The following is a 72,089-nucleotide window of genomic DNA, read 5'->3' on the forward strand; positions in this document are numbered from 1 at the left end:
TAACTACCATTATTGTAATAGAGATGAAAAAGAAGAACCATTATACATATACAACAAACCTTTGCAATACGAATTTACAAAATTATCCTTGTCATACTTGAGTTCACAAAATCTCATTAATTTATAATAAACATTTCACCACTAGTTCTAAATATAAAATATAGAAAAAATCTACATAATCTTCTACTATTCACACAACCCCCACACACCACATTTTTTTTAATTTTTATTATTTTTTTCTTTTATCAAATATTTAATATATGAATAATGAATAGAAGAATTGAATTAGTTTAAAAAGAATAAACTCAAAAAAAAATTTTAAAAATTTAAAAATTTAAAAAAATATGGTGTGTGGACGTTGGGAGGTTATGTAGCATTATTCCAAAACATATCATCAAATGGTGGTTCATTTTATCGCAAAATCCTACAAATTTTTACCATATCTAATACAAGAGGTGTCACGCTTGCAAACAGATCATGATTGGGATCAGATATCATGTTCATGTTAAATAATGAAAATATATTTTATTTCTTATGAATTATTGTACAAAATAAGATGAAGATAATTGATATATATTTTTTTCTAATAATATCATATAAGAATAATCATTTTTTCTAATAATATCATATAATGGAATAAACATAATCATAATATTTTTATGAATTAATGTGCACAAAGTGCTCATACTGAGGCAAGCAAAAGTATCTCGCACCTGTAATCAGAGAGTGCTCGCAACCTAGGTGAGTACTCTGCAAAGTAACAAAACTCGTTCCAAAGCGAGCATTGAACGAGAAGTGTGAAGATCGCTTCCCGAGTGAGCAAAGAGTAAAGGGGAGTACTTGCCCATGAAATAGAAAAATATCACGCCCGAGGCGAGCAAAGAGTGGCCGCACCAGGGTGAGCAAAGAGTGCACACCAACCCGAGTGAGCACACTTAGAGTAATAGTGCTTGCCAAACCCGGGTGAACTTACGGAAGAGTAACAATGCTCGTCAACTTAGATGAGCACACGAAAAACAAGCATATCAACTCAATGAAAACAGGTTTTTTTCTTGATTCAACTTAACTCGTTTTACAGCAACAAAAGTTTTAAAAGGGTCCGAAAATCAATTTGGAATATTGACAAAAATATTACAGTAGAGGAAAACAACATTACTCATCTCACTCTTAAAAAATCATCTCTCATCATTACCTCTTCTAAGCAAATCAATAAATGGTAAAAACTTCATTGCTATAGCTCATTCTTTCTTCTACAGCTACCCAGTAGCTCATTGAGGCTTCTATCATGATCATATCTTGTTTTGGGATCATTCATTCAGTCATTCTTCATAACTAGTGACATTTGATATATCAATGGACTGGATGAGTTAAACAACTTAGTAAGTGGAAGATCTAGTGTCAATAGTGTGAACAAATGAGCAGATTACCATGAGCAGATATTAGTACAAAAATAACATTCATCTTATAATAATGGGTTGTAACAATAAACAAAGAGACATTTAATATGTAGAAATGGATGTTCATCAAGTGTCATGGATATCAACACATATTGAAATTACTAGAAAAATCATTCTCATATTGAATTATAATGAGCCATGATCACATGAAGAGAATACCAAATAATGCAGCAATTATCAACAAGATCATTTTTCATCTTTATCTTATCTTATCTCAAATTTTCACATTTATCATTGTTCATTTATTCAGTGTTCACAGTTTTCTATAACCTACATGCATGGTTTTACCCCTAAGTGGGTCATGCATCCTTTACTCCCCATCATCATCTGGGGCTGTCCTCTCATAGGACTTAGAGATCTCCTGCTATAGGATACGCATCCCTCCAAGGACTACATCCATCACCGTTGGATGTACTGTCCCTTAACAAGTTTTAGTACCAATCTCATGACCGAATTAAACATCTTTGATTGAGTATTTTAATTATACAAATTGACCATCACTATTTCCATAATTCCATCAACTTAATATCAGGACATACTTAAAGCAGTGTCATTTGTGCAAGGATGCACAACTTACTAAGTGATGAGAAAAGGACATAAGTTTGCCAATTGTAATCATTTTGGGTTATTTGAATAATTAGCAAGCAGATGCTAGATTGACAAATAATAAAAAATTAAACATCAAAGCAAAATAATATTATTTAAACAATTGGTCATAAATCCAAAACAAAATCAATAAGAAAGGTTTAGTTAGATCTATAATATAATGACCAATAATGAATATATAATTCACAAGTTTATTCATAGGACTGACACATATTTTCACTTACCTTGGTCAATAAGTTTTAACACCATTGAAGTACAATGTACTTTTCCTAGACCCCTATTCTTTTTACTCCTTTCTTTTTCTCTCTCATTCTTACACTTTTCACACTTCACTATTCGTCTCATGCACACTCCTATTCTTTCTTTCCTCCATTTCAATTTATAGAAGACTCCACTACTTCAACTATTCTATATTTTATATATATGTTTATTTTTTTATATTTGTTTCTTAATGCTTAAGTTTGTTGTGTCAGGAGAATCTATCGACTAGAATTGACATGTATAATTTGGTTGGTTCAAGTTATGCATCGGAAGGGATGGTTTGGCAGGAAGAGCAGGATGAAGGTGATAATGTGTCTTAACCTTTAAAGTGAATCAATGAGGTTCACTTTAAAGGATAAGAACTTGAAGTAGAATGTTATGTGTTGAAAATGTGACCTCAAGTGGATCCCAAGCTATGGGTTTGAGAATTTAAAGAAGAGTGATAAAAAAAAGCACAGAGGATGGACTAAGATAATAGAATATTTCTAAGTGAACAAAGTTTAAGTAAATGGTAGTATTACATAAGTTCTAAGCTTAAGTTACATATGTACTTGAAAAGAGAATGATGTAAAGTTATGTATGAATAATGTAGGTTGCCATCTGACATGCACATGAATGAACTGAATGAAATGTAAATATCATGGAGTCTAGGTAAGTATTATGTTTATGATGCTTTATGAAATGAAATGAAGTGAAGTTTTATGAAAGTATGCTAAGTATTAATGTTTAAAGATATAAGTATATAAAAGCCTTCTTTAGCAGCCCCTATTTATGCACCCAAAGTAATAGTTGTATGCATGTGAATGGATGTTAAATGATGTAGCTATTGTCTTTATTTTCCATGAAATGAATTGTTGAAGTTTATGTTCGATGTTAAGAAATTATGTTTAAATGAGGCCATGAAACGAGATTTAAATGACACTTTGAAATTATGTTTAAATGACGTTATGAAAGGATGTTTAATGGATGTTATGAAATGATGTTTAAATGATGATGTTTATGATTATGCTTTGAAATGATATTTATGAAATGAAATTGACTAATGAATGAAATGAATGAAAGAAAATGACTGAAATGAATAAATGAAATGAAAGGAAAGGAAATGAATGAATGTTTTAATGTATGAAAATACGTAACAACCATGACTTAATGAATGAATGCTAGTACTATGGACTGGACGGATTGCAATGTCGGGTAAGTAGTACTGGTAGTGCACCTAGTGCTACCTCCTGATTGAAAGGGATTCCCAACTTATGGCCACGGGCGAAATTCGGGTCCAAAAAATTGTTAACCCCAGCACACGGGGTGTAACAGTGTGTACCAGACAGAGAAAAACTGAAAAGAGTTAATTGAATGCTATGAATGATTTAGTTTCTTTATGAATGAATGTACAAGGTGTGAGAAATATTTTATGAGAATTGAAAACCTCATCTTGTAATATTTTAAAGAAAAATCTCACCTTGTAATGTTATCAAAGGAAGTGATTAATATATGTAAAGTATGTAAATGAATGATGAATGAATAAATGAAAACCTATGTTAGTATATTTTTATAGTATGAAGTAATGCTTACTAAGTATTCGACTCATTTTGTTTTTATGAATGTCCCTCCCCCTCTCAGGAACAAAATGAGTAAGAGGCATCAAGACAGACATTGTCCAAGGGATGAGTGACAGAAGCCTAGGTACATTTTGTGAAACGTATGAAAGTAAATTTTTGTAAAAAAAGACTTTTAATTTAATTTAGTTTAATGATTTTCGTTCTAAATTGTCTTTTAATTTATAGAGCATGTTTTAATTTTAAAAACATAGAATATTTTATATCCTGAAAAGGAACGGGAAAATGTTTTAAAAGGTTTAGTAATTCCTGTTTCATTTTCTAAAATTATTTATTAAAGTTCAACCACAAGGACGGGCATTACAGAGCAGTCCCATGTAGTTTTGGTCCCTGGTAAAACTAATTTGTGACAACCAATACTTGGCGAATTTTGGTAGCTAAAAATATGATTTTCGGTTACGTTTTGCCGTTGTAAAAAACGATTATTCCTGTAGTGTGGCTCTTTGGTTATATATAGTTTCTTATACAAAAAAATTTAAATTATTGGAATGTTAATCATTTGCATGTTGTGTGCACGTGCAAGTAGTATATATGAATATTAGTGTCCCTCTGAACATTACAATGAAAAGGGCTTTTATCGCCAAGTAGAAAATGCTGAAAAAATCCCTAAATTTGCAGGAAAAAAAGCATTGATGGTGATACAATAATCCCCTGATTATCTTCACTATTTTTGTGCGCCAAAAATCAATTTTTGACCATATTGTGAATTGTAGCATTTTGTGGGTCCTATTAAGATGTGTTTAACTTTTTTAGGTTGAGATAAGTTTAATTTTTTAGATTGAAATATATGAAGTAGGTTGAGATGACTTTTACTTTTTTATTGGAAGTTAAAAAGTAGTGAGTCCTATCAATGATTGGGTTAGCATGAGTTGAGATGAGTTGAGTTTGATACAAAAACCAAACACAAGTTTATACAAAATAAAAGAGTTCTTCCTGAGAAGAATATCGCATGTAAAAGATGAATAGAATTTCTCAAGAAACGTATTAATTACATCATCGGTTCTTAGTTTCTAAAATTGATGAAATGTATTACTTTCAAGAGTTTGATCCTCAAATTAACAGAAATAAATAAAAGATGAAAAGAAGTTCTCCAGAAGTACACTTCTTTTCCTCTAAGGCAGACTTTTCCCTTTAGGAATAGGACTAGGAATCTTTAGGTGATCTATAAATTCATACTTCCTGTTGGTTTTTGCTCACTGAACTAATTAAGAGTGAGGAGAACGAATTGAAGGAGAATATGATGGTATTGACTTTTGATGCTTTCTAGAGTCCTCTCGCCATGTTGGTAGATGTAGCTCTTGATCCTAATAAATATGAAGAAGAAAATGCTACAGAACAAGGCTTCGACGAGAAGTATAATGGCATTAATGGGACTTTCATGGAAGAGAATCTGGTGGGAGAAAGGGATTTCAAGTGGGATTTTGCAACGCCCGTCCTTGTGGTGAGACTTTTTATAAAGTGATTTTAGAAAGAACGATAAGAATTACCGTTCAATTTAAAACTTTTTACTTCCATACCTAGGGTGCAAGACTCTTTGTTATAAAATAAAATGTGATTTGAGAATAAAAGAGGTTTACAACGGAAAATATTAATCTTTAAATAAAAAGGCCTCTCATACAATTAAACCTTAATGCCTAGACTTCCGTGCTCTTCCCCATGGGTCGTGTCCGTCCTGATGCGTACTTCTCATTCAGTTCCTGTAGGGGAGAGACATACATAAAAACTAAAATGAGTTGATGACTCGTAATCATTACTTCTTACAATTAAAATATAATAACATAGGTTGTCAGTTATGCATTTATCATTCCGTAAAACGTATATGTATATGTATACATGCGTTCTTTTGAAAACATCATTAGGCGGGATTTTTATTTAAAAAAGGATTTTCTTTTTGTAAAACGTGTTCTCTGTCAGTGCCTTCATTTCTTAAAGAATGCGATGCATTCATACATTTATACATTTTTTCTTATCACTTTCATTGGCCGGTACACACTGTTATGTCCTGTGTGTTGGGGTTTGCGGTCTTTTGGACCCGGACTCCGCCCGTGATCACGGGTTGAGAATCCATTTTCCATCAGGGGGCAACACTGGGTGCACTACTAGTACTATTTATCCGGCATTGCAATCTGCCTAGTCCTTTTGTACTCTTTCCATTCATTCATGTGGCCGTTACGTATTTTCATACATTAAACGTTCAGTCATTTCTTTTCAGATCATTTCAGCTCTATCTTTTCAGTTATTTTCATTTAACAGTTCATTCATGGAAAAACATCGTTTAAAAACAAGAGTTTAAACATCATCTTTCATTGAATCCATAAAGCATCAATTCATGGCATCCTTAAAACATCAGTTCATAAGGACGTTTAAAACACTTTCTTCGCGTCATTTAAAGTATCTGTTAAAGCCCGAGGCATAAGCCTCAACATTTCTTTTCCTTAGAAAATACATACAATAAATATTGCGTATAGTCATCCATTCACATACATACAATTAATACTTTGGGTGCGTAAAAAAAGGGGTTGCCAAGAAGAGCCGTACATACGTATGCCTTTGAACACTTATACTTAGCTTGTTTTCATAAAACATCTTTCGTGCCGTTTCGTAAAGCATCGTAAGGGAAAAACATTTCATATATTTTAGAAAACTTTAGAAGAGTATGAACATAATACTTACCTGAACTCCATGCTACTTTCATACCATGCTGTCCATTCATGTGCGTGTCAGATGGCAACCTACATGCATACACATAACCTTGACGTCATTCTTTATCTAACGCATAAACAACTAAACTAGAAGTAGAACTACATTTCACTTAGAACACTCTCCTTCTATCGCGTGCTCTTACGTGCCTTTTACTATGCTTAACCCTTCGGAATCTACTTACGGTCACTACCTCTTCCAACTCAATGTCTTACCTCGAGTGCTCATCCACTAAAATGAACTCATGATTCCCTTAAGATTAAGACACTAAGACCTTCGTCTTACTCTTCTTACTAACCACATTCCGACACATGATTTCGACCGACGGAGTTACACATCCCTATCCTAGACAATACACCTGTTACTGCTTTCATGCATCTTAGCTCACACTAATCATCATTCCCATCCATATACGCCACACGGCTCTAAGCCAACTCTGAGACTTAAGCACCGTGTAACCATGTTTAGGACAGATTACCCATTACATATGGTGAATTTGTCTGGCACATGTGTCTAACCAGATTACACACGTACCTTACCCCTTTATCACCTAAGACCAACATATAACATGTTGATCACCTGCTTGTGTAAACTAGCCCATACTCCAATACCAGCCTTCTCTTAACTTGGCTAGCATGACTCTTCATGCTACCCGTCCATTTTTTTTACAGTTCATCCCAACACTTAACACAATAAGACTCCATTCACCACTATGACTTATGTCACGTCATATAGCTTGAGACTACTCTCAAACTATACCGTGACCTTGTTGAGTCACCCGAAATCCTGCTACGTCATTTCTACGCTAACTCCTAACTCATCGTGAGTACGATCCCTCATGTACTCCTGTCACATCATGACATCTCTTCACATTCCTGCTACGCCACTCCTACACTAACTCCTCACCCATCATAAGCATGACTTCCAGTAACCATGTCACTTCGTGACATTCTCCAATCATGCTTTCGCTGCGTACTCTTACACTTGTTCTGCCACTTCACACATACTCCAAGCTATAAGTCAAATACGGTGACACTTGTCACCTCAGACTACAGGCCACGTCTTAACTACCTTGGGACACTATTCAAAAATTCTCGATACTATTCATCACGCTCTACGCCCACCAATTACACAACCATCTTTATCTCTGCGACACACCACACGGTGTATCGCTGCACCTCATGGAGTACACTCCACGTGTACTCTCTTCATACATACTATGACCCATCACCACTACGGCATACGTGCCATATGGTGCATCACTTCCATCACATGGAGTATACTCTACATGTACTCGTTTTACACACGTTACGCCACACAAAGTACAATCCACGTGTACTCTTCTCAATCCACACTTTACAGCACAGTCCACAACACTACATAACACAGTTCCCAACTACACCAAACACTTCACATACACAACATATTACATCACCGCACTACACAGCGAACTCCACAATACTAACAACACAGTTTACAACCTAACCAACCAACAAATAACATAACGAGAGATAGAGGATTATACCATCGATGAGATAACCCGTGCTTTGCTCATTGATCATCACAGTCGATGATGTCGGAAAGCTCGTACGTGGCGGCTGACCCACGTACAACGGCTATTCACCTTACATGGTGGCTATTTGGGCGTTTGGATAGCTAAGTGTGGTCTTGGAATGGCTCATGGTGGCTTTGTGGTGGCGGTGAGGGGCGGAACACAGCATATCTAGCCGTGTACAGTGGCAATTAGCCACGTGCAATGGTTGTTTTGGCCACTAGAGGTGGCTAGAGGTGCGGGTCTGGAAGGGGCTAGGCATGGAAGGGCTTGGGAGGACCTTGGCGAGGTGGTGGTGGTGTTGATAAGGTGGTGCGGCAACCCTACAACTAGGGCTGCAAACGGTCCGGTCCGGCGATGGATTGAAAATTTTCGGTCCATCATTTTTCCGGACCGGACCGGACCGGACCGAACATCCAAAGGGACCGGATCGGATCGATAGCTATCGGTCCGGTCTGGTCCGGTCCTGTCCAGTCGGTTCGCCCTTTTTTTTTTCTTTTTTTTTTTATTTTTTTAAATAATTAATAAAAAAATTTATTTAAAATACTAAATTAAATTAAGTGACTTATTAATGTGGATTATGTAACAAACTCAATAAAAAAATATTTTATATGGTCAATGATAATAAATTAGATGAAAATTATATTATTAATTTATATAATTACTATATAATTAACTAATTGATATTATATATTTATTAATTCATAAAATATTAACAAGTGTTAATAGCATATTTAAAATTTTATATTGTTAATAGTGATAGGTTAGATGAAGATATATATAAAATATTTTTAATTTATAGAATATTAACAAGTATTAATAATATATTTAAGAATTTATATTGTTAATTGTACAATTATTATATATAAAATATATATAAAAAATATATATATTTTTTTATTTTTCATTCGGTCCGGTCCGGTCCGAAAAAACCGTGGACCATGGACCAGACTGAATGTTTTCGGTCCTCTAAAATATGGACCGGATAGGACCGGTCTAAGTCTCGGTCCGGTCGGTCCGTTCGGTCCAACCGGACCGTTTATCACCCCTACCTACAACAGTAGATCTAAGCCGTGCGTGAGGGAGAGTTCGCGAGAGAGAGGACGTGCGTGAGGGGTAGATTGGGGCTATGGATGGCTGGGGTAGGCCGATGGTGGCCAAAGGAGGCTCGAGACGGTGGCTGGACATCGTGGGTGGCAACGTACGGCGGTTGAGGTGGAGGAACTCGTGCGTGAGGGAGAGAGCCCATGCATGAGGCTACATGCTTCGGTTCAAGGGGAGGAGGAATGGGAGGTCAGGGGGTGCTTGGTGGCCTAGTTGGCCGCATACGGCAGCGCAAGAAGGAGATAAATGGGTGAAACCCATTGCATTGGGGCTACTGTAGGAGGAGAGAGAGAGAGAGCTGCTTGGGGTTCACCGATGGAGGGAAGGTGCTTGCCAACGTAAGGGGAAGACGCCGGCATTGACGGTGAGGCTGGGTGGCGTGCTGTGCGGTGCTGGGCTAGAGGAGAAGAGAATCGGGTGAGAGGGAGAGGAGCTTCCATTGGGCTCAAGGGGAGAGGGAGGAGAGAGAAAGGGAAAGGAAAATGAAAAGTGAGGGAGAAAGAGAGAGGGTTTGGACATTTAATCCAGGCTTACGAGACGATCTAACGGTAGGGAATTAAAACACTGATTTAAAAATACGTAAACATTAACTTAAATAAAAATACTGAGATGAATTAAGATAGAATATTATTTAAACTAAATTTTAGTTTATAAAAATAATATTTCTTCATCATTAATAAAATAATGAAGTCTTATTTAATATCTTTAAGAGAATAAAACTATTTAATTAATTGAAATTTAACATAATTTAAATCTCATAATATTTTAAATAGCTGAATCATTTTAATAAATATTATTAAAATAATTTTCTACAATTATAATATTTTTGGAGTTCTTAAAAAATATTATAATTGTCTTATTTAAAATCAAGCTTAGTTCAATAATACTAAAAATATCTCATATAAATATTTTCAGTTCATTTAAAATACTGGACGTGTTTTATAAATCACATAATATCTTTCAAAATACATCATTAAGATTCGGCACACATAACAAGTCTAGCAATCACTAAAGAGAAAGGCAGATTGTTACATAATTTCTATCATCCGAATTTGGTTCTGTCAAGGAGCGGGGTGTTACAGATCTAATTCGCAATCGGGTTGGTCATGATTCATAGGGGTGATATTCGGTCGGTCCGGATCGGAAAAACCGACCGGACCGGACCGAGAATGGTACCGGTCGGTCTCGGTCCGAATTTTATAGAACCGACTTAATTCGGTCTGGTCCACGGTCTATGGGTTTTTCGGACCGGACCGGACCGAATTAAAATTGAAAAAAAAAATATATATTAATTATATAATTCTCATTTAACATATCACTAACTCACCATTAAATAATTATTAACTAATAGTCTAATACTAATATTTATAATTTTATACTAATATTAATATTTATACTAATAGTCTAGACTTTACTTCTAGACTTTACTTCTAGTCTTCTATACTCTAATATGGTATATAAAAAAAAAATACTAATAGTCTAATATAGAGTAAGAGTCTATGACTATAGTTATAGTTATACTAATATTATAATATAGTTATAACTTATACTAATCATGGATTCATGATTCATAATAACTAATCACTATAAGCCTATAGTATTAATGTATTATTATATAATATCTAGTATTAGTATTACTATATCATTATAATATAAATATTATAATATAGTTATAACTTGTACTAATTACTAAATCACTATAACTAATATTAGTATATTACTATTTACTAATAGTCTAATACTAATAATATTATATAGTTATAACTTATACTAATCAAGTAATCATGGATTCATGATTCATAATAACTAATCACTATAAGTCTATAGTATTAATGTATTATTATATAATATATAGTATTAGTATCACTATATCATTATAATATATATTACTATTACTATTAGTAATTTAGTATTGATATAGTCAATAGTTATTTAGTATAATATAAGTATTATATAATATATTATACTAAGTAGTAAGTACCAACTATAAAACTATTATAAGTTATAATAACTTTACTCATATAAGAGTTATAGTATAATAGTATTAATAATTTAATAGCATATTATAAAAGTTATAGTATTATAGCATAATATTTGTATAATAGTATAGTATTAATATCACTAAAAGTTATAAGTTATAACTATATATACCTACAAGGCTAATAGCATAATATTTGGGTTTTTTTAGTTTTTTATATAGAATAGTTTTTTTTTTTTATCATTGTATTTTTCAAGATCAAGCTTTTTTTTAGTAGTTTTAGCTAAAAAAAATGTACAAAATTTGAAGTGGGCCGAAAAAAATTAAAATTGGGCAAAAAAAAAAATCAGATTTAGATGGGCTGAATGTCCCATTTTAGACATGTCCAGACCGACTGGACCGACCCTAGACCGGACCGAACCGAAATGGACCGGACCGGACCGGTCCTATATGTGACTCGGTCCGGTCTAGGGTGGACAATTCTTGGACCGAATAGGTCCGGTCCGGTCCATAAAATGGCCCAAGACCGGACCAGACCGGACCGAACTCACCCCTAGTCATGAAGTTGTTCCCTCACCTGGAATAATACAAATCCTGAGGATCAGGTAAATGCTTCTAAAGAAGCTAGCAACTGAGGTAGGGGCGACGCCGCAGGGCATGGGCCTTTGCAGAGAAACTTTTGTTTATTGTCATGCAAGCCCACACAAAACTCCACATGGAATCATCGAACAAGAGGGAGAAGCCTGATGTGCTTGCCAACCCAAACACAATACTGCCATACTTGGCTGAGGAATACAAGATTCGTATCACGGACATGAATGGATCTGAAGTGGTTTCGCTAACGCTAATACAAAAGCTCTCACCGCGACCAACTTCAAAAAATTCAACAATCGTTTATCCTTACCTTCCCTGCAAATCAGTAATACCAATTTCTTGATAGAGGAAGAGAGAAACAATCTTGCTGAAGAAGGAAAAATGGAAGCGTTATTCGTAGAGCCCTAGTACGAAATGAGTATGATGGTTTGCAGGCAATGGGACATGCCCAAAAGCTCAGGGAAGGTAAGCTCCATGTATGCACTAAGGACTCACTTGATTGTTGTCGCCAATGATTAGTACAATCTCGAGGTTGATGATGTAGTGGAGATTTGATCTTTTTTAGTTGGTAAAGAAGAAAAACTTTGCTTGGCTCTTGTTGTGGTTAGCAGGAAAGGAGATAATGGCAGCAATGGGAGCCAAAGCAGTACTGACAATAATGCAGTAGGAAGTGAGAGCTTTCGGTTAATGTAGAACGTGGAAGTATCGGCCACGAGAGCAGAGAAACGGGAGTAGACGAATATCAATGGTGATAGTATCTAACACCCTAATGAAGGCCCAAATCACATTGCCTATACTCTAAAAGGACTAGTTAATGATACAAATAGAGTCTTATTGGAATCTTATAAAAAGTAAAAACTTCTTATTCTCAAGCAACGTGGAATTCAATACACCAACTACTCTTATCCATATCATATGGGTATCACATAGTACTTCTAGAATTTAAGTTGCATACGTTGAATTGTGAAGTGGGGAGTTTTGGTTTTATCGGGTTCTTTATTACGGTGTGCCTTACAATTAGATCCCATGTAAAATAAACATTGATTTTTCATTTGGAAAATAATAGTATCGATGACATGGTAGGCTCATCTTACGTTAGGATGTCATACCATTAAAGTATTTATAAAAAATTCATTGTTCAATCATATATCATCTCGTGATCAAATGTAAGTATCACATATCCATACTCCGAGAGTATCTGATAATTAATTCATATTTTAAATTGTTTTATATGTTAAAAACTTAAATGAATAATCACTTAGTTCATATTTTTTGTGATTTTATTATTTGATCCTTGTTTTGGTTAGCTAGTGCTTCCTATCTTGTTATCAGTTTGTTAATTCATCCAATTTGTTTCTACAAGTTCCTGTAAGCATATATCTTGGTTTCCTTACTTTAGTTCTCTTAGATTACGTTGTCAAGATATGTGGTCAACTCCAAATGGTGGGGTGAGGCTATGTTATGTTTGATTTAGGTTGGGTATTTTTTTTTTATAGCAATAGGAATTATATTCATCAAGGAAAAACTTACACAAGAGTATCAATCCAAATAACAGTTTCAATACATTCGGGAATCACTTTCCACCAAGTTGCTAACTCATCTAAATTCCATGCAAACCTAGCCAAAGAATGTGCTGCACCATTTGCTGCCTGACACTTATGATGAGCAATATTGCCCCAACAAGACATTTTTTTTTATAGGAAACATCACAAACTTTTCATTAAAAACAATAAACATTACAACTGTTTATCAACCCAAACAGGTTGTTTAATAGAAATAGGAACATCATCACACCAAACATTGACATCCTGGACATTCAAAGCTCGTCTAGCTAACTTGTGAGCCACCACATTGGCATCTAGAAATACATGTTGGATAGAACACTTAGACACTCTTTGCATCAATTGTTTAACATCCTGAAGTATATGCCCCATCAAAGATGAAGAACCAGTTGGAGCTTGGATATCTTGAACCACCAACAGTGAGTCACATTCAATCTGTAATTCATGAATACCCATAGGAAGACAAAATTGCATACCTCTTAGGACTGCAAGAAATTCTACTTCATATGAATCTGTCACAGCCAATTCTTTCTTTGACACTGCCACAAGAACCTCTCCCTTGCTATCTCTTAGTACAAAACCCACACCTGTTGCACCTTGTTCATGAAAAATTGCTCCATCTACATTCAATTTGAGGACATCATTGCAGGAGGAGACCACTTTGTAATTTTGTTTTTCCTAGTTATTGCGTCTAATTTGATAATCTTGCACATCTGTTTCATTGAGACAGCTTGAGAAACCACCCATTCAGCTTGTAGTAGTTTGTCCTAAAAAATTTTCTGGTTTCTCCTACACCAGCAGTTCCAAGCCAACAACAACATAAGTTCCACCTCTTCTTTAGTTTTTGTTTCAAGAAATTTTCTTAGAAAAGCTGAAAACTGCACATTAGGATTTGATATCTGGAAATCTGGAAACAATTGCACTCGTCATTCTTTGATTTGTTCACACTGACAAAATACATGCACGGTAGTCTCTGGTTGCATATTACATAGCTGGCATTCTTCATTCAACCCTGAAATTCTCTGTTTCAGGTTCACTAATGTTGGGAGGCCCTCCAAGCAAGCTCTCCATGAGAACACCTTAACTTTATTTGGAATATTTAGTCCCCAAAGTAATTTCCAAACTCTATTCTGGTTACTTGTATTGGATAATTCAGGCAGCCCAATTCCCATCTCCATTTCAGAAAATAACCTATATTCACTTTTTACTGTGAAGCAACCACTTCTCTACATACTCCAAATCATTAAATCCTCATGATTCTTAGAACTTAAAGTAGTTTTTAGGACCTCATCTGCTACTTGAGGTGGCAGTTCCCTTCTCACCTTAAAAACATCCCACCATTTGGTAAGAGGGTCATTAAGTGTTTCCACCTTAGCCCCCTCATCTTGAATTCTGTTCACATCCACTAAGTGTTTAAGATCTGATATCCTAGGTATCCAGTTGTCCTTCCATATTTCAATCAATCTTCCATTACCTACTCTCCATTTGCGAGCAACAACCAACCTTTTCTTCACTGACCATATTCCTTGCCATGCATAAGAGATGTTAAAGCCCTTTTTGGATTCTATTTATGTTTTATTAGGGAAATACCTGGCCTTTAATACTTTGTGTAACAAACTGTCCTTACTTTTGCATTAGCCTCCAACCTTGTTTTGCACGAAGTGCATCATTAAAAATACTCAAACTTTTAAAACCCATGCCACCTTTAGACTTTGGAGCACACATTCTTTTCCAACTTACCTTATGAATCCTCTTCTCTTCCTTTTTCTGGCCCCACCAAAACCTGGCCATCATTTGCTCTAGGTCATGACACAAAGAAGAGGGCAACTTAAAACAGCTCATAGAGTAAGTGGGGATTGACATGGCTACTGCTTTAATAAGAATCTCCTTTCCACCTTGAGACAAAAGTTTTTCTTTCCAGTTTTATAACTTATACCAAACTTTGTGTTTTATGTCTGAAAAGGCTTTGTATTTATCCCTCCCTATCAATGGTGGTAGACCAAGATACCTTTCATACTGTTGGAAGGCTTGAATTCCCCAAAACTGCATGAGATAAGTTCTAGTGGCAGGTTATACATTTGCACTGAAAACCATAGCAGTTTTTTCCCTATTAATTTTCTGTCCAAAAGCTTGTTCATAAGTCTCTAGCAGGTTATGTACTACCAAGGTTTCATTGACATTTGCCTTACAAAATAGAAGACTATCATCTGCAAAAAGCAGATGATTATTCAAAGGAGCCCCTCGACAAACTTTAACCCCACTCAACAGACCACTCTGTGTTGCTTGATTTAGAAGAGAGGTGAGTCCCTCGGTACATAACAAGAATAGGTAAGGGGATAGAGGATCCCCCTGCCTAATACCTCAAGATGGAAAGATAGTACTAGTAGGCTCACCATTAATAAGAACAGAAACACTTACTGATCTCACACAGAACATAATCATTTGTATCCACTTATCCTGCCCCAACAAGACATGGAAGGACCCTCCTTGTTCAACTCTTGCACCACAAGAAGGGCATCACTTTCTATTTGCAAGTCTGTAATTCCCATAGGCATACATAATTGCAACCCTCTTAGAATAGCAAGCAATTCTATTTCAAAAGAATCAGTAACCATATGTTCTGGTTTACTGTAACTTGGCCCTTCTCGTCACGCAGCACCATACCAACACCTGATCTACAAAGATCACTAAAAATGGCCCCATCAACATTGAGTTTGAAGACCCCCACTGGTGGTGCCACCCACCTGCAGAGTGTTTGCCCAACTGGATTGTTTGATACTGCAGTAGAAGCTTGCTCATCAAACATAGAAAGTGCATGTTCGATAACCTGCTGTGGTGATAATAGGTTGTTTGCATACAATTTCTGGTTCCTTCTATACCACATGGCCCAAGCTATAAGAAAAAGTTTTTCCAATTCCCCTGAGATCCTTCTTTTCATGACAGCATCGACCACTTGCATAAAATTCAGCCTTTTATTTGAGTCTTGTAGGATGGAGCCAGCTGTTTTAAATAATGGGGCAGTCAAATAGAGCATGATTTAAGTCTTCCTCTCCCTCTTGGCACCAGTGACATTTTGCCTCCTCAAGAACACAACGAATTTTTAGATTCAGCAAAGTAGGTAGTCCGTTCTTGCACACCCTCCACGCAAAGATCTTCCCTCTATGAGGGATGTTAAGTTTCCAAATGCTCCTCCATACCTGTCTATGCTCCTCTGCAGAAGAACTTTAAGCTACCTGTCTATTATTACTCAAGGAGTGGAAAAACTTATAAGTAATTTTAACAGTAAACACACCATTCTTCTCATGCTCCCATACCAAACAATCTGAGTTAGGCTCAAGGTTAAGCATCAGGTTAAGCAAAACATTTGCCTCTCTCAGGTAGCAGTCTCACCATTTCTACATTCCACCATCGGGTATTCTCATCAATTAAAGTATCCACTGTTGAGTCCCTCATCTGTGAAGCTGAGACAGTTGCAGGGGCAGTCATTACTCTATGGTTTGGTAGCCAATAATCAGTCCATATCTTAATACCTTTTCCATCCCCAACCCTCCACCTGCACCCCTTTTAAAAAACATCCATGGTCTCCCAAATACCTCTCCAAACATAAGAGGGGGCAGAACTTGATTGAGAATCTTTAAGACTAGTGGGAGGAAAGTATCTAGCTTTAAAGATTTTGTGTAAATACTAACGGAGTAATGAAATACTAATGGAGAGTCATTGTTAATAGTGACCATTGAGATTAAAAAGGTAAAACATACAATCTGGCTTGCAAGATTTATCACCATGCTTGCCAAGTTAAGTTAGGTATTAAATATTGGGAGCAATCCCTTGTAGGTTTTAATGACTATTTTACAATCTGATTTTCTAAATTTTAAAAAACTTTTCAGGCTAGTTCTAGTCCCTAGTAAAATTTTGTCTTATAAGCGTATATTTCGGCAATCAAAACTCGTTGGAAAACTATTTCTGATGACAACACGCGGGGAACATTCATTTTGCAGCGAATTTTAGTCGTCGAAAATACTATTTCCCGCAAGAAAAATAGCCGAAAATTGTAATTTCTGGCGGTTGTTAACCATGGTTGGCACTCTGTTTTGCAAGAAATATCAATAGTACTATTTGCGCGGGCAAAAATCGCAAATAAGCTCATTTTCGACGATTTTCCTACTTAATTTGATCGCTACTTTTTGTGGCCGCAAAAAGCGGTTATTTTTGTATTATCCTGACTGAAAATCTCAACATTCCCTATATTTTTTCCCAATTTTTAAAAATCTTTTACTTTCTAAGTAAAAAAAAGAAAACAATTCCTAAAAGCCGAAAAGGTGGGCAAATTTGTAAAAGGCACAACGTACGTAGTACGGAGGTGGAACGCACGTATAAATGTTAAAATTAAGAAAAATTCTACTTATAAATCTCATATTTTATACACTACTTAAAAATATATGATATTCTTCATATAATTCAATATAAAATATGATAAAAATATAAAATTATATATTTTTAAATAATATATAAAATTAATGTAAAACTTTTACGTAGCACAACTCTAAAATTAATGTATCCGATATATTCCTGATTGTATTAGGAACTCTTAAACTTAATATCTATCCGATATATTCCTGACTGTATTAGGAACTCTTAAAATTAAACTCTTAAAATTATTTAATTGTTTGTTGAAGTCCTCTCGTTTAAGGAGACTTTTGCGCTGCTAATCCTAATCCTACTATGATTGTCCAAGTCGTCTCCTTATGCAAGAATTACTATAAATATAGCATAAGCCAGAAGGGGTTTTTTCTCCGAACAACTTTTCCCTACCTTTCAGTATTTCTCTTGTTTTCGTTATTGTTTGGCTTCACTCAAGAACTATCATGGATAGAACTGTTAATATTATAGCTGCAGGTGATAGATCAGATAGAAGTACTCTGTATCTCGATTATGACCCACCTGTCAACTGGGGACCAATTCTTCCCAACAATGAAGGTATTGGTATTATTATACATGCAATGGCTTTATATGTTTTGTGTGTTTTGAAACGTCTATATCATGTATATATGCAGGAAATAATCTGGATGTTGTAAACCTCGGAGAAACATTAGCAAATACTTATTTGGGTGCAGCAGCAGCAGCAGCAGCCATCCGAAATAACCCTACTAGATTTAATGCATCAACTAGTGTAGTGTCAGACAGTAATGGATGGAGAGAGACCCTGAGAGAAGCTGATACTGGTTTGGATGCAGCGGCAGGCACCCGAAATACCCAAGCTACTAGATTGAATGCAGGTATTCGAGGGTTACAAATTGGAGGGAGAGAGAGTGTTAATCGAGAGGGAAGGATATTCCAGTTGATGAATGACGTCGATAAACAGCCCCTCTTTAATAAGCTAATTGAGTCAGCCGATGTCTCTTTGTTGACGCGGTTTGTAGCCAAGATAGTTTCGCAGCCTGAATCACTTATCAAGGCATCTCTTAATTCACATGGGTAATTTACTCTTCATCTTTAACTTTTTTTTTTAGTATTATTATTATATATAAAGGGCACATATGTACTCTGCTTCAAATAATACATTTTTACAAATACTTGTAAACCCGAGTTCAACACTTGTCACAACATCTCTAAGTTTTGTGCTTGTCATTTTGCTGAACTGATTGTCATGCAAATATCACCGTATGGGCAGCGTAAAATCAGTTCGGAAGCTTATCAAAGTGCTTGGAAAGACTAGCTTGGTTTCTGATATGAATACAGCTCTCTGCACTGACAATGGATTCTATAGATTGATGACACATCCAATCGGATCTTCTGTTATATTAAAGTGTCTGGATGTAGCTAGTTCTGAGCAAAACAAGGTAATTCCCATTTACTATTTGTTGAAATTACTGACTTAGATGCTATATATACCCCCTTATTTTAGTTTCTCGAGAAAATAAAGAAACTTGAAGTTTGACTGAAGAAATTCTATAAAGATCTGCAATATTGTGGCTGGAGCATTGATTCACTACCCGTTGCCATACAGCTTGTAGTGTTTGAGAATTTGATCTCGTCCTAGCTAGCTAGTTACCTATCATTGCCAACACTGTTGAGTTTTAGGAAGCCATACTGCATAATTTCTTCTAGTTTATTTTGCATCAATGTGACTTCGTCTTTCCTGTTCAGTTGCTATACGAAGCAGCCATAATGTACTGTCTCGAACTGGCCAAACATGAAAGAGGATGCATAAACTTGAAAAAGTTCATCACATCTAGCAGAGGCCAAGGCAGACAACAACTCCTAGATTTTATTGCAGGACATTCGTTGTACCTCTCTCAAGATCCCACTGGGTACTTCCCATTAATCACTCTTCTTCTGATCTATTCCTATTTTGTGCATAAAGTTCTGTGCTTTTTGTCATATTGAGTTGGTTTAATTTTTCGAGTTTTCCAGGAACTATGTCTTGCAGCATGTCCTTGCACTTCATGATCCTGCCTTGACTAATAAGATCTGCTCTGTTCTGAGAGGCCACTATGTACATATTTCTTTACAGAAAGGTGGCAGTCATGTGGTAGAGAGATGCTTGGAATCTTCAGGAATGGAATATGTGCTTGGGGAACTTCTCAAGACTGACAATGTTCACGAACTCTTACAACTTGCTCGAAATCGTTATGGGAACTATGTGGTCCAAGCAGCTCTGATAGCCACAAAGGTATCCATTTTGAATTGCATACCCAGGGATGATATTATCCATTGAGAAATGTTTGATTCACAAAGAGACCTCACAATAATAATTTTTACAAACACATGTACTCTGTAAAATTTAAAGTAAATCTAACGAATCGGTTTATGGGTTTTACTTTTAATTGTAAGATCTTTTGTGACCTAGCACTACTCTAATAGGTTTTATATATACCTAGGCAAGTTATTGTTTCAAGTCCTGCTAGCATGCTGCCCAGCGGTCAAAGTTGGGCGTGTCCTCTAGCACAAAATTATTTTTTTAATATATTTAAATATTTTGAAAAAAAAATACCAATACACTAAAAATCATTTTCTTAATTATTAAGTAAAAAAAAATTTAAATACATAAGCAGTCAAAATGAGGAGGCAAACTCAGGCAACATACTAACATTTTCCTATTGTTTTTTATATGTAAAAACAAATAGTACAATTGGTAAGATTTCACTCTCATGTGAGACATAAAATACATAAAATATGACCTACAACATTTATTGTTATCCGTACAAATATTTCAAGCAAAATGTAAAGAGCAAGTTAAATGGTCTTTGAGGAACTTCGATCCGTATCACAAACCCTATATATGTGCTTCGTTTCAAATGCAGTATATTCAATTTAAATGGTCTTTCAATCTGCATGGCTATAAGTAAATTATCCTCCCTTACTTTAGCAATATACATAGCATATAAAGTCTGAATTTTCCCATTTTCTGTCTTCCAGCGTGCAGGTAGTCCCTCCTTTCAAATGCTTCTATGGCTCCTGCAACAGCATTCGTATGCTCTCCAATCAGGATACGGATGCAATGTCTTGAAGCTGATTGCACGTGAGGATTGCAGAAACAAGATACAACTTTGATCGTGAAAGTAGTAGATCGAGTGTTCTATTTTTGTTGAGATTCTCTGTTATTTTTGGGATTAGTTGAGTTGCTTCTTTGTAGTTAATTAATATTGTAGTGTGAATAGGATCATGTCTGCTTACTCTCAAGTGGACTGTGTAGGTTGAAAGGTCTCTCCAGTCTCCATTTTTTTTTAATGTATTTGCAGTAAATTTTGTTATAAATATATTTCAAGCTGCTGTCTTTAATTTTGTTATGGATATAGGATTTGTTTTCCTTTGGATAAGAAACTTGGATGCAGGGATGTCAAATCGTATTAACGGACTGTATATATTATACTATATAGTTCAATCTGAACATGATAGCTTAACGGGTAAGATTTCCAAACCCTAACATGACCCATTAAAATAAGTGATTGACATGACATGATCCGTTATGAATAAATTAAAAATGTTATAGTTGTAATTTTGAGTAAAAACTTTAATAGGTCTAAACGGATCACTAACAGGTTAAGTGGGTTGACCGATTAGTGAACCATTAATTAATTGTGTCTTAATGGGTCAACCTGTTTTGACTTGAACCCGTTAACATCAAATCTAAACTTGTTAATTTTGTATCGTGTTTATGTTGAATTAACGGATCGTGTCAAATATTATCATCCCTACTTGGATGATGACCCTTTAAGGGCTGGTTTGCTTTCTAAGATAAAACTCAAAATTTTGGAAACTTTAAAAACCTCTCATCATTACAACTTTTTAAAATCTCCACACAAAATAAAATAAAAAATTCAACTTTTTTAAATCCCAAAACAAAAATAATATTAAAAAATATATTCTAACAATATTTTATTCAATTTTTTTACTTTAATCTCAACTCATCTCATTTCATATCTGAAAACAAACGAGAAATGAGATCAATTATGCCTTTAGAAAAGTCGAAATAATAATATTTTTTATATCCCACTAAAATGTGATTGAGTGTAAATAAGTTGAAATATATGTTTGAATGTATGAAGTAAATTTAGATGTGTTTAACTTTAAAAAATTGAAAAAATAGTAGGTTCCATCAAAGATTAGTTTGAGATTGATTGAAGTGATCTTGACATCCAAACATAGATAGTTTTGGTTTAATAAAACTCTATGATGCTATCTGATCAAGAGATTTTGTTTGATTCATTATTTTCATGTTTACATGTTGAAACCAAAAAAATTAAAAGAAATAATTCTAAAAATCTTATATAAATAAAATATATAGGATATTTCTTAAGAAAAAAAAATAATTCTTTTTATAAATCCTATAAATAAACTAAACGTGGAAATCATATTAAAAGAAATTGTATCATACACCACATTATTTCCAAACGTGAATTTAATCATATTCTTAAAATGCTTTTACTCCCAAACATTATATTAATGTAAACGGCAAAGAGAATGTTAGATTTAAGGAATCAAATTTGGTCAAATTAGAGGTGGTAATATATGACACGATTTGTAAACTCGACATGAACACAATATGAAATAAGCGAGTTTGGGTTTGCATCAAAGCGGATTGACTTGATAAAATATGATTAACAAACGGGTCGGGTCAACCAGTAATCAACCCATATAACATAAATAAATTCTATTTTCAAATTTTATAAATACTTAGTTTTATATTATTTTTTTGTTGTTGGAATATAATATTAATATTAGTATGACACTATGACTACTTAATATCTCATATTATTAAACTTCTTTAGTTTTTATGAAATTTTATTTTATAAAAATATTAATTTTCTTATATATTATTGGTTTGGATATTGAAAATAAAATATTTTATTATGAATCTAGATGTAATAATGAATGATTTATATAGTTATCATTGTATTGTATATAAAATTATATTAGTTGAGTTAAAAAAATAAATATATACGTCAATTTAATCTATTAATATGAAACGGATTAAACGGTTTGGAGCAAGTGAAGCGAATTGAAACGGATTAAATTGATTGTGTCCAAATTAGCCCAATAAAAGAAATTATTAAACGGATTAAACATGTTGTTTCGTGTCACCTGTAATTTATATGAGTGGTATTAATATTTTATAATCTGATATGTTTAATAGATTTATTCATAAAATCTAAGGGAGCTGCTGGAGCCACCAAGGAAATCCACCAAGGATTTCTACTGAGTGTGTAAAACTTTTTTTTTCTTATTAAAGCATTTTTAATGTATTTAAAAAAATAAAATACAAAAAATAAAAAATACAATACTAAAATATAAACAAACACAAATCTTAAAAAAAAATGACACTTTCTCAGGGTCTAGCATTTTCTAAAGAATAATGCTACTCCCCATTGATAATGGTCACTGAGAGTGGTCATCATTTTTTTTTTTTTCATTTAATGGTTAAGGAAATGTTTTTAATTTTTATTTATGTTCTTTTTAAAAAAAAAATGTTTAAAAAGGTATAAAAAGTATTTGAAAAAAAAACCAAAAAAAATAAGACACATCCGGTTGCCACTCTACTAGTAGGCCCTCCAGCATTTATACCGCTAGTTGAAAGTTGTTGTTTTTTTTTTTTTCCTTTTTTTTTAACATATTTAATTATTAAAAAATATATATGACTTCACTGATAATCAATTTTTTAATCACTAAATAACAAAATTAAAATATTCAAACGTTAATTTTGAATAAGTTAATTAGTAATATTCTTTTCAAAATTTAATATTCATGATTTTATGAAACATTAATACGACACATAGATTAAAACTCAAAAGATTTAAGTTGTGTTTGATTATTGAATTAAATTCAACTCATTTCAAATTAATTATTGATGAAATTAATTATTTTTTTAATTTCTTATAAAAAAATTAAATTCATCTCAACTTATTTAATATATTTTAACTTAAAAAATTAAACTTATCTCAATTTTAAAAAATTAAATTCATTTCAATAAAATACATAAAATATTACTATTCCCCATTCAATTAACTCATATGAACATCAACATTCTTAACTTTGGGCCCTTTCAGTTTCCGAAGACGGACACCAAGCTTTCCTTGGCGGCGGGCGCACAGGTGGCTCTTTTAATGGCCAACAGCAGCTATAAAACAATCCTCTCAAAACCCAAAAAGCGAGTAAATTTTAGGGTTTGTCTTTCCCTTCTGCCGACTCCTAGTTCTCTCAGTCTCACTGTTGTATCGAATTGTACTATACAAAGCCTCACATCCTGCACACCTATTTAAAAATATGTGATTTTATTTTTTTATCCTCATATTTCTTATTGAATTTATGAAAATAAAATAATAAAATCACGTATTTTTAAATAGGTATACAAGATGTGGAGCTTATGTTTAGAATTTTTCCAACTGTATCTTCTACTCCACATCATGCGTCACCGTCCCATGCCTTAAGATGGCATAAGGTGCAGAATTTGCTTGCTGATTTTAAGATTTTTGCCTAAAAGTTGACGTGGGTTTCTACCTTTGGCTCTGTAAAAATGATTATATCGTGACAGGGGATTTTAGATCCAATCCCTTACTTGTTAAGGAGCAAACTTTTTGTCCTTTGTGTTTGCAAATTCCAAAGTTAATGTCACAAAGAAATGCCCGTTGACGTTGACGGTCTTCCCAATAGAATCTATTGGGAGCTCCTCCGTCGCCGGGCGGTCTCATATTCCATCGCCTTGTGGAGCAGCGTTGCTGCCTTTACCATTTGGGACTGGCCATGAGACATACATTAGATTTTTCCTCTTTTGTTTTAGTGTTTGAATGTTGCCGATGGTAGATTGTAAAACAAAATACCATCTTTCGGGACTGAATGGCTTATTTCTGCCTTGCTTTATCTTCAAACATTCTGAAGAAACTGTAGTTGATTTCTTGAAGTTGATCTTCTGTCTTTTAAAGCACAAGCACAAATGGCAAACATAGCCTTTTCCTTTTGGTTTATTTGTGGACATATTTTTATACCAAATTGACTAAAAATGGGAGATTTCTTCTTCACATTTTGTTTCATTTGAATTGCCTTTATTTTCTTAAATAGAAAAGGTTCAATTATCATGTTCGAATTTTTTTATATTCCCAAAAGTGCCATGCGAGATATCAACAAAATGATGCGGAGATTTTGGTTTGTTGAGGACATCCAGAAGAAGAGAATAGAATTCATTGTGTCGATTGAGCGAGTATGGGCAAAGACAGATATTGGAGGTCTCGGGTTCAGGGATGCACAACACGAGGAGGTGGCAGGAAGAACTTGATTCACACTATATTTAAGGAACCTAATTTTTTTATATGCATATGAAAATTATATTTTTTGAAAATTGATTTTGCAAGAAAAATTCTGCTACATCCTCTTAGATCACACTATAGTTTGAAAAATTCACACTATATTGTTTGTTCTTAGATCATATGCTGGTGGGTTTGTAGAGGATGACCAACAAAGGAAACTTGCTCTTCCAAAACCAAAATTACCAAACGGGCAGTGCCCATCTGGATTTCTTGATTATGCAGTAAACATGATCAATTTGGAAGGGAGAAATTTATCTTATCTCACTGCCAGTGGATATGGTTTACGAGAGACATTATTCTATGGACTCTTTTCTCGTCTGCAAATATACAGAACCCGAAGTGAGATGCTACTTGCTCTCTCATGCATAACTGATGGAGTACTATCTTTAGATGGTGGGATGATCAAGAAATCTGGTGTATTTGCCTTGGTAGCAGGTTCGTATCAAATTAAATGCAAGTTTTATCCTTTTTAAGGCATTTGTTAGTAGTCTTTTATTTTCCCCTCTAAAAATTGGCAATTATATTCTAATGTTATGTTTTTTTCTTGTGATGCTCTTGCAAGGAATAGAAAAGTTGCACTCCTTTTTTTATTATTGTAAACTTCTTAGAGAATCAAATGTTAATTTATCAGAAAACCAGATTTATATGCTTCCCCAAAATACAGGACAGCAAGATTTATGTGTTACAATCTTAGCATCTTTTATAAATTGATGTTTCTTTCTTAACATACTAGTTGTAAACCTGCTCGATGCATAGGAATAACTAAGGGTATGTTTGGACACTTGGAGTATCTCATAATTGTATGAATAGTAGTGATATGGTGTGAGTAAAGGCGTTTTATTGGGTTTTGGGAAAGGAGAGAGAAAAACTTGAATACAAATATTATTCAGTTAAAAAAATTATTTAAATATTTTTTTTTTACGTTTGTAAAAGTTGTATTGATTTTTGTGTTTGACTTTGATTAAGTAATGATTAGATGAAAAAGTTGAAAATTTGAAATTGAAAAGTGTTTTGTGTTTGAGTGATGCTTGGGAATGAAATTATGAGAAGTTTGGAGAATTTTCAGTGTCCAAACATGCCCTTAAGTATACTTGTGGCATCTTTAAAAGACGATCAATATTATTAATCAGGAAACAATTTTATTGATAGAAATAGTCTAAAAGAGTAGCAATATTAGCACCTTGATTTTCAAAATCTGGTTGAGCATCTTGATCTTCTCTCACTTACTCTCTTCTTTGTTTTTATTTAAATGATAGGAAATTCCACAAACTTTACTTGAATGAATGGAGGGGCCATGAGCTCTTTATAGTGTACGAAGGTAACTCTGATCATCAAGATAATCATTCATAGACTACACTTAATTGAAGAAGTTAAAAAAGTCTGAACGATTATCTCTTTTTTTACTTATCAAAAAAAAAAAAAAAGATAATCATTCAGACTTTTTTAACTTCTTCTATAAGTGTAGTTACGAATTAAAAAGGCATGAGTTCGGAAAGATACATGCGTTAGGAAAACTGACTCTCAAATGAAAATTACTGATATAGATATATTATTCTCATTTAATAATGTTGATTTTAATTATATATTATTTAATGTGAAATTGAAGACATAATGGGAGTGGATGGTGTAGCTAAATATGAGCAAAGCTCTCTCCAGGAGAATGACGGGTTGTTTTGTTATAATAGAAATGCGTGAAACTCTGCTTTAGTTCTTGAGCAGTATTGGGTACTTGGATATGTTATAAATTTGAGCCCCATATACTTTCAGTTATGATTCTTTTTCTTCAAATCAATTTTTTTTTCTCTAATCTGAAAATTTGCATGAATGACATTGTGCCATCTGATCTATGTCGTTCTTTATTTTGTCATTATATATAGTCCATTTTCAGATTGTTCAGAAACGACACCTTTGTTATTGATATCTGGTGTCATTGTACCACTTTAAGCATGATAATGAACAACTTATCTGATTTTAGGAAAGATATAGAGGTAAAGTTTCCTATAGCCTCTGTGAGATCTAATGCACCTGCGAACTACATCCAAACTGAAGATATGATCAGGATGCTAGAATGGGAAAGATCTAAAATTGCTGAGGACATGGAAAGAGAAGAACAATTGTACAATACAATGTCCTCTGTTATAATTTTCCTTCAGAAAGTTGAGCCAATGTGATGTGCTTACACCTTTCATGGCATCTTGGCAAAGTAGAATGAAGTCATGAGATTTGCCTCTATTATTGGCATAGTTTTGTTTGTTGACTAGAGGGGATATTACTGGAACCTCTTGTAAGCTAAACTTAAATTAGTTTATTTGACTTTAGCTGGTCTCTCTCAAACTTGGAGATTTGGAATTATTAACATGATTTCGTTTCAGAGGAAGTTTATGTTTTTTGATCAACATGTATGTAATTTTGTAACTTTTCTGTTGAATAGAGCTCCGCAGAGTGCGTTTTGTTTTAATTGTGAAGCTCTTTACTTTTTCTAGCAGATGATATGCTGCCTCGTTTAGTTCTGTGCATACTTGCATTTATATTGTGACAATTTGATTGTATGGCTGTTTTATCCACGACTCTCTATGAGATGAAAGTTTGTATTTTTAGAGTAAGAGTCCTGCTGGACTGTTCTTCTTGCTTTTGTTATAGATTTCCATGTTGGGTTCTGATTAACTCGTCTTATTATTGGAAGCTTGTTATAATTATTAGTATATGTTAGAATTGGTCCATCTGGTTGTGTTGGGTTAGATCCTACCTTGTCAGATCGTTTATATTCACAGCCCATCTCAACTCATCTCAACTCATCTCGCTATTATTCAGCAACTTTAACTCACAAATCTCACTACTATTCACAACTCATTTCAACTCATCTTTGAATCCAAACGACACCAAAGTCTTGGTAGTTAAAGTTCCGAGGAGATTGCTCCTGGATGTGGAAGAAAATATTGAAACTGAGATCCCTTGTATGAGACAAGATAAAAGTGTGTATTGTGAAATGAAAATATGACAATTAGCACCCTCTTGGTCCCTTTGTTAGCAAGTTTGGGAATGGTTTATATCAACTACTGAATTTGGAGAGGAAGCTAAAGTTGGGGCAGGTGAGTGGATCCTCTGAATGGCAGGAGATTGCAATGTCATGACTCATGACTAGTGATTTAAAGTCCAATATTGCAATGGAGACAAGGTCGTTCGGTTGAATGATCCTAGTGATAAGTTCTCTATCAAGCTTGCTTCGGATGTTATTCAGTCTCGCCGCCCTGTTGTGAATGGGCATCATCTTGTGCAGCATGGCAAGTCTATTTCCCACTTATCCTTTGGTGGGAAACATTGTCTATTCAGGTTTTCATTCTTCTGTTTCTTTTCTCTTGTGAAGGTCGGAACCGCTGCTATTTATAGTTTTCAGACAAAACATTTTACCTTCTATTTTGTATTTTCTTTCTTTTTTGGGGGGCTTGCTTGTTGCATTTCTTATAAACTGCTTCACTTCTATGAACAAATTCTGAAACTTTGATCTCATTGGGTTGTTACCTATTCATGCGGAGCACCAGCAGATGAAATATATTCAATTGTCTGCATTGCTTTGTATTAAATGGATAAGCTGTCAAAGTCTGTTAGTTAATCTGGCTGCTGACATCCATGCCAATAAGCAACTAAGAAATCCCCTAATTCATTAGGTAATGTTTCATCTGCCCAGTCCGGTTTCTGTTTCATAGTTTCCGGGACAAGATCCAACCGGACTTGTTGGAAAAAATATATATATAAATTAATTTTATATATTATACAAAATATTTATATGAACATTTGTAATTTGTTAATCTTAAATATGAACATTTATAATTTGTTTGATCATATGTTATTAATATAATTATATATAAGATAATGTTATTATAATTTATAAAATAAAAGTTTAATCTTAAAGATAAAAATTTAATTGATCATATGTTTTAAACATAATATATATATATATATTAAATTATTAATAACATTTTATCATAAGAAGTAACACTTTATTATATTTTTTACATTTAAAAAAAATCAAAAAATCGGACATGACCGGACCAGAAACCGGTAAAACCGGAAGTATCAGTTTAGGAAGGTAACTGGAGCGTAATCAATTTTGATAAATGTAAAACTAATACATACCGGTTTGGTCCTAGATTTTGTTCAAAACTAGACCGGAGCGGACCGGTTACACCCCTATAATGCCGATGGTCGATTGTAAACCAAACTACCATCTTTCGGGACTGAATGGCTTATTTTTGCCTTGCTGTAATTTTGAAATTCAGAGGCTTTATTGCAAAATGATGTTTACTATTTCCTTGCCTAATGTTAATTTGAAAATGTACTTGTTATGGTTTTTAATTCTCCGATTAGGTCTTATCTTCAAACATTCTGAAGAAACAGTAGTTGATTTCTTGAAGTTGATCTTCTGTCTTTTAAAGCACAAGCACAAATGGCAAACATAGCCTTTTCCTTTTGGTTTATTTGTGGACATATTTTTATACCAAATTGACTAAAAATGGGAGATTTCTTCTTCACATGTTGTTTCATTTGAATTGCCTTTATTTTCTTAAAAAGAAAAGGTTCAATTATCATGTTGGAGTTTTTTCATATTCCCAAAAGTGCCATGAGAGAGATATCAATAAAATGATGCGGAGATTTTGGTTTGTTGAGGACATCAAGAAGAAGAGAATATAATTCATTGTGTCGATTGAGCGAGTATGGGCAAAGGCAGATATTGGAGGTCTCGGGTTCAGGGATGCACAACACAAGGAGGTGGCAGGAAGAACTTGATTCACACTATATTTAAGGAACCTAATTTTTCTATATGCATATGAAAATTATATCTTTTGAAGATTGATTTTACATATTAAGAAAAATTCTTATATTAGATTATACAGCTTATTATTATTTATTTTTTTCTAATTTTTTTTTTCGGATTTCTTTTTGATAGTGTCGAAAGAGAGCAAGGAGAGAAATATTTCGAGAGAGGGTTTGTTTCCATTGGTGGAGAGAGAGAGGGGGAGGAGAGAGAAAAAAATAGTAAAATAAGATTTGAGGAGTGAACAGTACATCTTTAAATTTATAGAAATATTATTCATAGCTTTGAAATTTTTAAATATGCAAAATTTAATGCAGTCTAATTTAAAGTCATATTATATAAATATGTATATGCATATACATATGCATAATCTAATGCTAGTGCTCTGCAATGTGTTATGTCCGCTGCCACTGATAAGTTTAAAACCTATTCGTGGGTGAAGACTTGGAGTATGGACTATGGAGAGGAACGGGGAATTGAGTTTTCAGAGTAAGAAATGCGTACCTCCACAAAAACAATTGCAAGAGAGATATAAAACAATAACAGGAATGTTTGTGAGCCCACGATAATGCTTTGCCAACAGAAAGCTAATTTGGCAAGGAGAAAGATAGTCGATGGCCATCTTTGTCCAACATGTGGACTTGAAGCAAAAAGATATGTTGGGCAAAGATGTGTGGGAGGGATTCAGGTTGCAAGAATATTGAAAAATGACTTCCGTATGCTAGTGGAAAAAATGTTGTCTACTGCTAGATAACGATGAATTCGTAAATATAAAAGAGAAATTATATTTGCAGTCCTCACTTAGAAATTGTATGTGCATATCTTTTATTAAATGAAAAAAATATAATTTTAAGAGGAATATTTTTATAATTTTAAAATATTTTAAAGATAGGATTGTCTAAATTTATATTGTAATCTCTAAATAAAAACTGTATGTAGTATTATTGATAATAAATAGAATGGTCGTGGATGTAAAATGCTCACACTCGTTAGTTCGAGTTCCATTCATTCGTATAAAAAGTAGATGAGTGAGACTTGATCATCTACTACTCACTCGAACTCGACTTTAATCTAACCCTTTTGTAACAATCCGGCCTTTTACGAGCCCAGACCCAATACCTTTAAGCCCAGCCCGCCCAAAAGAAAAGACCCAAAATGACGCCATTTGACGCTTGGACTAAAATCCTATGTTTCCTCTTCTTTTTCCTTCCCTGTCCAGTGCCCCCGATACATCTTGGGCCCAACACCCTCCGTCCCTCTCTCTATCTAGATTTTCGTTTCCCCCATGCCACTCCAACTGACCGTCTGCCGTCTGTGCCCTGTTATGTCCTTGCCGCAAACAACTAGTCCACGTCAAAGCTTCTCTGACCATCTCTCCTCCCTCCCTCCCTCCGTCTGTTTCTCCCTTTATTTGCCACACCTCCACACCATGTCGTCCGGCCTCGAGGTCAGACCGATAAGCCCCTAGACTTTTCTCTCCCTAACTTCGATTGCCCTCTCTTGGTCTATCCCTCTCATCACTACACTACTTGATAGCAAGCACAGCAGCTTGGCTCTACCATGTCATAGTAGCCATCTTTGCCACATTCTGTCGCCACCCATGTCTTGCGCCATAGAGCTCTACCGCTTCAAGCCCTCATAGACCGACCCTCTGTTCTGCGCCTTGCACTCCATCTCTAGCCACCGCCACCAGCTTGTGGCATGGCCACATGACCTCACACCGAGCGCTGGTAAGTTCGTGTGTGCACACTCAAAATTTTAAAGGGGGAGATTCACTTTTGTTTCTACTCGGGTTGCTGTTGGGGTTTGCACAACCCAAGGATTAAATATGGTCTTGGTTACATTTTGATAATGTTTTAGTTATGCTTATGCAAAAGGTCTTTTGTCTTCTATGTTAATATTGTAATTAAATATTTTCTAAAATATCACTCTTTTATTTTGATATTCTGTTTTGATCTACATTCTATAACTTGCTCATATTTACACAGCAGTATATATTTGCTACTTACTAAGTTAGTGGACTCACTCGGTTATCTCCACCCTTTTTTCATATGGTTTTAATGGTTATGACAGTTAGAATAGATGGCACGTGACATGATTATAAGAAAAATGTGAGATAAGTGCTAGGTGGCATAAGTTGATTAGTTTGAGTTAGATAATTTTTTCTAGTGTTTAGTTTATTAGTTAGGAAGGAATTTTTGAGCTATTTAGAGAATTTTTGTATCTAAGTTTTCTTATTATTGTGGGTTTCATGTTAAAAGATCTCTCAGGTACTGGGCATAACAATTGGCATTAAGCCTAGATTTTAGATTCTGCAGACTTTAATATGTAAGTTTAATTGAAGCTAGGTTTGAGATTATCCAGGCTTTAAGAAATGATTTTGATAAGATTTGAGGTCTAGATTATGAAGATATACAATGTTTTAGATCCTACAAACTTTAAGAAATAATTCCTATGAAATATGAGATTTTAGATTCTGAAAACTTGAGATTTAACGTTTGACTCTTTTAATATGTAAGTTTGATAAAATGCATAGGTTTTAAATTTTGTAGAGTTCAAGAAATAGTATTTGATAAGATTTAGGTGCCGTTTGGATAGTAATTTGAGATTTGAAAAAGTAGAATTGTTTATTATATTTTGTATAGAAATTTAAAAAAATTATAATGATTAGATCAAATGAGATGGGATAAAATACTTTCACTATTTAAATGGAGCCTTAAGGTTCTAGATTTTGCAAAATTTAAGAAATGATTTTAATGAGATTTGAGGTTTAGATTATGAAAACATAAATAAGTTTGATCACTTCTCACCATTGAGATTCTACAGACTTTAAGAAACGATTTTGATGAGATTTAAGGTTTTAGATTATACTAGGAAATGAATTTTTCTTCGAATTAAAGATTATAAAAAACATTGAATTGGGTACGAGATTTTGATCAAATCTGAGGTTATTGATTATGAAGAATTTAATATGTGAGTTTGAACATATCTCAGGCTATAGCTTTTGCAGACTTTAGGGAGTAATTATTATCAGATATAAGGTTATAGACCCTATAGATCTTTGGGCAAATGATTATGATTGGATTTAAGGTTATAGAGAGTGCAAACTTTAGGAAATGATTTTTGTTGGTTATAAGGATATAGATCTATTGGAGTGATGGAAAGGATATAGATCTATGTTGTCGGGTTGGCATTTATAGATGTGTTTATTCTTGGTTATGATGGTTTCAGACCTTCAGCTCATTGCTGAATTTAGATGGGATGTGTAGACTTTCAATTAGACAAGGACATCTTGGATGAAGTTTGGATTTGAGGAAACCATTGCCATAAAGCTGATGATTAGTATGTATTTGACATGTGTAGCAACAAGCATTTGAGTAAACAATTTAAACTCTCTTTGCTGATAATACTTTAATCATTGCCACCCTAGGAATTCACACTAATGAATGTTAGCTTAACTCTTCCCCAGCATTTAGACCTCCTTACGCCCACACTTCTTACACTCCTCGAAAAAGAGTATTTCAAGAAACCTTTAAAAATGGTATGTATGACATGACTTGGTGGTTAATCGTACGTAATAATGGGAGTATTTTTATTGCATGATTGGTTGTATTTTTATATATATAGATAACGTGTTTATATATATATATATATATATATATATAAATATGACGGCTGACGCACTCAGTCTCCGCTTGGGATTTGATTGAACTTGAAGCGTCGAAACATGTAACACAATATTACATATCCTCATTCATGACAATTAAAGATGCAGTGTAGCAGCATATATCTAACAATATGCAATATTCGTAACAGATAATATTTTTCTTTGAGCAATACAATGTACCAGATAACACTATATGCCAACACATAACCATAATTCGTAACTTCACATCATGACAGATATCCAATAAGGTTACAACACTTATCCAATAGGTTTGTAACAACATAAGTACTGGAGATAGTACTCCATAAATACAATTTGAAAAATGAAATCTATTGCACTAAATTATTGAGCTACTCACACAGCTAGGATATAATCTCCGAAATCGTGTCTAGAAAGCAGATAATCGTAGTTATCAGTTGCCCTTCATCTTGTTGAGGGCTACTCAACCTCATCCAGTCTTCCATATGCAGGTCCTCATGATATTGACACATCTTCTACTATTCCAGAGGGAATATTAGTTGGAATTACAAGTGAGATTTGTTTACAGATCTCAACATGTAAGCTACCAAGCTACCTGTAATACCAAAGTCTTACTACGTAGGTCCTTACGTCATTTTATTAATTTCTTAAGTTAGATATTTTGAGATAAAAATTTTTATTACTTTTAATTATTTTATTTTAAGATGAGTATGCTTTATTTTTTAAAATATGATTTATTAAAATAAATCAAGGGTATTATTTTTATGACTTGAAATATTTTTCCTTAAGTCCTTTAATTTTATTTATCTAAGAAGTGACCCAATTAATCTCTACCATTAGACTGGTAGGTGAAAAGCATCATTGAGGTGGATAGATCTACACCATCCATCTTCCAAGCTTATGTGATAAGTTTTGACCAAATTAACTAAATCCATTTTCCTTCCTTGGACGTAAGCTTCCTAAGTAAGCTATAGAATTTTAGTTTTTATCCCTTACATGTTGGCTTACAAGAGAAGGAACAAATTCCTTCTTTCTCTTTTGCACCCATCGGTCAAAGCAACACAAAAAGGGAATTAGTTAAAATTTATCCCCTTTAGTCCCTCTTATCCCTTTTCTTTTAGTCCCTGTCAAAGCTTAGAAATAAAGTTTGATTTCATCTTCCAAATGGTGAAATATTGAAGGTAATAGAATTTTAATTTATTCCCTAGTATGATTTACATGTGGGTTTCGAATTTCACCATTTGCTTACCCATAATGTTTCGGTTTTGGGGTTAAAACAGTTCTATCATTTTGGCTCTTCATCCACACGACTATACCACTATTTGGTCCTCTATTTTGCCTCTTAAAAGGGGCTAAGAGCTCAAGGTAAAAATCCTAATTTAACTTATTTATTTTTAATGTGATTTTGGAAACCAATTAAGTTGTTTTAGCTTGTGTTTTGATGTAGTTAATTTCCTATATTACAAATAAATATATATGTCCTGTTTTTGGCCCAAACCGAATGGTATTATAGTTGTTTTGCTATGTATTTTCCTATATTTAAAAATATTATGTTGTTATTAAACTTGGTTTAATCATAAGTGATGATTATAGTGATTTTAAATTATATATGTTGGTATCATGTGCCTTGTGCTGAGGTTTAGTTGGTAATCTATTTTTAGGATGCTAGAGGTTTGGTTTAAAGGTTTTGCTTGGTTCTATAATTTTATATCTTGCTTTTTAAAGGTATTAAGTGAGTAAATCATAAGATTAAGTGTTTAAAGGTTTTAAAGTTTCTTAATAGGTAACTTTGCCATACTTTATGCTACTTTAATTTTAAATGGGAGGTTTTATCTAAACTAATACAATATTGATTGTGTGATTAGATTATAACTTAGTTAGTTTAGATATAAGAGATTATTTGGGCATGATATATTATGATATGCAAAGCTGTCCAAGTATTCCTAAGTCCATGTCATGCCATGTTTTGATGTAAAAATAGCTCATTTGTATTCCCTCATTTGGCTAAATTCTACCTAATCCAAGAGTTCAAAATATTGATAAGCTAACATTTTTATAATGAGGGACTACAAGTTGATTTAAAGGGCATGTTTCCTAAGCTTATTTAGCCTACTTGAGATGCCTAAATCTATTTCAAAGCCCATTGTTGAGAATTTCCAGATTTTATCTCCTAATGTCCATAACCCAAAATGAGCTTAAAGCAAAGAAGCCTTGCTTAAAACTTATGAATTCTTAACTACTTTTCATGTAAGCTTTTAAAATAGTCTTTCCATGGACAGCTAATATGTCGTAATATTTAAGTTATTTCTCTTGTAAGTTAAGGTGATGAGTAGTCATTTGAGTTAATGTTAAGCATAGAGGAGACGTTAGATTGTAAAATCATGGTTTTTCTTTTAAAGGAAAGGCTAAAGGATATTGTATGAGTATTAACACGCTTATGCTATTTATTGAAATAAGACTTATATTGATGATGGAAGGATCGGGGAGCATAGAGATAAGTAACTATGACCATACTTCTTATACCAAGTTCTCTTTATGAAAAAATGTCTTTGTCTCTTCTCAAATGTTCTTCTAAAGGAAAGAGTAAAGGTATATAGTATGTACAGACCCTTTCTTGATAGCTCCTGTTAAGCATCCTATTGATTATAATTGTGTGTATGTGTATAAGGTAATGCATGCACGTAGATTCTAAGTCATGAGATTTCCATGTATGCTTTCACAATAAACTTATTGATTATTCTTATATGTAGTATAGTATGAAAATGCATCTTATTCATAAAAATGCATGTGCATCGAAGTAAGAAAGATGATGAAAATGTTTTGATTACAAAAGAAAGAAAATGAATGTCTCATGCTTTATGCTTCAAGTGATACTTTAAATGAGATTTAAAATGTCCTTATGAACTTGTAACGACCCGATCCTATATTTTTTTCAGGGATAAAGTACGGATAATTTTATTAAGCTCAATAAATGAGTTAAAGCCCATTAGAGATTTTATCGGATACATTATTTTTTTTATTTTTTATTTTTAAATTAAGGCTCCATTATTATTATTATTATTATTATTATTATTTATTTATTTTTTTCTCCAAGCTCATGGGTTCTTTTCATAATAAAACTCCTCCCTACCGGATTTTCTTCTATGAATTTCAAACAATCCACTCACATGCACATTCACATCTCTTTTTATCTAGGGTTTTCTTTTGGATTCGCAATCATATATATATATAAGGTACACTCACCAACCGCACTCCCCAAGTCCTCCACCGTGAGTCTTTCATTCACGCATCAAACCACTGCATGCATGGCTTCATCGCATCCGTTTCCTCCGCATGCACGTCTAGTCATCTCACTCGTTGCACGTCTATTTCCCTAGATTTTATTTTGAACATTCTCTATCACCTATATATATATATATGTATATACAATTTGATCTCCTCAACGCCGCACCACCTTAAGGTAGTTCCATTCCAAGCCTCAGACCAAGAACCACACGATATCTCCACTGCCAGCCCACACTTAGCTCCTTTAACATAGCACGACAACCCCAAGCGGAAGCCACCCAACGTGCCGACACTCTCCATAACGCTGCCCTCCACCACCGTCGCTCAGCCAAGCCTTCACGTGCGCCCAAACCGCCAACCCACTACCTAGAGCTGCATGAGCAGTCTATCCGATTGCCATACGATACCGCCCACCACCTCATCACATGTATATCCAAACAACAGCAAGCCACATTAAGACAACCTCCGTTCTACATAAAAACCCACCAGAATAGTCGCCCAACAAGCCGCGACCACCACCTTGCAGAAACCGTCAACACTCCTACACCATCGTCTCGGCTGCCTTCTTCCTCTCTCACTGAGCATCGCACCACCCTCCACTTCCATGAACTGTTTTTTTTTTTTCTTTTCTGTAAGCTACCTTTCCCATTTTATGTGTTTCATTTTCAGACTTTCCCAAAATGCCCATGCCCATTATGTTGTTTTTCCAAAAGTACCCATGACTATTTAGGATTGAAAGTTGAGAATATTTTAGTGTTAGGAAGAATCTAGGTTTAGGAAATATAGATTATCTTAGTAGTTTAGGTTTTAAATAAAGTCACAGGTTTAATTAGAAATTTATAAAAATTTGTGTGTTTATTTTTATAGGCAACCGACTACGCGCTGAAAATAGTGGATTATCGTTGCAAGGTAAGTAATATGATTATACCCTTACACGTATGTATGGTAAACTGCTTGTTTTTTTAATATAAATATTATGCATGTATGCCCTTCATTGGAAGCCCCTTTTTACATACCTAAATCGATTTTATGTGAAGGTTTATAAATATTGATGATCTTATGTGATAATTTATGCATTAAAATAATTATGGAAAGTCATACATGATTTTATGTGAGAGATTATTTCATAAAATTATTTATGAAATGCATGATTTTATGTGAGAGTTATTTCATAAAATTATTTACGAAATGCATGATTTTATGTGAGAGTTATGCATAAAATTATTTATGAAAAATCATGATTTTATGTGAGAGTTATGCATAAAATTATCTATGAAAAGTCATGAATTTTATGTGAGGAAACATGTATCACGATATTTATGAAAGAATGCGATTTCATTTGAAATCTATGATACGATATGACAAGTATGTATGTGATTTCTTTTGAAATCTATGAAATGAAAAGTATGCAAGTATGATTATGATAAAATATGTAATAGCCTATGTTATGATATGAAGACGGTACCTATGTTATGGGCATATTGCATTGCTAGGTCGTGCATGCTGGTAGTGCACCCAGTATGTTTTCCTTATGTATGGATTCCACAACCCGTGGCCACGGGCGAAATCATAATCTACTTAAATTCGCTAACCCTAACTCACATGGGTCAACAGTGTATAATAGCCTATGATAAGTGAATGATAAGTTCATATTCATGTTAATTACATATGTATTTGTGAGTATGCACGTTATCCAAGAAACCTTATGTTTATTATGTTTACTGTATTATGTGTTGTTCATTGAGTATTCGACTCATTTTTGTATATTTTTATGTTTTTAAACCACCTAGGTGATGACATTTATGAGGATGAGGCTGTAGGACAAGACTTGACCCCGGGAGGCGAGGCAGAGGCCTAGACAAATTATGCTATGATTAGTTTTATGGTTTAAGCTTAAAATAAATTATTTTGATAAGCACATGAGACTTTCATATTTTTTTTAAATAAGTGCTTCCGCAAACTTTATTTTGGATTTTCAGTATTTATTGAAGTTTGCTTTATTTATAAAAATCTTTCGCATCTGGCGCTTTGTTAAAAGGAAAATCTTTAAGTTCAAGTTTAGTAGTAGCACACTGACTCCCCGAAAATTCTAAAATGTCTTTTGGGAAGCGGGGTGTTACAGAACTGATACTTTAAATGACGTGAAGAAAGTGTTTTAAAATGACCCTATGAATTGACGCTTTAAATGATGCGAAGGAACGTTTTAAAATGTCCATATGAACAAATGCTTTAAATGATGCGAAAGAACGCTTTAAAATGTCCCTATGAACTGATGTTAAATTGTCCCTATGAACTAACGCTTTATGGATGCTATGAAAAATGATGTTCAAGCTCATGCTTTTAAAATGGTGTTGTTTCATGAATGAATTGTTAAATGAAAAGATGTTGTTTAAGTTCATGCTTTTAAATGATGTTCTTCCATAAATGAACTGTTAACTGATGAAAATGACTGAAATAAATAAAAGAAAGAACTGAATGAATGAATGCCTTATTGTATGAAAATACATAACGGCCATATGAATGAAAAGGGTACCAAAGGAATGGGCATATTGCAATGCCGGATAAGTAGTACTGGTAGTGCACCCAGTGCTACCCCTGACTGAAAAGGGATTCCCAACCTATGGCCACGGGCGAAATCCAGGTCCAAAGGAATACTGCTAACCCTAACACAAGAGGCGTAATAGTGTGTACCGGCCAAAGAAACTGAAACACGAAAGCATGATTATTTCTTAAAATGTTTATACATGAAAGCATAGTTATTTCTTAAATGTTTAAGCATGAAAACATGGCTTATTCCTTAAATTGTTATGCATGAAAGCATTGTTAACATTAGCAAATGTTTATGTATGCATGTTTTCAAAAGAAAAAAATTATGTGATTAATAAGTTAACAGCATGGTGTACTGCTTACTGAGTATTCAACTCACTTTTGTTTTAAATGTTTTAAACGTCCAGGTAATTATGAAAAGGTTAGGGAGCAAGGCACTATTGCAAGAAGAGAGGCAGACGCTTAAGACCTTCCTTAATAGAACAATTATGTTTATAGATGATGGGTTATGTTTTTATGAATGTATGGACTCTAAGAGTCTTTTATGGTGAATGTTCGAATAGAATATCTATCAGGTGTTCCATTTATTAAATGGGAAATTTAGAGTACATGTGTGTCATATCCATGCCAATCGCATGTTATTAAAAAAAGAATAAGGAAAGAAAAGGACAGGTATGTACGTTGCGATCCCGCCCTTCCCGGGGTGGGGTTGTGACACTACCAAACTACCAATAGTATGCATATGTATGCATGACAATAAAATGACATGACTTGACAAATAGCATACATGTGCTTGACTTGAAAAATAACATGATTACACATGGACATAACGAAGCTTGACTGAATTGAACTTAACATGAACTAAAATTGACATGAACTGAACTTGGCATGAATGTGACATGAACTTGCTCAACATATACATGGTTGATTATACGTGAACATGTGGATGCTTCATAGGTCCCCTTGAGCCGTGTGCTCCTACCAATACCGCATCACATCACAAACATTTGTGCTAGCTGTGAGTACCCACTAATAACTAATTGATTTAAAATTGATAAATGTGTAGTTGGCACCCCCGACGTTGGGTGTTTGACTTCGCTTCGGTAACCAGTTACTTAGGTCTCATTTAAAATCTGTTAACAGAGTTTGTCAACCCAAGAAATTCCACAATAGCTAACTTGAAATATCTTTCATGACATATTCTATACATGTGACAGATGACAGGCATAACATGGCATGTAACAAGCATGAACTTGCAATAAATGACAGGGCATGGCATATTAAAAAATTTGTAATTATCATGAGTGACAAGAATATGACAATGATAAACTTACAACCATGCATACATAAATACATTGGGAGTAAGTTAGAGGTTAACTAATAGTGTTTGCGCATAACATAAACTGTAGCGTGAAATAGCGTGGACTGAAGAAAAATATTTCTAAAGGTTAGAAAAATTCACTAAATACTTAGAAACATGATCATTACTGACTTATGGCTAAATCGCAAATTTACCCCTATACTTGTGAGAAATTACAATTTTACTCATAAATTAAGATTTTGCATACTAGCTTCAAATCTTATCAAAATTTACATTCCTTATGTAAATTTTGTCCTAAATCTAAATATAAAATCATAAAAATTTTAAATGAAACACAACTAGGGGAACCACATCTTGGCTGATTCACATATATAAGCCAAAACTTGGTTTGTTTTGTTGCAAATTCAACCAACCTTCAAACTTTCATAGTTAAACCAATATTTGCAACACCTAAAAAGCATATCCTAAGTTATAAAATTATGTTAAGATATCAAAATATACATTTCACAAAATATAAACTCATCATATCAACAAAAATGTCAAAACACCAAGTTTAGGTCAAAAAGGACCAACCGTTGATGTTCTTGGTCTAACTCTTTCCAAATCAACTCTAAGGACCCCAAAAGTCCATAATCACACTCCTAACATGTTCATAAATTAAATCTAAGTGATATGATGCTTGATCAAACAACAAAATCACAAAAATTGCAAGCTACAAAGTCGGCTGGCACTAAAACATCAAAACTGGGTACACCATGCTTTTGGTCTTAAATCAAAGTCACTAGATCCTAAATTTTCATGCAATAAATCTTCAATAAATATAACCATATACCTCATATTCAAGTTTTAACTTGATATAAACATTAAATCTAGCATCACATAGCGAAAAACTCATTAAACATAAAACATACCTAAGGGCCTCTAGATTGAGTCCTAAACAAACTCTTGCATGTATAAAATCATTCCATCAAAACTCATTATTCTCCAAACATAAACTCCTTACACATAGATCAAAGACTTAAGGACATCATCTATGAATATCAAAGCCATTAGATCCAGTTACCATAACACAAGATTACAACTTCACCAAAAAGAAACTATTTTGAATCTTCCAGTTTCTAACTTTCCAAAATCATGTAAAACTATTTTATAAAAATGCTAACATGCTATAAATCCAATCCTAACTTATACATTAACATGTCAACACTTTACCATAGCAAACTCTGCCCAATAGTTCACCAAAAACGTTATCAAAATATTAAAATTTTACACAAACACCAAAATTGTTGCCCAATGTAATCATTACAAGTTTCAAACCAAACTTTCACCAATCAAAACTCCGTGAAAAATTACCTAAAATATAGTAATGTAAACTAGACTGACAAAGTAACAAAATACATGCATAGAGTTTCTTGAAAATTGACTTAAAAAGGGCAAGAAAATGCGAGGAAAAAACTGCCAGAAAATCTACTTGAAGCTCTCTCTCGGGTTCTCTCCAAACAAGTGAGAAAAATGCAAAGTGTGAAATTGGGAATGAGGATGGTGTTATATACATTAGAGAGAACTGAATGGGATGACTGAGTAACCCTTGGATGGGAGGTTTGTAGCCAAAAGATGGAAGACAAAGGGACTACACAACTACTGTGTCCCGTTACCAAAGTTAGCCGGGTGATGGCTAGTGATGGAGGTAGGCCTTTTTACTTCCATCAAGTGACTCTTGGGTGCTAGACTTGTATAGTGTGTTAGCCCTAGTCTTGGCCCTCCCTTCTTCTCCTCTCTTTTGTTCTTCAAGAAACTAAGTTTCCCTCATCTCCTTCAAGCTTTGTGACTCCATAGCAAGGGAAAAAGAAAATTATTTTTCTTCATCCTCATCAAGTTGCTCCCTCATTTCTACCATTTTTTGTTTTACCTCAAAGTTTGGGACTAAAGCTTGATTTCATCTTCCAAATGGTGAAATATTGAAGGTAATAGACTTTTAATTTATTCCCTAGTATGATTTACATGTGGGTTTCGAGTTTCACCATTTTCTTACCTATGATGTTTCGATTTTGGGCTTTAAAACAGTGTCATCATCTGTTCTTCATCTACACGGGTTTACCACTATTTGGTCTTCTATCTTGCCTCTTGAAAGAAGCTAAGAACTCAAGGTAAAAACCCTAATTTGACTCATTTGATTTTAGTGTGATTTTGGAAGCTCACTAAGTTATTTTAGCTTGTGTTTTGGTGTAGTTAAATTCCTATATTGCAAATAAATATGCATGCCCTGTTTTTTGCCCAAACCGAATGGTATTATAGTTGTTTTTTTTTATGTATTTTCCTATATTTCGAAAATACTATGTTTTTATTAAACTTGGTTTAATCATAGGTGACGATTAAAGTGATTTTAAATTATGTATGTTGGTATCATGTGCCTTGTATTAAGGTTTGGTTGGTAATCTATTTTTAGGATGCTAGAAGTTCGGTTTAGAGATTTTTCTTGGATTTTGTAATTTTTTATCTTACTTTTAAAAGGTATTAAGCGAGTAAAGCATAAGCTCGAATGTTTAAAAGTTTGCTTAATGAGTAACTTTACTATACCTTATGCTATTTTAATTTAATGGGAGGTGTTATCTAAACTATTTAAATATTGCTTATGTGAATAGGTTGTAGCTTAGTTAGTTTAGATATAAGAGATTAAATGTGCATAATATATTATGATATGTGAAGCTGTCCAAGTACCCCTAAGCCCATATCATGCCACGTTTTGATGTAAAAATAACTCATTTATATTGTCTCTTGTTTGATTAAATTCTACCTAACACAAGAGTCCAAAATATTGATAAGCTAACTTTTTTATAATGAGGGACCACAAGTTGATTTAAAAGACATGTTTCTTAAGCTTGTTTAGCCTACTTGAGATGCCAAATCTATTTCAAAGCCCATTATTGAGAATTTTCAGATTTTATCTCCTAATGTCCATAACCCAAAGTGAGCTTGAACCAAAGAAATCTTGCTTGAAGCCTATGAATTCTTAACTATTTTTCATATAAGCTTTTAAAATAGCCTTTCCATGGACAACTAGCATGTTTTAATATTTAAGTTATTTCTCTTGTAAGTTGAGATGAGGAGTAGTCATTTGGGTTAATGCTAAGCATAGAAGAGACGTTAGATTGTAGTATCGTGGCTTTCTCTTTTAAAGGGACGGCTAAAGAATATTGTATAAGTATTAACACGCCTATGCTATTTATTGTAATAAGACCTATATTGACGTTAGAAGTATCGAGGAGCATAGAGGTAAGTAGACCATGCTTCTTACACCAAATTCTCTTTATGAAAGAATGTCTCTCTCTCTTTTCAAATGTTCTTCTAAAGAAAGAGTAGATGTATATATTATGTACAAGCCCTTTCTCGATAGCTCCTGTTAAGCTCCCTATCGATTATAATTGTGTGTATGCGTATAAGGTAATGCATGCACAAAGGTCCTAAATCATGAGATTCTCATACATGCTCTCTCAAGAATTTTATTGTTTGTTTCTATATGCAGTATAGCATGAAAATGTATTTTGTTCATAAAAATGCATGTGCATTGGATCAAGAAAGATGATGAAAATGTTTGATTACAAAGGAAAATAAATGAATGTCTCATGCCTTATGATTTAAGCGATGCTTTAAATGACACGAAGAAAATATTTTAAAATGCCCCTATGAACTCATGCTTTAAATGACGCGAAAAAAGTGTTTTAAAATGTCCATATGAACTAATGTTAAAATGTCCCTATGAACTGATGTTTTATGGATGCCAGGAATGATGAAGTTAAGCTCATGTTTTTAAATGATGCTCTTCCATGAATGAACTGTTAAATGAAAAGGACTAAAGAGAAAGGACTGAAAGGACTAACATGAATGAAATAAAGAAGTGACTGGATGAATAAATGTTTTATTGTATGAAAATACGTAACGGCCATATGAATGAAAAGGGTACCAAAGGAATGGGTAGATTGTAATGCCGAGTAAGTAGTACTGGTAGTGTACCCAGCGCTGCCCCCTAACTGAAAGGGATTCCCAGCCTGTGGTCATGTGCGGAATCAAGGTCCAAAGGAAGATCATTAACCCTAACACACAGGGCGTAATATTGTGTACCGGCCAAAGAAAGTGAAACATGAAAGTGTAGTTATTTCTTAAAATGTTTATACATAAAAGTATGACTTATTCTTTAAACTGTTATGCATGAAAGCATTGTCATGATTAGCAAATGTTTATATATGCATGTTTTCAAAAGAAAAAAGAATAGATGCCTAGTATGTATACTGCATCGTGTACTACTTACTAAGTATTTGACTCACTTTTATTTTAAATGTTTTAACATCCAGGTAATGACGAAAAGGCTGAGGAGCAAGGCATTACTGCAGAGGGAGAGGTAGACGCTCAAGATCTTCCCTAACTAAAACAATTATGTTTATGGATGATGGGTTATGTTTATGTATAGACGTTTTATGTTGGGATGGACTCTGAGAATCTCTTATAGATGAATGTTTGAATAGAATGTCTATCAGGTGTTCCTTTTATTAAATTAAAAATTTAGAGTACACATGTGTCATGTCCATGCCGATCATACATTACTGGAAAAAGAAAAAGAAAAAGAAAATGGAAAGTGAAGTAAAGGACAGGTATGTACGTCGTGATCCTGCCCTTCTCGGGGTGGGGTTGTGACACCCTAACCTTAGTATGTATTTATTTCAACTATGGAAAATTTTATGTGCTAAAAGTAATCTTGTAAGTTAGCTTATCCCAGTTTATGTTAGTATGTTTAATGATAAACGTCAAGCTAGAGAGCAATGTTATTATTCTAAGTTTCCATTAATAACTAAATGTTTATGTCATATCATATTTCCATCTGTCATGAAGCATGTAGATCTGTCATGAAGCATAAGCCAAGCATGTAATTAGTTTTTTTCAAGAACCTAATTCTAGGATGATAGATTATCTTAATGGAACTCCCTTGACCACTCTTGTAACAGTACGACAGAAATTCAATGGATAAATTTCTTTAGATTTTAGGAATCTCTTGGAAACCCCAGAAGTTTTATGAATCGACCAATTGTTTAGATTTTAGGCTGTCAACATAGTCAGTCTCACTTCTCACTAGGATACCAGAATGTAATTTTATTTTTTGAGGTACGTAAGAGTGTGAGAATGAGAAACGGTCTACGTCATTAGCCTTAGATGACTATTTAGGATTTTATGACGCAATAAAATAATTTTTATTTTTCAAACAACAATTGTTTGAAAATGCATTTTGAATTATTTGAGGCACTCACAAGTTGAATTTCACAAAACTAAATACGCTCCTAGTTTCATATGATTATTTAGAATTTTATAGTACAAAGTTATTTTCACCATTTTTAGGAGTGAATAGCGACTCTAGAGTAAGCACCAAGTGGCATTCAATCTAGTGTTTTCAAGATAACATTGTTGAATGTCCAAACTAGGTCAGAGAAGTTTTATTTGGACACTTGGCAAGATCTTAGCCACACTTGGTGAATAATATCGAACTCTTGGCACCAAGAGGAACCATGAGATGAAAATGTGGAGGAGATCAAGTTTTGTGATCATGCCACCTAAGCAAAACCCTATTTCATCCAACCATCAAATTTGTGTTAAATCAAAGAGGGTTTCAACCCTAGTGAAACCCCAAATACTTGGAATCCAATTGAAACCCTAAAATTTTGGTGAAAACCAAAACCCTGAATGGTTTTCCCAAATCCCAAAATTTTGCCTCCAAACCCTAATTAAAACCTGTTGTAGCTTAGTGTTTAATCATTTAATTAAATCATATTCACATACTATTACTCACTCAAATTCATGTTATTACATTCTTATTTATTCTTTTATACCTTGGTAATTTTATTGGGCCAAGAAAAATGGATCTAGGTTTGATAGAAACCCAAACCCCAACCAAACCCCAAATGATGGTCCATTCAGTTAAGGCCCATTAAGGCCCACGAAATTGCACCACCAAGGCAAGGTGAGGTTGTTAATTTAAAATTTACTTCATGAAAAGTTTCGGATCTATTGGTTTGATCAAAACCAAACATCATAGCTTTCGGTTGTAGTGAAAGGGTGAAAACGAATTGTGTTAAGTTTGATTTTGTGTCTTTTTGTGGTTTTGGCTTAATGATTCAAAGCATGATAGTTCTTAAGAATTTCTTATAAATGTATTAAGAATATATTATTGAACTTTTGGAGTTCTTTGAGTGTTTTGAAAAGCAATAGACCGTGTACATCAATGGGTGTTCATGAGGTCAAAATACTTGAAGTTTTATTTTGAAGAAATTTGTGATTTTTGTTATGTGATTTTTGTTGGTTGATCTAGCATGTTATTTAAGCATAGAATATGATTTTTTATGTTGCATATTTCGGTTTTAGCATGAAAGATAGGGTTTGAAAGAATTGCAATAAAAATTAAGAGATTTGACCTATACATGTTTCGACCTATGCATGTTTGACCTAGTCGTGTTATATTTTAAATTTTTCTAATTAGATATTTGGATTTATGATAATGTTTATATAAGGAATGTAAATTTTGGTGAGTTTTGGAGTTAGGATGTGAAATCCCCAGGCCAGGTGTAACACTCGGCCCAATACGTAACTTGCGTTTGATTTTTTTTTTTTTATTATTTATAAAGCCCACTTAGAATTTAACAAGTGATTTTAGGATTAGGCTTCGGGCCCAAAGTTTATTATGATGGAATATGGACTTTTATAGGACTTGATAATTAGGTTTGATTCCGTTAATATTTTATGGAACTAGTAGATTTTATTTTATTCAGTTTTTGGCCCGACAAAGTTATGGAATGAGTTAGGCTAATTTGGAATGTGAGTCGAGACCCAATAGTATTTATGATATACTCAACCCAGGAGAAAGATTGCAGGTAAGCTAAATTTTTTTGGACTGTTTTAACCGGCCTAATTTCTTTATGAGGACCCATCCCTTGATTTGTTTTCTTAAATGTTTGTTATCAATTTCTAACGGTTTAAGGTTACAACTCTAGAGTCTCATTCCCATTAAAATCCTTAAACCTATTATGTAGCCCGTGCATTATGGTAGATGTTTTAATTTCAAATCCTAATTAGTTCTTGGTTGCTGACACCATGTTCACCACACATGTCTCTTATGCACTTCCCAAACCATGCAGGTTCCTTTCCCACTACGTTCACGGCGACAGTTCATTTAAGGGATATATATACTCACGTATAAGCAGTTATTCATTAGTTTTAAGAACTAGGGTTGCCACACCTTCCTCATAGGTTTCAGGAAACAAATCAACCAAGAGGTAGCAGGACGTTGTTGCCTCCAGCCAGACTCCTCCGCCGCTGCTCCTCGACGGACTGAGAGAAAAGGAAGCTAAGCCATGGCTCAACCCACATTCAACATTGCAACATAGCCCCCCTCCCTCCACCGTAAACGAGCAACACCAAAGCTCAAGCCCCACTGTGCGCCACCACCCTCTTCACGAACTCAACCACCACACGTGACCTTTAAAGCGGCCACTCCTCTCCATCTCGTAGCAAAATAGCCCCGAAAGGGAGAACCAACGAGCCGAGGTATTTCCATGCACGACAGAAACTATCGGGCCACAGTTTAAGCCTCCACCCTACACCACAAAGCTACCACCGTGTGACGCTCACTGCAAACCATTAACTACCTAGTTCCACCACCACAAAAAAGGCTATGTTTTCCACTCCCAAAAACAGAGCACCTGTTTTCTTCCATTGTGAGTCACAACGCCGCCGCCTAGTTGCTCACCTTCAAGCGGGAACCACCAGAAGACACCGGTTGTGCAGCCAGGTCCGTCGTGACCCTCTCGGTAAGCCCACTTCGATCTTCCCCCATGATCTCATCTCCGTCTCTCCTTGTCTTTCCCACCACTCTCGGACTCTCTCTCTCTCTCTCTCTCTCTCTCTCTCTCTCTCTCAGTGCTCTTCAGTCAAGCCGTACATCTTCGATCTAGTCCGGTCGCCGCTTTCGTGGTCCCTGGCCATTTCTCTCGGTGAGTTCACCATCGCACAACCTGTTGGTTTTGCATTTCACATAAAACTCATGCATATCTTTTAAGTTGTTAGAATAAATACGTGCTTACGTTTTTATCCTTATTTTTAATCTACAACAGATATCATATTTTGGACTTACTAATTTCTCTGCCGCCCGAAGTACTAGTAGCCTTCTTGACCGTTGTACCTTGTTTCAAAAATTATATTTTTAAATGTGCTAATTTCACATGAGTTTGATTTTTAAATTGGATTTGTTGTAGTTTACAAAAATGATTTTTAAGGAAATTTATTTTTATTAAGAGACTTATGTATTATTTTTAATTTAGATTGTGTTTAGTATTTTTTAAAATTAGGCATGAACTCTTTGGGATAAAAATATTATCTATAAACTCGATTTCACAAAAAATATTTAAAGATTTTAATTATATTATCTAGTATTGATTTTATAATTTGATTTTGGTAGTAAATTGTAAGTGTTTAAACTTTTATTTTTAAACACTTTAAGCCTATTATATGAAATAAATCTTGGATAGTTTTAAATTAGATATGAATAGTAATTTACGATGATTTTTAATATAAGTATTATTAAGAATATTTTATGAATTACTATTGCTTAAAAAATTTATGATTTCCTACTAGATTATATGTTGGCAGTATGAAATTATCGTTTTAATAATAGTTTATAGAGATACGAGTTTTAAATATGATTAAGTTAAATTTTTTAAATGAATTTATGTTGTTTTGTCATTTTTGATAAAATTATATTATGATAAGTTAAGATTACTTTTTTATGATAATAGTACTTATTGGATTTATGATAATTAGATAGTTATCAAAGCTATTTTCTATAGTATGAATTTAAGTAGGTGGAGAGTTTTAGTAGTCATTTTAGAAGATTTGTAACGTTTAATATTTCGTATAGGTGACGATTGGTATTCATTCGGCATGATTATGGAAAGATTCTGTAAAAGTTAAAGTACAGGTAAGCGGGGTTTCTATGCTAGGCTTTACACGAATTGTTTAGACTGAGGTTGATTTTCTTAAAATTATGCATGTTTTGTTATGAAATGAGAACTTGGAAAAAAAACATCGGTCGTTTATTTGCATTGCTCATGAAATCTGTATGAAAAAAAAAAGAAAATGTTTCTGACATGCATTGTTTAGACATGAGCTATATTTTGTCATGTTGTATTTGAAATTTGAAAAAGTGCGATATTGAAAATTTGAAAAATTGTGCATTGATTTAGAAAGATGCTCCTACTTTTATTTTCAGTATGTGAGAATGATCTGAATATGTTTTGGTACTCTGTTTTCTTTTGATATGGCATCTGAAAAAACCTTTGACATGGTGTACTTGTTTTGTATCGAACTTTGATATTTGCTTTGCTCTGCTCTGTTTGGGTTGGTACCAACTACTCTGTCTCTGAGTGCACCCACTTTGGAAGCAATGTGGTTTTTTTGTGGTCATTCCTATGTGCACACTCGAGGCTCCAAGAATAATAAGTGGATGATTTCACCTCTGTCTCTGTCCGATTTGGCCACCAGGGATAGCACAACCATACTACGAGGGTTAAACATAGTCTCTACTTTGTGAGATACTCTGTTTTGATGTGATGAATCAGCTCAGGTTATGTTATGCCAAAGTACTCTGGATTTTATGTGTTTTAAAATCATCGCTCTGTTACATTTGAAAACATGTTTTGTTCTACATGATAACTCTGGAAAATATTTTGTTCAGCATATTGTACTCTGTAAATGCATATGTTTGCATGCTAGTATATGTTCTCTGCTTATTGAGTTGTTGATAACTCATCTCTTATCTTCACAATATTTTTAAGATATTTTGGATACTTCAACGGAAGTTCAAGAATAGGAAGCATGGGTAAGGCTATGTGAGCATAGTGTATTAAACAAAAAGAGGGTACTTGTTGTTGGAGATTTTTTTTTAGTAGTTTTGTTTTGCTCTGTTGATATAGTACTTTGGAAAAGTTGGCATTTATTTTGAGACTTTGTTGTATTCTTAGTTAATTATTTTGGAGTAGTTGGTTTAAAGGAATGAGGTCTATGAGTAATTGAGGAATTAGAGTTTATACTTGTATTGTGAATATATGATTTTAAGTGTTAAGAAGTAACTCTTCGACCCATCCAAGACCGGGGCGTTACACTAGGGATGAAATAGTCATTTTTTCACATATAGAGGGTCAAAATGGTTATTTTACTCTGAGTAAGCATTTTTATGTTTCTAAGTTGTTAGTGAGGAGTTTCTAACGTTTAGAAATCTCTCCTTATAGTTTCCTGTTTATTCACAAATTTAATTCGTCATGCTATACTCACTGTAAGTTAGCTTCTTACTTACTATCAGAATATTGTGTATGTGTGTTTGTAAGAGAACAGTTAATGTTCATGTTCATATGTTCTTATATATATCATGTTATGCCATGTCATGAAACGTATATATGTTACACACTTCACTATTTCACAAAATGTATATCCATTATACATTATATCATGTCATTAAATGTATATCTGTTACAAGTTATATTATGTCACAAAATTTTATCTGTTACATATTTTTCCATGTCATGAAATGTTCATCTATTACACTTTATGACATGTCACGAAATATTATCTATTACACATTACTGCATGTCACGAAATGTTCATTTATTTCATGTTATGTCATGGCATTAATCTCACATACATGTCGCATTACATTACATTAAGTCATTTGTCTTTTCGTTTTACGTCACTTCATGTCTCGAGTACAGTAGTGTTTCTAAAAAAAACATTCCACATCAAGTCAAGTCTGTTTATGTTTGTCAAAACTCAAAGTGATAGGATGTGGTAATAACCTAGTAGAACTCATTTGTTCTCGCTAGAGTGTCTAAACTACTATGAAATCTCCTAGGTTGATAAAGTACAGTCAACAGACTTTGAATGAGACCTAATTAATTGTTCACCGGAGCGAAGTCAAGCACCAATGCCGATAGTGCCACCCACATTTCAATTTCATGTTATAACTACTCTTGCGGGTGCAGATACTTGTGAACTAATACGCATTCATAGCTGGTGCAGATACCTGTGATGTGATGCGATATCAGCAGGGACACATGGCTCAAGGAGACCCGTGTAGCACCCATGTTTCATGTTTATTAACCATGTTTAATTATTGTACAAGATTCCAAGTTCATGTTATTTCAAATTCAAGTTTATGTTCAGCCTCAAGTTCAGTTCAGTCTCAAGTTCAGTTCATTTCATATCAATTCAAGTCATGTTAACAAATATAATGTTATTTATCAAGTCACATCAAGCTTATTTATGATCACATTTTGCATTCATACTTTTACTATCATGCATGCATCTTTAAACTATCAGTTTAAGTTGTTTGTTAACTTGTTAAGATTTGTAATCAAATCTAGTCATGGTAGTCCCAACTACCATTTTTCACGGAATGGTAGACCATGTGTCAGGATCAAGAGGCACACCAGAGGTTGATCGACTGGAGATGGTCGATTAGACAACTACATCACGACATTGAGCTTATAGCCTCAATGATTCAATTTATCAATAGTATTATGACATCCTTGACTGAGTTACGCAAGCTGCTCGATGCATTAGCCTAGTAGTTGCTTTATTTCTTCTTGTACTTAAGGAGCTCTGTATCCAGTATCCTTATGATTACAGATCTTTTGGACTTACGATATAATCTCAAACATCTAGCACATTCAGTTTATGAATTATGTTTCAATGTTTTGGGATATATCTTATTTGGTGCATAATATTGTTTAAAAAAAAAAAGAAATTATCTGTTGCAAATATTACATATTGCTATATGTATGCTAGATGCATTACATCCATAATTGTCATGAACGGGGGCAAATAACCTTATGTTACATATCCTAATGCTTCATAATCCGTCTGATCCCAAGCGGAATATGGGGGCATCACAACTCTAGAGTGTATAAAATAGAGTGGAATCCCTTGTGTTGATAGAAACCATCAACAGTCTTTGAATGGGATCAAAAGATTTTCCTGAACGAAGTCGAAAGCACCTAATACTAGTGGGTGCAAAATGAATAAATACTCTTGTAATGGTTAATTCGAGCTACCTGGGTATATCTGTATGGCATATTCACTACTGTTCTAAGAACTTATGATGCACCAGCAGGAACACACGGTTTATGGGGAACCATAAGGCATTCACCCTCTATAAAAATAAGAACAAGAATGAACGAAAATGTTTTATGAAAGCAAGCATGTCATGAAGTATGAAGTCCTAATGATGTTTACGTTTTTTTTTTCAAGCAATTTCATGTCAATCATGCATGCACATCATGCTTATTATTGTGCATGCTTTGCAAACTATTAGTAGATTAGTAGTATAACTTGTTGAGATTTGTGAAAATTTTACTGTGGTAGTTTCAACTACCATTGTCACTCAGAATAGTAGAAACTATATCAGGTCATCATGAAGATGAGCAATCAAGCCTGGATGAAATCAATTAACTAGGGCTTGGTCTTGAAGGAGATTATGGAGATCATCCTCTACTTTTTTAACACTACTTTGTTGTTGATAGCCAAACTGCGTGAGCAGCTTAACTTCTAGATTGAAGACTATGTAAACATTTGTAACTAGGAGTTCCTACTCTAGTACAATATTTTTTGGTTTAAAGTTATGCCTTTTGATGGATAATGAACAACATATATGTTTAATGTTATGAAAAGTATTTTGGGGTTTTAGTTTATTATGATACAATTTATAATTGAACAAATTTTCTATTGTGATTTTTGCATACTAATAGATGCATGCTAGGTACATTGCATATTATCTGATATGAACATGAGTATGTAACCTTGCGTTGCATGTCCCAACAGTTCAATCTCTATTAAATCACAAGTAGAGGTTGGAGGCGTTACAGTTGGACTAGAAATCAGAGCCCACAATTGCATCCTGTGGCAAGGCCAAAAGCTATTACTAAATCCCGTAACAGGGCCAAAAATAGTAGAACAAAGTCTTATGCCTCAAGATTTTTAGGTATAATATAATAACAAAAATAATATACTGAACATATAATATGATGGGAACCAAAGTGGGCCTAGACTTAAAGATCATTTGCAAGTTCCAGATAAGCCAATTACAAGATCAAGAACTAAGAAGATCATGGAAACAATGTAAGGATTGATGCAATCCACTTGGGACGAGTCTAGCAAGAGCCGAATATTCAAGATGGGCTTGAGAGAAGGAGATTCAGTGATCATCCATGTGATAGAAGCTATGGAACAGTGCAACATAAATTAGGGCCTATTATTATGATTATGTGATTGAAGGCTATGGACTTGTTTATTTCATTAAAGGGGCGGGGCTTATTTTTTTAGTTATAGGAATTAGTCTAGAATAATTGAGTTTAAAGATACTTGGCCCACATGTCTTATTTCTTATGAACTAGAGTTTTTGTAAAGGCCTTGTATTTTGGCCAATGGCTTATTTGGAAAGTTACTTTTAAGGAACTAGGTTTTAAAGAGGTACTGTAGCGAGTTACTGTAGCCGCGGTACTATTCACTCTGGGGTATTTTGGAAGATGGAGATTTATTTTGGCTAGGGTTTGATTAGGTTTTGCTTTAAATACTCTTTGTTACCTTATGTTAAGAAGTTTATGAAATTTTATGAATTTATTCATTGTGAGTTGAGTTTTACTTTTCTTGTTCTTGATTGAACTTTTGAACTTATCAAAATTAAATCACAACCTTTGTGGCGTTCCTCCTTGTAGTCTGGGTTCTTGAGACAGGTTCTTCAACGGGTCTAGAGTTTAATATAATCTAGGATTTTGAAACAAGTTCTCAACGGGTCTAGGTTCTCCATCTATTGACTTAATTTTGGCTTTCCTGTGAGAGTTTTCAAATTGATTGTGGGTTCAAGGGATTCCAATCCCATGGGTTCATATCATTTGGTATCAAAGCAAGGTTTCCAATCAGGTTTGATTCTATCTTTTAATTTTTACATCCTTAAATTTAATTTTAGGGCTTCATTATTCTCGGGTTGCAAAAAAAAAAAATTGAAACAAAAAGTAGGCTGCCGAAATTTTTAGGGTTTTTTGGTTTGACCAAAATTTGCATCTCCTACAATTTCAAAATTCTAGTGTTTCTTATATCTCTAAGTTTGTCCATTGCTTGGAGTGCCGTTCCATTTATTCTCTTCTATTTCATTGTCAATTCTAGTGTGCTTGAATTCAATTGCTTGATTTTTACAATTGAATATTGTTGTTTGTGATTGAATTAGAGAAAAGAAATGAAATGAAATAAAATGAAAGGAAAGGAAAAGAAAAGAAAAAAAAATCGAAAAAGAAGAAGAAGAAGAAGATAAGAAAATGTAGCATATTCAAAGGTTGCTACATAGTTACAACAAAGAGAAGGAAATATATTTATTGATTGAGCTTTATCATCAAATGGGCTAAATACATCTTTCTAACTGGTATCTTGTTTTATAATTACTCTATCACTCGTATAAATTCTTTGAGTCTCGTGTCATTTTATTCCTTCCTTATTTCTTGTTCTTGTTTGTTGGATCTATATTACTGGTTGGAATAATACAAGGTTGTATTGTCTCGATTTTAGTTTAACTAGTTCTTAAAGAACTTGAGCGGGAAAACTATTGAAGTAAAATGCAAGAGAGTGTGAGACTATTATTGGGAAAAAGTCAATTAAGAGTGAAACACGAGTGAAGTGCCATTATTTGAGTGTAAACACGTAAGGGAGTGTGTGAGGTTTTCCACTAACATTCTTTTTGTGCTGCACATTACGATGTTTCATAGGAGTGACTCATCACCAAAGGGGATGACAGATAACTCATCCTTTGTGTTGCAAGCCATGCAACAACAGTTTGAGCGATTGAACTTGGTGTTGGGTGAAGTGAGCGATATGATGGATCATCAAGATGCGGTAATTAGAAATCTACAGGGCACGAGAGATAGGAGGCGACGTGAGCCTAGTGTTGAAAATGGGTATGAGAAAGAAGAGTATGGTGATTCTCTTGTTACTAGGCGTTCACTCAATACTCAAATTAAGATGAATGATACAGAGCAGCAGAGCAAGAACATTTTTCATACTAGATGCCACATCAACAATAAGGTATGTAGTACGATCATTGATTTGAGGAGTTGTATTAATTTGATTAGCACTACTTTAGTTGAGAAATTGAATTTACCTACCTCAAAACACCCTAGACCATACAAGTGACAGTGGTTGAGTGATTGTGGGGAGGTTAGGGTAAATAAGCAAGTGTTAGTTTCTTTTTCAATTGGAAAATACCAGGATATGGTACTTTGTGATGTTGTGCCTATGCATGCTGGCTATATTTTATTGGGGAAGCCATGACAGTATGATAGGAAGGTGATTCATGATGGGTTAAGGAACATGTACAGTTTTGAAAATGATGGAAAAATAATTAAACTTGTTCCTTTAACTCCAACACAGGTCTATGGGAACCAACTGAAACTGAAAAATGAGGTTGCTTAAAAAAGAAAGAGTGAAAATTAGAGTGATCAAAAAAGAAAGAGTGAGAGTGAGAGTGATCAAAAAAGAAAAAGTCAAAAAGAGATTGAGCTAAAAAGCAAGAATGAAAGTGAGATTGAGCTGAAAAGTAAGAGTGAATGTGAGATTGAGAAAAAAAGAAATAATGAGGCCGAAATGGAGAAAGAGAGAAAAATGAGAGAGAAAAAAGAAGAGGTTGAGACTAAGACCTCAAGAAAAAAAGAGAATGAGTTGAAAAATAATTGTGAGTTCAAGAGTACAAAAAAAGATGAAGAAAAAAAGAGTAACAGAAAAAAAAAAAAAAAAGAGTGAAAAGAAAAACGAGTGTAAAACGGAAAAAGAGAGTTAAGAAAAAAAGAGTGGAAAGAAAAGAGAGAGTGAAGAAAGTGAGAGAAAAATAAAGAGAAAAATGAGTTTTTATACTAAGGCGAATTTTAATACTAACGAACTTGATGTATCTTTGTCTAGTATTGTTGTCTCTTTGTTGCAAGGATATAAGGTCGTGTTTCCTAGCAGTGTGTTTAGTGTATTGCCACCTATTAGGGAAATAGAGCACTACATTGATTTTGTGTCAGGTGCGACAATTCTTACCAGACCTTTCGTTGAAGAACATGAGTCTTTAACGCACTTGAATGGACAATGTAAGTTGAATAGAATGCATGCCAAGTGGGTGCAATTCATTGAGATCTTTCCTCATGTAATCAAGTACACAGAATGTAAGAAAAATTTTGTGGTTGATACTTTGGCAAGAAGGTATGTCCTTGTCATTATTTTAGATGCAAAGTTATTCAGGCTTGAATATGATAAGAAATTGTATATTAATGATGATGGCTTAGCTAATGTGTATGGAGTACGTGAGAAAGCCTCATTTAATAAGTTCTATAAACTAGATTAGTGTTTAGAGAGAATAGATTTTGTGTGCCTACTAGTTTTATGCGTAAGTTGCTTGTGTGTGATAGACATGGTGGTTTGTTGGGTAACCTTGGTATAAGGAGGACTTTTGTTGTGTTGCATGAACGTTTTTGAGAATATCATTTGCCATTCAATGACGTGTTGCATGAACGTTTGTGGAAATATAATTTGTCATTTATTGATGTGTTGCATGGTTTGTGGGAGTATCATTTGCTATTCATTGAAGTGTTGCATGAACGTTTGTGGAAGTATCATTTGTCATTGAATAGCGTGTTGCATGATCGTTTGTGGGAGTATTGCTTGCCATTCATTGAGTTTGCATATAACTGGAGTAATCATTTTGGGGTAACGAAAGCTTTAGGTGTGTTTCAAGAATATTTATAGGAGTATCATTTGTCATTCATTGAATTGTTACATAAATGTTTGTGGGAGTGTCATTTGCCCTTATTAGAGTGTGCATATAATAAAACATTGCATACTACTATTTCTTATTCTCTGTTTGACATTGTTTATGGTTTTAATCCACTTACTCTTTTAGATTTGAAGCTTTTGATTATTGATGACAGGAATAGCTTGGATGAACCTTTTCAAATACTAGAGAAAATTAAAGAAAATGCATATAAAGTGGATCTTTCAGGTAAGTATCATGTTTCTACTATTTTCAATATTACTAACATTTTGCCCTTTGATCCAGGTGGAGATTCGAGGTCGAATCCTTTTGAGGAGAGGGAGAATAATGGAAACCAAAGTGGGCCTAGACTTAAAGATCCTTTGCAAGTTTCAGATAAGCTAATTACAAGATCAAGAGCTAAGAAGATTATGGAAGCAATGCAAGGCTTGGTGCAATCCACTTGAGACGAGTCTAGTAAGAGTCGAATATTCAATATGAGCTTCATAGAAGGAGATCCAGTGATCATCCAAGTGATAGAAGCTATGGAACAGTGCAACATAAATTAGAGCCTATTATTATGATTATGTGATTGAAGGCCATGTACTTGTTTATTTAATTAAAATAGCTTATTTTAATAATTATAGGAATTTGTCTGGAATAATTGAGTTTGAGGATGTTTGGCACACATATGTCTTATTTCTTATGAACTAAGGTTTTTGGGAAGACCTTGTATTTTGGCCAAGGGTTTATTTGGAAAGTTACTTTTTAGGAACTAGGTTTTAAAGAGGTACTGTAGCGAGTTACTATAGCCGCGGTACTATAGCTGCGGTACTATTCACTCAGGGGCATTTTTGAAAGATGGAGATTTATTTTGACTAGGGTTTCATTAGGTTTTGCTTTAAAGACTCTTTGTTGCTTTATGTTAAGAAGTTTATGAAATTTAATGAATTTATTCATTGTGAGTTGAGTTTTACTCATCTTGTTCTTAATTAAATTTTTGAACTTATCAAAATTAAATCACAACCTTTGTGGCGTTTCTCCTACTAATCTGGGTTCTTGAGATGAGTTTTTCAACGAGTCTAGATTTTAATATAATCTAGGTTCTTGAAACAAGTTCTCAACCGGTCTAGGTTATCCATCTATTGTAATTTTGGCTTTCTTGAGAAAATTTTCGAATTGATTGTAGGTTCAGGGGATTCCATTTCCACGGGTTTATATCATAATATCATATAATTGGATCAAAATTTCAAATTTCATATTCAAATTTTATGAAGTAGAGAAGTAGAGTACAAAAATTACTTATATCTACATCAATCATGATAAAATTTTAGAGTTCAAAATTTAGATTAAGAGACTAGTGTAAAAAATAATCGATGCTATTTTTATAACAAAAATGCAAGTTTTTCACGAAATCAACCTCAATAAGTTTTTGGGCAAAGTTTACCATAGAACCACCACTTACCTGACTTTTGGAGAGCACTTTCTAAGCTTTAAATCTGAACCATAGCAGTATTACAATCTAATGCAGAAAAATATCTTTATTATGATAAAAGCTCATGCTTGTACAAAACCAACCTAACTATCATAATTCTATAACCCGAACTATAGCTCAATGTGAGCACATAAACAAAATCCATCATGGTGCCTTGGGTTTATAATGACCCAAGAAGAATGTCCAACGCACCATTCCACCAATAGATTAGCCCAGTCATCTTGGGTTCGCTTAAATTTCACCACAACACACCTCACCATTAACAATCATACTCCCAATACATCAAAACATCAACTCACGTGTTACATTCATTCCTTTCTCAGATCGTAACATTACCATCAAGGAACCTTCCAAATATCAACCAAGCCATGAAATTACTCAACCACAATCCCAATATCCAACATAAACAACCCAAACTTCCGATAGTCACCAAAACATATAAATAACAAAATTTAAAGGGTCCTTATGAGTATGGGTGTAAACTGGTCGGTCCGGACCGGAGAAACCTATCGGACCGACCGGTTCGGTCCGGACCGGACCGGACCGACCAAATGCATGGTCGGTTTCGGTCCAATAAATAAGAATGTTTCGATCTTCGGTTCGGTACCGAGGTGGAGATTTCTCAGACCGGACCGATCGAATAAAAAATAAAAAAAATAAAATATTATATATGTTATTTATATAATAATTATACAATTAACAATATAAAATTTTAAATATGTTATTAATACTTATTAATATTATATAAATTAACAATATTTTATATATATCTTAATCTAACCTATCACTATTAACAATATAAAATTTTAAATATGTTATTAACACTTGTTAATATTCTATAAATTAACTAATATATAATATCAATTAGTTAATTATATAGTAATTATATAAATTAATAATGTAATTTTCATTTAATTTATTATCATTGACCATATAAAATATTTTTTTATTGAGTTTGTTACCTAATCCATATTAATAAGTCACTTAATTTAATTTAGTATTTTAAATAAATTTTTTTTATTAATTGATTTAAAAAAAAAATGCCAAACCGAATGGACCGACCGGACCGATACGGTCCAGTCCGGTCTAGTCCCTATGGGGTGTTCGGACCGGACCGAACCGACCCGTTTACACCCTTACTTATGAGGTTAGAACTCAAGGATACCTTATCCAAACTCGGAGAGGTGATCGGTCAGAATCAAGAGCAAGGCAACTCTACCTAGAGGTGGTTCATGGTGGTCTGAAACAGATGGCAAGATGAGGAGCTGCAACTAGCTCTGGTGGCCTCCACGATTCACATGGGTTATCTTATAACAAAGAGAGAGCAAAGTGCAAGAGAGATGGAGAGTGGAGAGAGAGATCGAGATAGATGAGAGGGGCTTATCGGCTACTTGACGGAATAGAGGGTGGGCGATGTGGGGGAGGCTGAGATATGGTTGTGAGGCAAGCAGTGTGGTAGGGGGATGAGGGATTGGTGTGGCGGTAGTTGTGGTGCACAAAGTCTAAATGAAGTTTAGGAGTGATTTGGATTCAGAGATGAGTTGAAATGAGTTGATATAGTTTGTGAATAGTAGAATAAAAGTTGAATTGTTTATTATATTTTGTGTGGGAATTTGGGAAAGTTATTTTGGAATTTGAAAAAGTTGAATTGTTTATTATATTTTGTGTGAGAATTTAAAAAAGTTGTAACGATGAGATGAAACGAGTTGAGATTAGTTAAGGTGAGTTTTGAATTCAAATGAAATATAAAGGAATAAAAAATGAAAAATTCTATTTTTAAGCCGGCGTGGATAACATATCTAACAAAGTGCTTATATGACATAATTTGATTTTGAAGATGAATTTTAAAATTTGAATATTACAAATCAAATACTATCATTTAATTGATATGGATGGTGTGCTCTGCATACCGACTTTAAAATAAAATAACTAATAAAAAAGAGTGTTGATTTTTATATAAATATATATATATATATCATATTAATTAACATGAAAATGCACCTCTTTCTTAAAAGTTCTACATCTATAAAGATATTTCATAAAAATAAATTTGCAAACTGATATGATTTCATGTGAGCCGTTTAGGGGTGTAAAAATTAACCAAAAAATCAGCCCGAACCGGTGGAACTGGTCCGATTTTGGACCAATCCGTTCTAGGACCCGTTCCTTTAGTTCTAAAATCGGCCGGTACTGGTCCGGTTCCGGTTCTATGCTTTTTAGGACCGGATCAGACTGGACCGGACCAGTTTACTATATTAATATTTTAAATTAATTTTTTTAATATTATATATAATATTTTTTTATTATATATAATTTTTATATCTAATATACATAAGAATATAAATTATAATTATATATAAGATAATTTTATTATAATTTATAACATAAAATTTAAATTTAAACATGAAAATTTATTTGATCATATATTTTAAACATAAAATATATATATTAATAACATTTTATGGCCTAATAAATTCTCAACATATTCTTTTTGATAAATACATAATACATTACTATATTAAATACATTTCACTTTAATTAATTAGTATACTAATATATATTAGTATATTAATTACATTTTATACCATAATACTAATACTATTAAAATCGAAAAATCAAACCGAACCGGACTGGAATAAAATCAAAAGTACCGATTTAGGAAGGTAACTGGTGCGTAATCGGTTTTAAAAAATGCAAAACCGGTGCATACAGGTTTAATCTTAAATGTGGTCCAAAATCGGAACGGACCGATTACATCCCTAGAGCCGTTAGATATACTTCACAATAAAAATAACTTTACAATCTGACATATCATATCAAACTACATCATTTTATAAGTTTACTTTTAGAAAAAAAAAAAAAAAAAGGATCAGACCAGTTATATTCCTAAAGCCGTTAGATATACTTTATAATAAAAATAATTTTATAATCTAACGTATCATATCAAATTATATTAATTTATAAGTTTAATTTTATAAATAAATAAAATATTAACTAAAACATTTGACATTCTTTCCTGCCATTTTTTAAACCACGTCTAGTCGACAGGGAAAAGATAATATGTGTTTTTGTAACGATAAATTTGAATAATTTAAAATCCAGTGGCAGTCTGTTTGCCGCACTAAACTCCAACTTTACCAACATCTCATCGCCAAGAACTGAGAAACTGTGAAGCAAACGCCAAAAGGCAATGGCAATCTGGCCAATCCTAATGGTGGCGATGGTGGTGGCGGCGGCGGCAGTCTCTGACGCCGCCGACACGAACGGCGTACACCAGCCCTGCGCAGACACCAAGATCCAGAGATCCGACGGCTTCACCTTCGGCATAGCATTCTCGTCAAAAAACAACTTTTACAACGACCAGTCCCATCAGCTCTCACCCTGTGACCGCCGCCTCTCGCTCTCCTCTCTCGGCTCCCAGCTTGCACTCTTCAGGCCCAGAGTTGACGAGATCTCCCTCCTCTCTATCAACACCTCCACCTTCTTCCCGGTACTTTTCACTTCTTTTTTCTGACGAGATCTCCCTACTTTTCACCTTTCACTTATATTCAGTCTTTTTAGATTTAAGATTCGTTTTCTAGTTTTGCTTATCGAGCTAATGGGCACGTTTCTCACAAGTCGTGAAAAGTTTCATTTGTGTGTGTTCTGAATATGCACTTAGATGTGCCAACAGAAATAGGGTCTTAGATGTATCCACTTCGAGCTGGGCATTATCAACTTTAAGCAGCGCAATGGCAACTGTTTAGATGAGTTGAGCAGTATCAAATCTTCTGATGCTAATGCTAGAATCAATTTCCTTCTAGCGTTTGGGTTTGTGGTATGAGTATCCTTCCTTTATTCAATAATGATGACCAAATATAATATGTTGTGATCACCAATTATGGAAAATTGGAGGGTGAATGTTCCATCAATTTGGATGCAAGAGCCAGCTCACGGTCTGTCGGGTGGGTAGGGAATCTGGCAACTTTGGATGGAATATAGGTTCTGGATTTTTAAAAAATTTGATGGTTTAGAGTTAAATAAAGACGAGTGACTGGTTATTGGCACTTAAAGCCCTGACAGATACTAATTTTAATGAATGCGGGTATCCGATATCGAATTCTTAATTGAAATGGGCAAGTAAATTTACAAGGTTACAGTATGAGTCATTTCGAAAATTAACGTGTTCATCTATAGAATTTCATAATATGAACTAAGACATGAAAAGGAGTCCCTCACGCCTGAACAATGTATACCATTAAAGCATTAGGTGGAAGAGTCAACTTTCAAGTCATAAACTTGGTTCAACCGACCCCATGGGCTGCACAATCTGCCGAGAACCTTGCCTCATGAAGTGGAGGTTATTAGTTTGAATCTCTTCTACTCTTCCACCCCTTGAGGCGAACTCAATCATAAAAATAGTAAGTGAAAAAAAAATATATGATGCTTCAACCTTTCTAACCAAAAGGCTTGTTTCAATTTTTTTTTTCTAATTTTCTAATATCATGATGTGATCTTTCATTATTCCACTTCAAAGTTTTTTGACATTTTAGCTATCCAACTTGTCCATTCAAATGAATATGATCAACCTAAGGATAAGATCAAATTTAAATTTAAACTAAAATCCTAACATACCGGTAGACTTGACCCTTATCTAGTTCAATTAGGACCATAATTCCTGAATTTCTAGACAAACTGAAATCAAACAGAGGATGTTTTTCCATCATTGATTTAATCCATTGTCAAAGCCCACTCAGTAGAAAATGGTGCTGCTTACGGCCAAGCGGGCGATCTAGTCTTTCACAATAAAGCGATAGATAGAACTACCATTAAAGGACTTCTTAGAAGATTAATACTAATTGATTCTGTATCTATACTAATTGATTCAACTTCAGGTACTATGAACAGAGTAAGGTTTGAAGCCTTATGTTCATAGTAGTGACAAAATTTGGTGCTTGTTGTGTAATGCTCTAAGGGAAGCCCAAGCCACATCTGGGCTTATACTCCAAAAGGACTAGTCAATAGCATAATTGAAGCCCCATTGGAATCATTTTATAGAGCATGGACTTCTCCCCCGAGCAATCTTGGATTCCATAAACCACCTACACTCATCAGTCAGTACGAGGTATAACAATCTCCCACTCTTAAATTCCCGACGTCCTCATTAGGCCATTCCATCTTAGGTGACACCACCTACACTTGTCTCATCACTCAACATGGGATATCACACGCTTAGCTCTTCTAAGTAGATTAAGCCCTTCGTGATTTCTTGATTGCTGTTTAGAAAGGCATCATGAAAACCACAATTGCCAAATTTTTAATTTCTTGCCACACTTTGATCAATCCATCAATTGAAAGGTTTAATTCTGGTAAATTCCCAATTGGCAGTTCCCTATAATTTGTATATCAATTCTCATTACGTAAGATATTTATATTTCTTTTGCAACTGCATAATTTGTTCATAAATTCTTTTTGTATGTATGGCTGCCACCAATGGTCACAAATTGGAAACTTTGGGCTAGAATTATTCTTTTCTTTAAGAAAGAAACAAATTATAATAGTGAATTATGTTTAAGAAAAATGATAGAAAAGATTGAGTTCGGTTGTGCTGTGTTCCATATGGGTCCTTGTTATGTTTTTTTTGACGCTCTATCCCACGCCCACATCAAGTCCAGTAAGGCCTCGTTTGAATGTTGGGTTGAGATGAGATGTTAGTGAATAGTAGTGAAAAGTTTGTGAATAATAGTGAAATGATTTAAGTTAAGATGTTTTATAGGGTTTCAGGAAATTAGAGATTAAAAGTTGAATAAAAATATTATAAAGTTAAAATATTGTTGTAATATTATTTTTTATATTATTTTTGTTTTGAGATTTGAAAAAGTTGAATTGTTTTTTGCGTTTTGTTTATAAGTTTGGGAAAGTTGTAACAATTAGGTAATGATTAGATAGAAAAGTTGAATATTTGAAATTGCAAAGTATTTGTATTTGTGGTGTTTGGATGTTGAGATGAAATGGAATGGGATGTGGTGAGATGAGACCATCTTGCAATCCAAACAGAGCCTAAATGTCTTGTGTTTGTGCATGTAGCATGGATCACATCATTCGCATCAATATAATTCAAACGACATGTATTGTGTACTTTGTAGGATTTGAATGGTGGATATATGGTGGCTTTTGCTGGAAGGAAGTATGCTGCAAGGTCTCTCCCTGCTTTTGTTGCAAACAGCACCTACACTGTAACCAGTTTCACTCTGGTAATGATGCAAAAGCATATACCTGGTTCAGTCTCTATTAAACAGAGATCTCCTATTTTTTATGATCTAATTACACCAAGTGACATTGTCAAAGCAGGTCCTCGAGTTTCAAAAGGGTAGGCTGCAGAATTTGTATTGGAAGAGAGATGGGTGTGCTTCATGCTCACGTAAATCTAATTTTGTTTGCCTCAACAAACAAGATTGTGCCATCAGAACATCTAGCTGTAAAAACCGAGGGGGTTCTGTGGATTGCAGTCTCGGAATACAGCTAGCATTTTCTGGAACGGATAAACATCTTATGGCTCTCAATTCATGGTATGAAGTGGAAAACCTTCGGCAGTATTCACTCTATGGCTTATATTCAAACCTCAAAAATTCTCTAACTAGCCAGTATAATGACTTCTTTTAGATGCTTATCTCAAACATTCCAAAGATTGTGTTCATTTGTGATTATGTTGTAATTTGGTGACTGTTACGGCATTTTCTTTTATATTATTTCTATCTATAAAAAAAAAATATATATATCTTTTATATTATTTTCCGTTAATTTGTTTTTACTTCTATATTAATTTTGTCGATGCGATTATTGGTGCTTGCTGGATGTTTTAACTTTTTTTTTTTCTTGAAGTATTTAAAAGTTGTTATTTGAACACTTTCCCACCAGTTTAAGCTAGCAATTATAACAATCTGAAAGATATTAAACATAACCATCCACTCGCATTATGCCTTCATCCTTTTTTCAATTAAATTTTTCACATGTTGATATAAATGGGTTTGCGTCAACACGGGTTGACACGATTAATAAATGAGTCAATTGCACACAAAATCTACAATCAATTCGTTCAACACATCTAAATTCTATTTTTATATTTTATAAATGTTTAGTCTTATTCATTTCTATTTTGTTGTTGGGAAAATGTGATATTAATATTAGTAGTTGACTATATTATATCTCAAACTATTAAACATTTTTGTTAATATATAATTTAATTTTATGAAAATATTAGTTTTCTTATATATTATTGATTTAGATATTGATAATAAAATATTTCATCATGAATATGGTTGTAATTGTGAATTATTTATATAGTTATCTTTATAGTATATATGAAATTATATTAATTGGGTTAAAAAATAAATATATAGGTTAACTTCACTCATTTATATGAAACAGGTTAAATGGGTTGAAGTAGGTTAAATGGGTCGTGTCTAAGCTAACCTAATTAAAATTAATTACTAAACATGTTAAGAGGATTGTGTCGTGTCATCCATTAATTAAATGGGTCGGGTTCGGATTAACCTACATACTTTAATACTCATGACTTGACATGATACGAACACGAGTTGCCACCCCTACATTTACATGCTAGGTTACAAGATTTTGCCAAAACACCTTCCCCTAGACTCAATGTTAGTAGGATCATATTTGAAAACATTATAACATCCTTGCCATAGCAAGCGTGAAATCAAAGAGCTACGCGAAATCAGTAAACTTGCCCAAAGAGCTGGAACACGTGCATGCTATATACTAAGATTCGTAAAAACCATTCGACTTAGTCCATTTCAACCACTTCAAACTGAATCGGTTTTTTTTTTCTTTTTCTTTTTCAAATAGTCGGAGATCACTCACATGTCTACGAGTGACATCCTCTCCAATTTTATTAAAAACTCTCACTTACGATAAAGGAATACCAAATAAAATCAAACCAATACCAAATAAAATCAAACCAAGGACACGAAAATACCAGACCTCTAAAAAATACAAATCAGATCCCAAGTCCATCCCAAAAATAGCCCCACATACTTTAATGACCCCTAATAAATGGGAGAGCCCACTTATCAGTACATACAAGCCCAAGAAAACGCCTCTCTGTAAATTCCTCTCCCCAAAACTCAAAACTACGCACATTGCCCTCTCCTTATCAAGAAAATCAGCAACCATGTTTGCTTCACGATAAATATGTCGTACACTGACATTCATCAAACGAAATAAATAAATTGCTTCTTCCCAAAAATCCCGTAAATACCAAAACTTGCATATACCCAACTGAAAGCACCCCACAATCAGCATCGAATTCGACCCTAGCACCAAATCTCTCAACCCAAGTTGATTACACACCTTCAAACCATCAAGTAAAGCACGACATTCAGCAATATTATTATTAGCATACCCATAGCAATGAGTAAATCCAGCAATAACCTTTCCATGGTCATCTAATGACACCCCCCTCTAGATAAGCCCGGATTTCCACAAGACCCTCCATCAACGTTCAACTTTACTAGCCCCACCCCCGGCCTAGTCCAAGCAATCTTCTTCACCTCCTTTTTAGTTACCGGCATCACTGGGCAATTCAAATCCTACAAAATCAAAACATTCTTGCCATTAAGTTTTTTCAGTTTTCTTAAAGAGGTTGAAAGCTCCACAAAAAAACCTTTAACACATCGTACAATTTGTCTCCAATCAAAAATCCCCCTCCCCCCCTCCATACGCACTGTACACCTCGCCCTCCAGATAGACCATGTAATAATTATCTGTACAACCCCACAAAGCCATCCCACTTGAGAGCAAATGGATGCCCGTAACCACCAAACATTAACAACTCCTTGCCACCTTCTCACCTGCGGCATTCTAATCCCAAACACCCCAGCAAAAAAATCTCAAACCCACCTAGCTCCATCCCCATCACACAAGACATGACCTAATGTTTCCATTTGAGCAGCTTCACAACAATTACACGTCAATGTCATTGGGATACCCAGCTGCCTAATTCTTTCATCCACTGGCAAAGCATGAAGACGAGCTCGCCACATCACAAAAGACATTGTTTTTGGAACTTCATTCTGCCATAACCACTTCCTCCACAAGCAGATCGGGCCCCTTTGCCTCACTAACTCCCAGGCTAGTTTAGACGTTAGCTCCCCATCATCCGTCTGCTTCCAAACGTAGACATCCCGCCCCTCACGCCATTTCCGCACCAACTAACTGTTGCACACGAGCCACATCCCAGTGTTTCCTTCCAGTAAATCCCGAATCCTCAAGCCCGGATCACCCACCACCACCTCTGAATCCGCCACTACACCATCCCCCAACCAATTATCATACCAAAAACTGGATTCCCCCCCTCGGATGAGACATTTTGAATTACTCAACACAATAAGAAAAACCTTTAAAATTCCTTTCCAAAATCTGGATCCCCTCCTAGACGATATCACTGACACTAGATGTGAGTTGCCAACATATTTTTCCTTAAAGAAATCAGCCCACAAAGAACCCCCCCCCCCCCTTAATAACTTCCAAGCAAACTTCATGAACAAGGAAGTTTGGACATCTGAAAGATCTCGAATTCCCAAACCCCTTCCTCCACCAGCAAACAAATCCACTTCTATGAAACCCATTTTCTCATTTTTTTCCTCCACACTCGACCCCTATAGAAAATTGGCAAAAATCCCCTTTAGCTCCTTAACTACACCTTTCGAAACATTCATCACAGAAAGCAAGTAAATTGGCAAGCTATTTAATACATGCTTCAAGAGAATAATCTTCCACCCAAAGGATAATAACTTATCTTTCCATCTCGCAAGCATTTTTTGCACTTTTAGCAACAGTGGAGGATTTATTTGGACTCACCTCTTGTCCCGACATCTTCTCATACACCTTCAATATGCATATTGTGTTCCGTATCGAGTCTCTTCCTCCATTCACAAATAATAATAGGTCATTGGCATACAAAAGGTGTGTAATAGTTCTGCCCCCCATCGGCTAAAACGGTTTTATCCTACCCAATAAAAATTATCAATGAAGCATCCAAGACAAAATCTCCTCTGTCAAGATAAAAAGATAAGGCGTTATGGATAGCCTTGTCGTAAACCCTGAAAAGATCTAAAATAACCCTTCAAGCTACCGTTTAACATAACTGAAAAAATCGGGGAGAAACACAATTATAAATGATAGCTCAACACTTCTCAGAAAAACTCAACCTCTTCAATACCTCATAAAAAATCTCCAATTCACCCAATCATATGTTTTCACCATATCTATTTTAATCATTACCTTCCCACCTCTAGCTTTCCTGTTCAAACCACTCACCATTTCTTGAGCAATGGATATATTATCAAAGATGCTTCGACCTCACACAAAAGCCACTTGTTCTGGCAAGATAATCCCTTCTAAAATTGGTGCCAATCGATTCACCAATATTTTCGATAAAATTTTATGTACAACCCCACATAAACTGATTGGTCGAAACTGAGAGTAAGAAGCCGACACTTCCACCTTTGGAATTAAAACAAGATTAGTAGCCCCAAAGAATGAAGACAAAGGGATAGCTTCAAAGAAATCACGTGCCATATCCAGTAAATCCTCCTTCACAATTTCCCAAGCCAAAATAAAAAAACTTGCCGAAAATCTATCGAGCTCAGGACTACTATCCTGCAGCATGGACCAAAGCATGGCTTGAACCTCCTCCATAGTCGGACTGCTATCCAAAACCGCATTCTCCAACTCAGACACTACAGGCGCAAGCAAACCCAGATCACCCTCATCCCACTCCACTGCATCAGTCGTAAGCAAATCAGCAAAAAAATTAACCGCCCCCTCATGCACTGATTCAACCGACTGAAGCACCTTACCACTCTCTAAATTCATCCTCTCAACATTCTGATTCTTTTTTTTAACTCTCATAGTTGCATGAAAAAAGGTCGAGTTGGAATCTCCTTCTGTAAGCCACTTAATACACGACTTTTGACAGCCCATTATTTCCTCTCGATGTAAATATTGAATGTGTCATTGCTTACAATTAAGCAACTCCTCTTCAACCTCCTACAAATAATTTAAGATAACAGACTGTTCTAACTCTCCCATCCTTGTTTTAATGGCGCCTTTAGATCAACCTCAACTCTTCTAGAAACCTCAACATTCCATTTTTGCAATTCTTTTTTTAGCCATTTCAATTTTTTACTAACACGCACCATAGCACACCCCTCCATTGATCTACACCATGAAGACCGAACTACCTCCATAAAGCCTTCATTAGTTCCCACATACATTGGAACCTAAACAACCTGACATCGCTCCTACTCTCATGCACCATAGAAATCAGCATCGGCGCATGATTTGATGATGTTCTGGGCATCAGCACAAATATTGATAAAATCTGTGTTCACCGGTACCCTATCTAATCTAGCCCGAATAGGCCGACCACCTAGCCTTCCATTACATCATGACATCCTCTGGCCCAAAAACGGAATCTCTAATAAACTACAATCCTGAATTCACTCATTAAAATCTGCCTTAGAGCGAGGAGCATGGAACAACCCTCCTACTCTTTCATCATCACTTCGAATAATATTAAAATCCCCCGCCACCAACCATGGCTGTAACCTAGGATTAATCCCAAAGTCCCATAACTCTCGCCGATGAATCTAAAAACAGCTTGCATATACAACCGTGACCAAGATGCGCATCTCACCCCTAACAAACCAGCCTATCAGCTCCTGATCAGAACACAAAACAAATTCAAAATCAAACCCGTCCTCCCAAAATAACCATACTTTACTACCAACCGCAGCATTATTCACAAAGTGTGGTAGTTTCATCCATTTTGCTCACCTACCACATTTATTAGACCTAAGAAAAGGTTTTAAAATAACCACCACCGAAGGATGATGTTTATTTAATAACCGCCGAAGCCTACTCTTCGACGAAAAAATTCCCCTGATATTCCAAACTAAAAAATTCAGCACCATTAATAAAGTTTATTCAAATTAGTCACCCTATCAAGAGCAACAAAAGGCTGTTTTTTCTTGGCCCCTCTCTATTTTTTCCGAGAACCATTCCACTCCGTATCAGATTCATAGCATTTTCGAGCCATCTCCACATCACCTTGACCCAACTCATCTTCTGAAAAGGAAATCCCCAAGGCATTTTCCCCTCCCCTGCCATACTCCCCCTTTCTGCCAAATGGAACAACTCAAACTCCATAGCTTCATCAATAATTTTAAGTGAACTTCTAGGACTCAAAATAGCATCACACAACTCCACTCGTTTCTCTCCATTATTTTCTAGCTCAATTTGTTCAAACCAATTTCCCCTGCACATATCATTATCTAAAACTGGTCCATCTTCCTCTGTCCATAATCCATTTTTAGTCCCAACCATGCTCTCTTTCTCTGCATCAATTCCGACTGCATCAATTTCGACTACATCGTTATTTCAAGTCATACCCTCTTCCTCTATTAATTCCGACTGCAACAATGCCAGCTGCATCATTAGTCCCATCCATACCCTCTTCCTCTACACTAATTCCATCTACAGGACTCCCAAAAAATCCCTCCATTTGAGTCTGAACGTTGTCACAAATCCGCCCACAGCCATCAACATAAAGGACCTTCGAAATTGCCGTCTCCCCCTCTAAGGAACGTTACTTAATACCTTCCAGCAGCACCTCACGTCTTGAAGGTTCTCTGCACCTCTGCTACTGAATCGGTTAGCAATCAATCCGTCATAAAGACGCATAGGTTAGACACATAAGATAAAATAGGCAGACAGAGTAAAACAACGAATCTTGTTCAATTCTTTCATATCAACATGCATTGAGAACATATTTTATTAGATTTGTACCTCACTTTGCAAACAAACACCATTCCATCTTAAATTCATCT

General features: G+C 34.4%; 3 protein-coding genes, 1 long non-coding RNA gene and 1 other non-coding gene across 5 annotated transcripts; all 5 read left to right on the forward strand.

The window, feature by feature from the left end:
- Positions 1–18,277: 18,277 nt before the first annotated feature.
- Positions 18,278–21,117, forward strand: LOC109014039 (putative pumilio homolog 7, chloroplastic). Its single transcript, XM_018996350.2, has 6 exons — positions 18,278–18,407; positions 18,485–18,905; positions 19,102–19,270; positions 19,578–19,741; positions 19,845–20,103; positions 20,850–21,117. The coding sequence occupies exons 1-6, from the start codon at positions 18,296–18,298 to the stop codon at positions 20,982–20,984; spliced, it is 1,260 nt and encodes a 419-aa protein (XP_018851895.1). The 5' UTR covers positions 18,278–18,295; the 3' UTR covers positions 20,985–21,117.
- A 3,194-nt stretch (positions 21,118–24,311) lies between these two features.
- Positions 24,312–27,715, forward strand: LOC109014041 (protein DEFECTIVE IN MERISTEM SILENCING 3-like). Its single transcript, XM_035685043.1, has 3 exons — positions 24,312–25,182; positions 25,347–25,666; positions 27,207–27,715. Exons 1-3 carry the CDS (start codon positions 25,166–25,168, stop codon positions 27,215–27,217), a joined length of 348 nt encoding a protein of 115 aa, XP_035540936.1. The 5' UTR covers positions 24,312–25,165; the 3' UTR covers positions 27,218–27,715.
- A 1,709-nt stretch (positions 27,716–29,424) lies between these two features.
- On the forward strand, positions 29,425–29,514 carry LOC118344605. Its single transcript, XR_004798385.1, has one exon. It is a non-coding gene; the product is annotated as a small nucleolar RNA SNORD96 family (small nucleolar RNA).
- Positions 29,515–31,274: 1,760 nt separating this feature from the next.
- On the forward strand, positions 31,275–40,112 carry LOC109014026. Its single transcript, XR_001999658.2, has 3 exons — positions 31,275–31,774; positions 37,843–37,884; positions 39,930–40,112. It is a non-coding gene; the product is annotated as an uncharacterized LOC109014026 (long non-coding RNA).
- Positions 40,113–62,293: 22,181 nt separating this feature from the next.
- On the forward strand, positions 62,294–65,919 carry LOC109014020. The gene is made up of 3 exons (XM_018996321.2): positions 62,294–62,686; positions 65,322–65,429; positions 65,527–65,919. Exons 1-3 carry the CDS (start codon positions 62,387–62,389, stop codon positions 65,836–65,838), a joined length of 720 nt encoding a protein of 239 aa, XP_018851866.1. The 5' UTR covers positions 62,294–62,386; the 3' UTR covers positions 65,839–65,919.
- The last annotated feature ends 6,170 nt before the right edge of the window (positions 65,920–72,089 follow it).

The sequence above is a fragment of the Juglans regia genome, chromosome 14 (genome assembly GCF_001411555.2).
Source record: "Juglans regia cultivar Chandler chromosome 14, Walnut 2.0, whole genome shotgun sequence".
In the NCBI taxonomy this organism is placed as follows: Eukaryota; Viridiplantae; Streptophyta; class Magnoliopsida; order Fagales; family Juglandaceae; genus Juglans; species Juglans regia.

What these genes read in the sequence shown, in the direction of transcription:
- LOC109014020 (XM_018996321.2), top strand. Translation starts at nt 62,387, where the DNA reads ATGGCAATCTGGCCAATCCTAATGGTGGCGATGGTGGTGGCGGCGGCG. An exon ending in ACACCTCCACCTTCTTCCCG is followed by an intron (nt 62,687 to 65,321) that starts GTACTTTTCACT and finishes TGTACTTTGTAG; the next exon opens with GATTTGAATGGTGGATATAT. An exon ending in CTGTAACCAGTTTCACTCTG is followed by an intron (nt 65,430 to 65,526) that starts GTAATGATGCAA and finishes TTGTCAAAGCAG; the next exon opens with GTCCTCGAGTTTCAAAAGGG.
- LOC109014039 (XM_018996350.2), top strand. Translation starts at nt 18,296, where the DNA reads ATGGATAGAACTGTTAATATTATAGCTGCAGGTGATAGATCAGATAGA. An exon ending in GCATCTCTTAATTCACATGG is followed by an intron (nt 18,906 to 19,101) that starts GTAATTTACTCT and finishes CCGTATGGGCAG; the next exon opens with CGTAAAATCAGTTCGGAAGC. An exon ending in CTCTCTCAAGATCCCACTGG is followed by an intron (nt 19,742 to 19,844) that starts GTACTTCCCATT and finishes CGAGTTTTCCAG; the next exon opens with GAACTATGTCTTGCAGCATG.